The following is a 72,089-nucleotide window of genomic DNA, read 5'->3' as shown; positions in this document are numbered from 1 at the left end:
CTCAGAGGGAGGCAGAAACGATGAAATTATAATATAACTTCTTTGGTTGTTTGAATGTAATTGGTCTCGGTAAGCTCATAGGGAATGGCACTATTAGTTGTGGCTTTGTTGGGGTAGATGTGGCCTTGTTGGAGGAAGGTGTGTCGTTGTGGGGACGGGCTTTGAGGTCTCATATATGTTCAAGCCACACCCAGTGCCCCTGATCACTTCCTGTTGCCTGCTGATCTGGATGTAGGGCCCTCAGCGCCACGTCTAACTGCACACTGCTGTGTCCCCACATGATGACAACGGACTGAACCTCTGAACTGTAAGCCACTCGGCTAAATGTTTTCCTCTATAACAGTTGCGGTTATGGTGTTTCTTCACAGCAATAGGAAAACACCTAACTAAAAAACAACCTCAAAAATAATAAGTAAATAAATGAATCCCTCCCCAAATCATGAAGTTGGGCAGGTACAGAGGTGACAAGGTTTTGGGAGGAGTTGGGGCAGGTGAAGAAATTCTCTTAAATGATAAAAAAAAAGAAAGAAAATAAATAGCTATCATTTCAATATTCAAACAAACAAACAAACAAAAAAACATTCCTGTACTTACACAAACAAAACTAATAGCTAAACTACACTTTTGATGAAATTTGTTCCTGCTCGGTATGTAATGCAAATGGGTAGGCAAGGAAAGTTCTGGCATGAGAAGGGAGGTGTTCCATTTGGTATATTAATAGCCAAGAAGATTTCCTAATACTTGAAATGCCATTCGGGGGAGAGAAATAGAGAAATGGCTCCGGTTTAAGTACAGAGGCTGAGGGCAGCAAACTTCCCCCTGACAGACTCCCATTACCTCTTATCACCAGGATGAATTGCCAAAAATTACCTCTCAGCTTCATTTCTTGCCTCTCATTAGGAAAACTCATAAACTTTACATTCTACTTATGCTAATGTTTTTGAACGGCCTTACTACTTTACATGCATACCACCAAAATATTATTCGAAATCCTACATACATTTGTCTCAGTTAACTTCAAATGCAGAGAGGTACATTAGAGCCGAGGTTAGCTGATTTCCCATTACCACCACCAGCAATGCCCTCCCCCACCCCACCCCCCCAGCCTCTGCACTCTGGGGAGCCTGGGCTCCTGAGATGTTTGACATTCTCATTAATTCTCATTAACACTACCTCTTAGCTTTCTCTGTGCCAGAATGAGAGGTATTGTTCTTTTAGTTACATCAAAGACTTTTAGGTCAACTTCTTACTGACCTAAGCATTTTTTTATATGCTGGCCAGTTGATTTCTTAAGGAAACCCCCTGAAGTAAATAGTACTAGTTCAACCCATTTCACAGAGAACAAAAGGTGAGGCATGGGAAAGCACATGCCTAGTCTGAGAGCCGACAAACGTGTGGCATCTGGGAATCTGATCAAACAGTTCAGAACTTAGCCGGTGCTATCCCACCCCTCAGCAAAATGAAAGAGTCGATGACGGGGAATGAATAGACATGTGTGTGAACCAACAAATACTTTTGTCCAAAGCTCCACCAGCCCCAGTCTCTACCCGTTGATGTCTTGTTTCCTTTGTGGCTTGGGATGGAATAGCACACTTAAGTAATTCCTTCAGGTTGTGGGGGGGCAGGAATTCAGTGTTTTTTTTATTTCAGTTGTACCATCAACTCACTGGCATCTCATGAAAATTGCTGACCTATTTCCTCATCTGTAAACAAGAACATTTAACCATAATCTTCGTTAGTGCACAATGCCATGTTTCGATCTGTACCGCTGAGAACTGTCAGGTAGAGAGGAAGTCCATCTATGGATTTGATGCTATGGTCTATTGTAGCAGTAGACAGACAGACAGACATCAGTTCCCACCTTCCCCGGAAGTCACACAATGCATATGATAAATTGTTGTCAACATGGTGTGCTGTAGAAGACCAAAGTCCAACTTGATGAACCAATGAGCTAAAATGAACTAAAAGAGCGTGGGTGGGGGATAATGGTGAGTACGGACGCTCAAGGGCATCTGTTTCACCACAAAGCCACTTCAGCGTGGGAGACGCTTGAGGAACGATTTACAGGCAAAGGACTTGCAGGTAGCTCCAGCTCCTCCCCACCAGTGGCTACTTATTTTTATAACCTCGAGGAAGGGTCTTATGAATCTTTTTAAGTTTTGGAAACTTCCTGAGACTTGTGGGTTGTTTATTTCCTGAGCCTTGTAAGTTCCATTTACTTTTGGGGGTCTTAAAGACTCTTCCTCCAGAGTGAAATATTTCAATTTGGAGGCAATTGCTATGTGACACTTCATCTTTCTTCCAGTTCTTCAGCATTCCCTGTTTCATTTTCCTCCCATGACCAGTTGAGGATGAGAGAAGGAACCTTCAGTTCAGGAGATGCCTCCTTAAGATCAGGCTGTAGGCAAGCCTGCAGAGCACTTTCTTACCAAGTGAGAAATTGATGTGGTAGGGTCCGGTCCACTGTGGGTGGGACCACCCTTGGTACCATGCAGATCCTAGTGGCCTGCTCTGCTACCAACACCATGGTGACATCTGGGCTGAAGCTACAGCCGAGGGCCATGTCTGAGTCTATGGCCCTACTACAGCCAATGTTTGTGTTGATGTCCGAGGCTCCTGTTACCATAGAAGGCCATGCAGATGGTCAAGGTCTCGGCCATGTTGGTGCTCAAGGGCCAGACTGCCAGTGAGGCTCATGCCGATCTGAGTGATCATCCAGACTCAGCTGCTGCCAAGGACCATGTCTGGGTCTGTGGTACAGCTGTGGCTGGGGTCTGTGTTGATGTCTATGGCTTGTATTGCTCTAAGTGGCCGTAGGAAATCAGAAGACCATGATGAGCCAGCCCTGCCCTTTGCTGTCCCAGGGAAGGCTAGCCTTGCTTCTCACTGGACACTGTGACGAGAGACCTGGCCCAGACCTTCACAGGAAAGCTGGGCCCTGCACTTGGGAGAGAGGGCCCTCATTATAGGCCCTGACCCTGAGGGCATGGGTATAGGGGAGCTGACCTCATTCCCCTCTCCTGATGCAGATGGCTGCAGTGGCCTCGACTGACAAGCCCAGCTATCACTGAGGCCCACAACCTGGCTTTGGGTTGGCCCACCCTAACATCTACCCCCTCTAGGACCTACCTGCTGGAGCTCGTGAAGGGACTAGTCCTGTGGAACCATCTGTGCAGGATCTCAAGGACTCAGGGTGGCTACAGGACATCCGAGGGCATGACAGGAGTTCTAGTGACGATCCAGTGATGATGGCGTGCCGGAAACCAGAGGCCTTGAACCAGACCAGTGACGCATTGCAGTGAATACTTGCTAGTATAGCTGATTGGATAGAGTGGAATACTATGTATGCACACCCAGCCTGCCGATGCCACCACGTGTTGGAGAGGCAGGAAAGGAGAAGCGGAGAGGTTTTTGTTGTTTGTTTGCTTACTTAGCTTGGCTTTAGTTTGATTTGTTTTTTAATTTTTAATATTTTCTTTGGTTGGGGGACACACAGCTGGGAGAAGGGGAGAACGTGGATGGACTGGGAGGTGGGCAGAATTGGGGTGCATGGTGTGAAATTCCCAAAGAATCGATAAAGAAGTTTTAGAAAGATAGAAAGGAAGGAAGGAAGAAACAAAGAAAGGAAGGAAGGAAGAGAGAAAGAAAAAAGCAGTCTGAGAAACCCATAGGAATAAGCCAGTAAGCAGGATTTCTCCATGGCCTCTGCATCAGCTCCTGCCTCCAGGTTCCTGCCCTGTTTGAGTTCCTGCTCTGACCTCCCTCAGCAATGGAGTGTGAGCTGAGAGCTGGAAGCTGAAATAAACCCTTCCTTAAATGATGAACAGTGTGATATCCAAGTGTAAGCCAAATAAATCCTCCACCCCCCACTCCCCGAGTTGTTTATGGTCATGGTGTTTCATCCCAGCGATAGAGATCAGGTGGTCCCCTGTGTTTGGCAGGCTGCAGGCTGGATGTGCTCTCCCTTAGCCACACTAGGCTGCTGTGATAACCTGGTAAGTGAGAGACCTTCACTTTAACAAAACAACAACCAAAACAAAACGAAAAAACAGGAGACATGTGCACAGCTTGCTCCGAGGGGGAAATTGCCTACCCCTGAGACAAGCTTAATCTTTTTTTATTGGTGGTGTTTTTGTAATTTATACCGTCTATAAACTATTCTTACGGCGTTGAAACCTTCCAGAGCCCATTAGCACAACATTTGTCTTTCTGTCACTCCTCACACCCACCCCCCGAAACTCTGACCCATTACAAATCTTGACACATTTGCCCCGATTGACCCTGAGAGACCCCTGTGTCTCTACCCTTGCCCCATCTTCTCTAGATTGCTTTAACACTTTGCTGACATGATTTATATTCTGGGACTGATTTTTATGTTGATTAGTCTGAGTTATTCAGATACCCCAAAAGCCTCTCCTACCTTGTGAAAATCTACACCCCCCCTTTCCCGGGCTGAGCAAAGCTGTTAAAGCCTCCCTCCCCCCCACTGGTCCTGAAGTCCCTGCTAAGGTTGCTCCTTTCTTAGCCATCCTGTGAACACAGCAGTGAAGGTTGGTTTTAAATTTCGACATGCTACAATTTAGCATGTCCCGAGCAGCCTCCGTTGAGGAACCTGTCTTGATTTCCTTCGCTGATGTGGGAAGAGCCATCCAAATGTGGGTGGCCCCTTCAGTTAGCACACCCAGGAGAAGAAAGGCCATGGCAGAAGGAGGCATCGTTCAGCTTCTGCACGCTTGATCTCCCTATTGCTGCTGAGTTAATTTAGCCTGTTGCTGCTGCTGATTTCTTCATGTATGTTAGAACCAGCGTCCCAGGCTCCCAACATGGACTGAGGGCCAAGGGTGTACCAGGAACCCTCAAGGTCTTTGAAGTCGGATTGGGAATGCCGAGGCAGCCGGCTCAAGGACTGTGCAACTAACCAGATCTTGTGAGGCAGTAATACTTTGATCAGTTGCATAAGCTGATCTGGTACACTCGCTATACATTTATTTTATTGGTTCTGTCTCTCTAGAGATTCCCAACCAATACACTAGTCCTCCTGGGCTCGTTGAACTGGACATCAAACTTGGACATTTCTTATACCTACTTCTCTCAGTAATGCCCATCCTCCCCTTTATTGTTGTCCAGTCCCTGACATTCTGGAGGATCTCAGCCTGTGATAACCAAGTGTCTCAAATGAGGGATGGATTTCCTTCACATCTTCACATTTGCCTCGGATGGTGGCATCTTTCTCTCAGTGAACTGACATACCTCAGTCTCTCTACTTCTCAGTACTCGGGCTGACCCCATCTCTCTCTGTGTCCCAGAGCCTCACAAACTGGGTTAGGAGATGCTCTTTGATTGCTTGCTTAAAAGTTTGTTTTTTACATGCACACACACGCGCGCGCACACACACACACACACACACACGCGCGCGCGCGCACACACACACACACACACACACACACACACACACACACGCACACACACGAGCTCCTTCCCAGACTCCAGAACAGGGTGAGGAACACACTGAAGAGGCAAGAGCAGGCGCACCCATGTGAGTGTCTGCCTGCAGGAGGACGCTTTGGAAAAGGCCTTCGGGTGCTGAGCCTCCCGCAGAGAAGCTACCCAAGTAAGAGCTGAAAATGCAAATCCCTTTTGGAAAGGCACTTGGCGTAAAGTTGCAGCTGTTGCTCACAAAATGTCAGTGTTTGGACTTGACCCGTGAACTTCAAGAACAACAAAAAGCCCCCAAAGGTTTCCCATCATTTGATGGCCACCAAGTACACTCCCCGTTTTTTTGTGGTCCTCATCACGTTCCTGTCTCATGAGCCAGGACACAAAGCCCCAGAAAAGCCTAGTTTTGCTATGGGAACTGTCCAATGTACTAGGATCTACAGATGGTACCTAAGTCAACCAAGCAAGAATGGGCGTGGTTGTTTTTCCTCGTTTACACATAAAAGGCCAATCTGGGTGACCCCCCACGCTGCCCTCCCAGATTACACTCAAATGGGGGTGTGTGGGATGTGCGCAGAGAAACGAGTAGAAAGCAGGGAGAGGGGTTGCAGGGAGGGGGTGGGTGCGTGGGAGGGAGTTGGGTTGGTATAAGCAGCCAGTAATAGGAGCTTGATTGGCAACTTTATCTGGCAGCCAGTTTCTCCCTTTGGCCCTTGGCATACCCTTTCATTTTGTAAGGAAGGCTGCCATCCCCATGGCTTGCATATTTTTTATTTTTTTCCTTCTTTTTAAATAAAGCTCCCACTTCTCTTGGAGTCTGTCCTGGTGAATCTTGTTGACATGCCCTAAGGGTAAGTGGCAAATGCATCCATATGAATATGCTTGTGGCTCATTATTTACAGTATTATTTTTAAGAAGCGCATGTGGCTAATGGTACGGAAACTAGTTAAGTAAATTATGGAACATATGCTCGATGGGTAGAATATTATGAGGTCATTAAAATTATAATTATGAAGCTCATAGCGCCACAGAAAGACGGTTGATGACTATAAATGGAAGATGGGTTTTTAAATTGTGTGTGTTCCTAATGGCGACTATGAGAACACCTTTCCATTCCAGCGTGATACAGGAGAAGTCCTAGTAATTGCCAGCTGTTGGCTGGGAAGGATGCTAAGATCACTGGCAAGTTTTGTTTTCTCTCTCTCTCCCTCTCTCCCCCAAATTTAGTGATCTTGCTTTGAATCCCAATGCTACAGTTCTAGACCACCAAGAGCTGCCTGGGTCTGCTATCGAGGATTAGCCTATGACGTCACTGAATTTCCCCCTCTCTGCTTTGACAGTACAAAGTAAGTTTTCTACAGTGGAGTGATTCCAGTGGAATCTGCTTACACACTCAGATGTGTGTGTTGCCAGGAACGGGCGTCTTCAGTAGGGGCTGGATCCTTCTGAGAGAAGCAATTCTGCCTAAACCAGCGATTCTCAGCCTTCCTGACGTTGTGGCCCTTTAATACAGTCCCTCATGTTTCGGTGGCCCCCAACCATAAAATTATTTCCTTTGCTACTTTGTAACTGCAATTTTTCTGCTGTTATGAATCGCAATGTAAATATCTGACATGCAGGGTATCTGATATAGAACCTCTGTTAAAAGGTTGTTGGGGGTGGGGGCCCAGGTTGGCCTTGAACTCAGAGAGATCTATCTGCCTGTCCCCTGAGTCCTGAGATTAAAGGTGTTTGCCACCACTGCCTGACTCTATGGCTTGTGGCTAGCTTTTCTTTCTGAGCCTTCAGGCAAGCTTTAATAAATCATAAATAAATACTATATCACCACCGTTAGGGTAAGCGAAAGTGAGCCAGCATCAGAGGGACCCGTTGTGTGGTTGGCCAGGGGGCACTAAGTTAGTTAGATAGGCTTAACCTGGGGGTTGCCTTCCTGCAGAGCGATGACCACAGTGTTGGATATCCCAAAATAGCTTGGGGCGGTTTTGAATGTTCTCACAACAATAAGTTAGAGGCCAGGACTTGTTAGGACAGTGTAGAAGCAAAATAGAAATGACTCCGTTGAGTCATGAAAGGGTAAGAGAGAGAGAGAAAAGAGGGGAAGAAGGAAAGAAAAGGCATATTGGCAGGCCAGGCGCCACGCTGGGTTGAGTAGTGGGTTCGGAGCTGGGCAGAAGAGGCTGCTCCTGTTGCCCTGAGCTCTGCGTTGAGACACGGAGGTCCTCGCCGCCCTCTGGGCCTTGTAGGGTGGTGCCCACATCCGTCTCACTCATCATCTCATGAACGGGGAGTCTGGGGGGGGGCACACTCAGCATTTGCCTTCACCCAATTTGAATCAGATGCCTTCTGTGCCCCCCCCACCATTTTTGGGTACATTAGCATTTAGACGGTTTATAAACAACTCAAATCACTGACCAAACACAGTTTTGAAACGGCAACTGATGTCCAGCTGTCGTCGATCGGTTCTGGGGACCCCACAGCTTGAGATGAAAGCAGTGAGTGCCACACTTGCCTGCCAGTGCTCTCCAGGAGGGGCGGGGCGGCCACTAAGACTCAGAAGTTTGGGCTTCCAGCCTTTTCTAACCATTTACCTCTTTCACTGAAAGGGCTTGCTTTAATGGTGAGATAATTATAGGTTCCAATGCAAGCATAAAGGAATAAGAGAGGATTTAGAAATGTGAGTGCAGTGGGTAGAGTTAGAAAGATAATCCACATACCTGGATCCCCCAGAAAGCAGAAAGTGTGCAGGAATCACGAAGGGAGGGTAAGTCCTGGAGGAGGAGGAGGCTAGAAGCCCATCCTCGAGTCTATGCGGCCAGTTGCTTATTCTGCTGTACACTACTCCATCTTGTGGTTAAACACAGGTACTAACCGGGATGCTACTAATTCACAGAAAACCAGTGCCTAGTAGCTAACTGTTCGCCACATCTACCGAGATCCATTTTAAGGTCCCAGTGGTTACTTGAACATGGATAGTACCAAACCATATATCCATTTTTCCTAAAAAAAAATTAATAATATGTAGAACAATTACAGTTCTCTAAAGACTCATGAATGTGCCTCTGCCTCTCTCTCTCCCTCTCTCTGTTTCTGTCTGTCTCTCTCCAACTTCATGTGTGTTACATATCTGAATATCTAGCATCTCGACTTTTGCGCTTTGGACCACTGTTAAATAAGATAAAGGTTAGTTGGAAACTAGCCCCGTGACCTCAGTATAGTTAGCCTGGTAATCAACATGGCTGCTAAGAAGCTGGCAGGCAGGTATCGCACATATCATGGGTATGCTGGACATAGCGAAGGTTCATTCCAAGCAGAGATATCACCAGGCTACTCAGGAAGGAATGATCTTTAAAACGTGTGAATTGTTTTATTTCTGGGATTTCCCAGTTTCGCTCAGATAATCGACACAGCGGGAAACAGAATCTCAGATGTGGGGGAACTACCATATTCTATGTGCTTAAAAGTTATGAGTGACTTTTTAAAGAATTCAAACCAAGGCCTCAGAATATATCTATCTCAGTTGGTACAGTGCTTGCCTGGCATTCACAGGGCCCGAAAACCAGCAATGGCAGAAAACAGAGAGGAGGCCGGAGAATCAGATATTCAAGGCCATCTTTGGCTACACGGTGAATCTAAGGCCAGCCTGGGATTTATGAGACCCTGCCACAAAGATACACCCCATCAATCAAACTATACAAAAATCCTGAACAAGGTTTATAAACTTCTAAACATATATAAGAGGGATAGGAGGCTTTTTAATAGCTCACAATCCCCTTAGTCTAGAGATACATGCACAGATATATCTTAGAAGTCAAATACAGCTACGCGCATACTTTTATTAAATAAGAATTTGTGTGAGATAGGAATAGCAATTGGCTCCTTTTTAAAGATTTATTTTTAAGTGTATGTTTGCTTGCATGCATGTCTGGGCACCATGTGTGTGCGTTGCCCAAGGCCAGAAGAGGGCATCAGATCCCCCTGCAACTGGGGTTGGATAGTAATTAGCCTCTATGTGGGTGTTTGGGATAGAACCCAGGTCTTCTGGAAGACCACCCAGTACTCTTAACTCCTGAGACACCCAACCCCCCCATCTTTTTTTTTTTTTTTTTTTTTTTTTTTTTTTTTGGCTTCTAACGAATCACTATCTCAACTCAGTTCCAGGAGGAGATCTGGTCAGTAGAATGTGCTAACGATTATCTTCACGGTGACTAGGCTACATAGGCACTGGTTGGACAGGAACCTCTTGACCTGTTAAAGGGAGTGTGGGGATTGTACTAATGGGATGCCGGCTCCAAATCCGACATTTTCATAATGACTTAGTCGCCCTGTGCCGACGCCATTTGCCTTTCATCTGGTCTTGCGCTGCTCCGCATGTGTTTATTACGTTGTTTGCCTGGGAATGGATTTGGCTGGCAAGCACTGGATCAAATGAGGCTTTGATCCCCTCCCTCAGCCTGAGACATTTAACCATGCGGTTCCTATCCTGAGGACTGTCTTTGTTTGTTCAAGACAAGGTCGCTATGGTGCCTGGTTTGTCCTTGAATCCTCCAGCTGCTCCTCCTGCCTCCTGCGTGCTGCAGCAATGCTCACCACCCCTGCCTCCCTCCCACCCCCCGCCCCCAGAACACTGACTACAGGAGGGCGGTGGTCCTCGGCAACTCGGCGAGGAAGGACCACAGCTCGCCTTGGGAAAGCCACCAGGTAATACTGGTGGGAGTTAGAGTTAACTGGCATTAACTCCGAGGTTCATCGATGGAGAGCATCAATTAAAAACCCCTACTCTTTCTTATTGGCCTGCCATTCTGCATTGTTATGAGTCCTCCTGGTTTTCCCTCTGCTCAGGGGTTAGGCTACAATCCCGCAATGCTCACAATATGAATTGTGTAACTTACGGTGTTGGCAGCCTCCATCAATTTACAGGGTACGGCGATAACCTTTAGGCAAATCACTTCCAATTGATTTCGGAATTGGCTTTCGAATCAATCTGATGTGTTCTGATCAAGCAATTAAACCAATCTGTCCCTTCTCTGCCTCCGCGGTTAGTACTCTGGTCCGCTACAATGGTTTCCTGTGTGAGCCCCCACGACCCATTAACCCTCCTACTCCCTAAGACAATCGAGGGGAGGCAAACCAATACCACCCCCCCCCCCCCGTCACCATGAAAACTCAGAGCCTTAAGCGACTTCCGTAACTGAGATGGCTGATGGAGGAAGTACCCTTGTACTCTCTCACTGCAAGCTTGGTCTTCCTAGATTAACTCAGGGTGGGGCGGCTGGAGACCAGACTACTAGTGGGGACAGAGGACAGTCATTTGATTGACTGATCAAATCAGGCTGGGGGTGGGAAATCAGGTCATGCAGGACCCTCCAGAAAGCCCCAGCATCAGCATGGTTTCCAAACAAAAGCAAGGTCAGCACGGAGTAGGGTCCATAATGAAACAGTGTTAGTGTGGGCTTCCTCAGAGAGGCCCAGGTAGAGCCGAGGAGGGACTGTTGAGTGGCCGACTGACTAAATACTACCAGGGAGGTGACACCCACTTTCTCCCTCGGACCTTCCGGCAGTTTCGAGTATTTTGGTCAGTGCCGGTAACTGTTTACAAGATTTGCTCCCAGTCTCGTGTGACAGGTCATGTCCCTTACCACCTACCACACGGGTGACCAACCATTCCCATGCCCACATACAGCCAACACCTCAAAGCCAGGACTTAATTGCCTTCTAATTGTTTTCTTTGTACTTGTGTCTCTCTAATTAGCCTATAAACTGGGAGGACAGACGCTACACTTGACTATTTTGTAACCATCTCGCTACTCAACCAAAGGTTGGTCAGGAGATGCTTATCAACCCAGAGACCGCCGTCAAGTCAGCCATTTGAAGATATTTGTTTGCATATCGGCCACGTGGCCCTTTCACTGGCAAGCAGACACTTCTCTGCTTTCTCTCTACAGGTTCTGGTTCAGAACCCAGGAGTGTGGAGCTCTACCTGGCAGCTTTGCTGAGCCTCTGGATGAACCCATGGCTTCCACCTCATGTAAGCTTCGGCATGCAGAGTTAGGCCATGGGTGCTGAGCAGGGGCAGAGGGCGCAGGGCCAGTGAATAAGAAAGGGCATGTTTGGGCTCAGCCCCTCGGAGGACTGTTGGAAGGGCAACGGTAGAGAGGGGTCAGCAAGTCTGGGACAGCAGGCAAAACAGTGTAAGTTGGTCAGGAACATTCAGTAGCGATGGCTGCCAGAGGATCCGGATCGAATTCTACAGGCCTGCAATGTCGACTTCTGTATGGGATACCCCGGGGTACATGCCCAGGGCAGCAGAGTTCCTTTGCCTGTGCAACCTGCCACCTTCACTGAAGGGCTGTACCCTGGGAATTGTACCTGCTGCTCCAGCAGGAACTTAGGCAGGATGGTTATTGCTCTAATGTGAGCTGAAAGCCAGCCAGCCAGCCTCTTAGGGGTGGTGAGCAATCGATTCCCAGCATCCTTTAGAACTCTAGCGGTCCAGGATGGACATGGGGAAAGCTGGTTGAGGGAGCCAGGGCAGCATTTCTTTGGGGGAGGGGTGGAGGAGGAGGAGCCGGGCATTCTGAGAATACTTTACTGCCCTTCTAGTAGGATCCTTTCCCAATAAATGCCCCTTCAGGCAATTCAAACTGAGCTTTTTTTTTTTTTTTTTTTTTTTTTTTTTTTTTACACAAACAGAAAAACCTATACCAGAGTCCCGAGCTTCTCTAGTGGAGCCACAGACTGCAACGCAGAACTCAGACTCCTGGACTTCATCTACCAAACACCACCGTGCTGACCAACTGCTGAGTGACACTGTGACACGCGCCCCAGGCTTGTTCCCAGCTTCCTGGTTTCTTTCTGCCCTGCTCCCCCAAGCCATGCCCTTCCCACCTCCGAGTCAAGGCCAGCATCCATGAGCAATGGTCTCTCTCTGGTAGGCTGCTTCACCCTTCAAACAGAATCCCATCTGCACAATGGGGTGACTAACTTTCAAGTCCAATATGTCAAGATTTTGTAAATTAAACACCCGTATTTCGAAAATGTTAAAAAAATAAAGATGAAACCAATATTATTTTCTTACTATTTTTAATGGCAATCACAATAAAGTAGCACTTAAAAACAAGGCATTTCGTTAACTCACAGTCAAAACAAGGTCTAAATGTGCTGCCTGCCCTTGGTCAGTGCACGTGAAGGCGCTCTCCCACGAGCCAGGCTCACAGGTGCTCCCTGCTCTCCCGTGAAAGCGTACTCAGCGCTTCTTCCAGGTGAACTTTCTCCGGGCACCCTCCTGGCCTGGCTTCTTCCGTTCCCTGATCCGTGGATCAGGAGTAAGTAGTCCAGCTGCAGTATAAGCAGAAGCCTTAGTGAGGGTGGGAAAGGCAGGCTGCCTAGCAGATAAGGGAGTGAACTGCATGACATTCACAGCTACTGCTATTAGAAAAACCTGGAGGCACACACCAAACCAACAATTCCCATCTAGACGGCAGGCTGCTCTCACTCTTTCGGGATACTTTGCAATTTGAGACACAAACACCAGCAATGTTTTCTGAGTCTTTTTTCTGCATCCTAGAATTCAACAATACTGTTCAACTTAGGCTGAAACTGCTCTTCCGAGGCCAGCACCATTTACTGCGCTGGAATGAAGGTATTCTTCAGATCTCTAAGAATGACCCTGAACCTGTGATTCTCACAGCTGTCTCCCAGGTGCTGGGACTATGGGTGCATGGCAACCTCACCTGGGAATAAGGCCTGAGGAAGCTCAGACACCTGTAAACAGCACAGGCAAAGGCTCACATAGAAACAAACAGCTGAGCATATTGGAACAAAGAAGTATCTTGCTAGAATTTCTGTGAAAATGGTACTCTTGGTGTTTTAGCTGAGAAGTTGAATAAACTCAGTGTTATTCTTTGGGTATAAGCTGTTTGTTCTAGAAGAACAGTCACTTTTGGATGGAAGCTGCTGCTTGTCTAGTCAAGCTTGGAGGTAACTCCTCAGCATCTGGTCCACAGGGAACGTTAGTCACGATCGCAGACCCCAGGAGTGCACAAGCGCTTACAGAAATGCGAACCCCGACCACTGTTTCCATGCATACCCTTGTTGTTGAGACAGGGCCTCACTAGCAGCCCTGGCTGACCTGGAAGGCGCTCTGCAGACGAGGGATTAATGGCGTGCTCCCCTAAACCTGCTCCTGTTCATTTTTCTAACACTAGCAGTCTTCACATTGGTACAGGGCTTGTGGTGCTGCTTAGTAGGGATTCATGGAATAAAATAATAGTTTTGAGTGGGGTACAGGTATGTCCTACATTAAATTCAAAGGTCATAAGCACACAGCTCCAAGGAGCACACTGGTTAAGCCAAATCTATGCAAACAAACAAACAAACAAACAAACAAACAACAAACCTCCTTCACTATGTACCTACTTTCACAAGCATCATTGCAATAGAAAATCAAGTAGCCGAAGTCTCAAGCAGTACTTCTGTCGTGTCCCAGTGGCTGGGACCGTAGGTGGGGTACGGAGGCCCCAGAAGGGTGAAGTTAAAAGCACTGAGTGGCTCCTGGGGGGCTGCGGCATCTGCTGCACTACAGCACTTTCTTCCCGTAGATGGTGCAAAGACCACCTGGAGCTTGAATGGCTCCTACATGTTTAAGCAACATCCTAGGGCAAAACTGAAGTCCAATCTTTACCCTACTGTGAGGAGATTCCTCCATTCATGCACAGGTAACAGGGTCACAAAGTGGAAAGATAAAGAAAATGAAATCAAATTGTAATATCACAACAGGAAAAAAAAAAAAAAAGGAAAACCCCCTAATAACGTTGGAAAATTGACCTGTTATTAAATTATTACAGATTCTTATGATAAAGTAAGTAAACAACCAATCCATTTCAAATAAAAACGGAGCTATATGCTGCTTCAGCTACACAAAAGAGCTCGCCTTAAGACGAGAGTCATTCCTGCTGGCCTCGGGACTGCAGGTCTTAGCAGGGACAATGCTGGGAGAGAGGACCGTTTCTTGTCCTGACCTTGGCTCACTTTGTAGAAATCCAGCCTGAAAACGACAGTTCTGGGGAACGGAAGCAGCTAGCAGCATGTGCGATCCGATCCCAGGAAGACGTTTTCTTACACTCGCATTAGTGACATCGACGAGGGCAGTGGCTGCACCTCTGCATGTCCCAAGCATACCGCACAACACGCAGGCACGCATGTACGCAGGCACTCACCCAAGCAAGCACGCACCTACCTTGTCTCATCCACTCGACCTCGTCCTCGGTGATGAAGCTGCACAAAGCTCTGGCCACTGCTAAGCGTATGGCTCCTGCCTGCGCTGATCTCCCTCCTCCAGAGACTGTGCAGGTTACATCGTGTTTCTCCAGCCGGTCCAGGAAGTGGAAAGGGAACATCAGCTGTTCTCTAAGGCACATCACAGATACGTGGGTTACCCTCCTATGAGGACCTGGTTTCATGAACCACTAACCCTGGGAACAAATGCTGCTTGCCAGTTATACTATTCACACTTCTCCATCAACCCGACACCAAGACATAGAAACAGGTCCTCCTGGGGGTTAGAATGCTTGGCATCCACCCACCCATCCATCCACCCACCCAGCCATCGGTATGGACAGAGTACAACAGTTCATTGGCCTTACTGCTTACTGAATGTATCATGAGAACCTTGTAAGCTGTGAAAATCACCTTGTAAGGAAGTCTTAGAGCTGAGGAACTCTATTAACTCCCCGACTCCAGGCTTTGGATTCAGTGATCAGGTATAAATTAATAGGCCTCCTTAAGCAATGTTCAAATGCCATTTGGCTTTCCTACATGAGGTAATACTCTAATGTTTCTGTATGATATAAGATGCTCATCTCCATAATGCTGTTTTAAAGTTACCAAAACCACAGCGAACATGCCTCCTTCATCCAGAAATCACACGTTCCTGCTGGCGTCCCTAAGATGCACACACAGGCAGTCCTGCCCCCTCAGGACAGGACCAGGGAGCAAACCAAACGAAGGTACCAGTGAGTAGACCACACACAGCGTGGCCATGTGCCTCCTCCCATCTGGGGAACAAGCACCTGCTGAATACTATGATGTCAGGGTGATGCTCACTGTCTGGATTTTGTTATCTTGTCTTTACCTCTGCTGAGATTTTTATTTTAATTTATTTACCCAAGGCCTTGAGTGCACCAGGCAAGCACTCTGTCCCTGTTATGTATTCTCCTGAACTCTTCCTTACAACAATCCATCTATATTGCATCTGCTTGCTTTGCCTGCCAACTACAGCTTCTAGACCTCCAAATGAAGCTGATTTTTACAGCCAGCTGAGAGCTGAGTACAGCTGGAGATTCCAGTGCATCTTATTACTATGTAAGAAAAGTAACCTCTGTAAGTGGACTCACACAGGCACTCCAAGGCCATGGCAAACTATGTTAGCAGACACAAACCTATCCTGCCTTTTTGAAGAATACTTAAGGCAACCAAACAAAACTAGCCATATTTTAAGATTAATAATACTACTACAAGCAGTAGTAAGTAATGTTATAGAAACTAAGAAAACCAGAGACCGATAACCAAATCCTGCCGCTGTGGGGCAAGTGGGATTGCCCCGTGGATGCTCCGAGAAAGTCCCTGCTCCACCTGACAGGACAGGACGTGAGTTTGTGATGGACGAGAAGCTACAAAAGAGGCTTCTGGACAACCGTTTGTTTGGGGCCACCGATGTTTATCTGTCTCCGTTCTCAAGGGTTTAAGATTCCCTCCCAAACACATGCTTATACAGTCACCAGGCCAAAATTCAGAGGAGAAGTGCATACCAAAATTTCTGGAGCTACGTTAGAGTAACGGAGGCAGAACGGATGGTCCCACGGCTATTGACTGAACTCCACTGGCCGGTGAACCAGCACATGCTACCAGGTCCACATGGGGAAAACACTCCACAACACAGCACCTCTTCCCTCGGGAGTGGCCTATGAAATTCTGCCTTACAAGAACCACACGTACTTCGTTCTGGCTGTACGAATTGGCACAGCTAAAAGATACTTAAAGAAACGATGTCCTCATTCACATGTTCTCTGAATGCTACTCCTCTGGTACCAGTGATTTTCCTGTAGCTGCTTTAAGCACAAGCATGTTCCTTCTACTACATGGTTAGCATGTGTTAGTATCAGGGAGTACTGCTTTCCAAAAAGGTTAACAACGTTACTTGTATCCCAAGGTACCAGGCATGTAGCAATCCACGTGTATCGTAAATTAAAAAAATAAAAATAAAATCTGACAACCCTGGGAAGGCAGCATTGTGGCACCCTTATGACCAGCTTTCTGTTTGTGTACAAACTGCAGACCTTACAGAAAAGACCTGAAGGATGGATAGGCTCAGTGACGGTAAGACAAGCAGTAGCTCTGGGGGCACCACGCTCAGCTCCCTCTCTCCAGTTACACAGCTAACACCCAGGTCCCTGATCCTTTCTTCTACCATCTCCCATGGGTCAGCGGTCTCTTCACGACTCCTCTAGACGGGAAGGCTAGCTCACGGACAGCAGGGCAGCCCTTAGTTCACAGCTATTTTAAGTCAATGAGAGGGTTGATATGGGCACTAGGCTTCCCAGCCAGACGTTCTCTGACAGCAGGAATCATCTTAGACGGCACTGATATCTTTCTCATGCCAAGGACAAGACGGGCCACAGAGGCTGCTGCTGATTGGGTTCGAACTACACATTGAAGCTTCCAGGAGAAGTGCACACCTTTAATTAGAGCACCTGAGAGGCAGAGGCAGGTGGATCTCGGTCAGATAGAGACTTGTCTGGGTCTCTTAGAATGTTCCAAGCCAGCCAGAGCTGTGCACCCAGGCCCTGTCTCAGAAGGGGGCAGCTGGTTAAGATTTAAGGTGTGTGTAACTGAAAGCCAGCTCAAGATATGGTTGAGACTGGCTGTTAGTTACATCATCAGGAATTATGTCTGAACGAACACCAAGTGACAGAGGAGCCACCCATCAAAGGCTACTCCTTTCTTTCTCTAGTGAGTCACTGTCCTGTGGTGTGGCCTCTCCAGCTTTTCCTGAGTTTCCTCCATCGATTCCAGTACGGACGATGACAGGACGAGTGATTTCTCCTCCCTGACACAGGAACACAGTGCGCATTTCATAGGCAGCTACTCTGTCATTTCAGAAGGGCCCCTACTCCCCAAACACGTGCGAGAGGAGCTACAGTCCCTTTGCCCTTAAGGCAAAACGCCAGCACGTATTCAGGAAACACAGGGAGAAGAGCCTAGGAAATAATCACGCAGCTCCTGCTATGCATGGACCCAACAGCAACTACTGGGTCAGTAAGCACCGTCAAGAAGAGCTCTACATGGCGGTCCATTCGAGAGCTCCAAGGGGAGGAGACACCTAATGCCTGTTTATGACGAATGCCTGCCTCTCTGTGGATAACGTGCATAGCGCCGGGAATGGAGCAAAACTTCCTCTATATATGTACCATTAACTTCCCCAAGCAGGAGAAAGTCGGAAGAGACAAGGAAGACCTTTTCTAATGCTCACAATTAGGAGAAGCGAGCCTAAGCCACGGAGATCTGCTCAGACTTTCCTTGCTTCTCGGCCTCATCAATTAAGAAGGCAGGGTTGGCTTCTGGGGTTGCTGCTTTCTGTGAATGCCTGTCTTCCCGTCAGAAGGTGATATGTGCTTTCCTTACGTTTTGGCATACTCTGCACTTCAGAATGTGAGATATGCCTCACAATATTCAAATTCCAGTAGGATCTGACAAAAACGAGTCAATTAGTGGGGGCTTCCAGGAACGTTTTTCTAAAAACCCAAGAAACTACCTAGAGAAACAGCAGTAGTTTCCGCTTAGCTAGCTTGTCGGTGGTGAAGAGAAACAATCCTACAGATAAACAAAACCATCAGAAAACTGCGGCCTTCTTAATTATGATGATGAGTTATAAAGCACGCTTTCCTTAAAAGCAGGAATCGTACCACACCTGTCCTGTGTGACGGGAAAGTAAAGCAGATAATCAAGTCCGTTAACGCGGATCTTCCCACTTCCGTGCTCGTAGACAACTGCCTGAGCTGTGGCGCTCTTCCTCCTGCCTGCAGGGCGGAAAAGCGGCAAGTGAGTTCGAGACCACTGCTCCCTACTGCGTAAGCCAGCAGAGAGGAAAGTTCTAGAACCACAAAAGCAGTCAGAAGGAAAAGGGAGACAGCGGAGGTAACAAAGCCGACTGGGAGGTAAGTAAACGATTTCAAGTCCATCCCTTTCAAGGACCGGACCAAGATATCCGCATTCATCTGTCTTGCTACCAGCAGCAAACAACTCACACTGTGTCTTATAACTCATAAAAGTGAATCAGCACAAGCTTTTAAAACTATGTGGACACTAGAATGAAAGACGACGGAAGAGGAATGAAAGGAATCCGGAAGGAAGGTCGCACTGCAAAGGTGGCCTGACAAGGGACTCAGGTTTAATTTTGAGAACTGGCAATGTACTTAACAGGTCAATTTTTGAAAGAGGGATTGTGTCCAACGTTCTCACTCATAATCCAGGGAAATTCAAGTTGGGGGCTCAGGTTTTCATGGCACGTGTTTACATCTGAAATGCAGATTCACCGAGCATTTGCGGCTTCTGAGAACCCTTATCACACACACTCTGTAATTCTACCAGCAGAAAACACGAGTGGGCTAATGACTGCGGCTGTAGATCCACACTCTCTCTCGCAACAGTCTAGGCTCACGGTTTTTTTTGTGTTTGTTAAAACCCAACAACAAACACATAAACAAAACCAGAAGAATCATAAAATTAGGAAAGCCGAAGTAACAGTAGCAAACCCAACAAAACAAGCAGGCACTGGGGAACACCAGCATGGGAGCAATGGGTTCCTAGCGTTCTCTGGACTCAAGTCTCTCTGCCCGCAGTGTTGTTATTACCTTCACTGGTGCTGAACGCCAGGCCTTGCTCGTCGTACTGCACGGGCTCAATCACCTGCTTTTTGGATTGAATAGTTACGCTTTTGCGGAACCTCTTCACAAATTCTTCTTCAGCAGGGCCATACGGCAGCGTCAATAACTTTTCCAGCAGTCGAATGAACTGCGCATACTGGAGACAATAGGTTTCATTAGAAGAGGCAAGTGTAATTGCATTTGCTGAAGTTTTGCTATTTTTGTATACTTGGTCTCTCCAATGTTGCTTCCCTGATGAATTCTGACAGGATGACACTTCTGCATCTTCACGCTGCTCTGAAACAGCAGATGCATCACTTTCTCTGTGGGTCTTCAGGGCTTAAGCTTTCCTCTCAAAAAACAAAGGGATTTATCACTCAAAGCTATCAATTTTTCTGCATTATTGTTATGAAATTGGTATTTAAATTCTGTTTTCAGAAATATTTAGATGATCTTTAAAAGTATAGCTTCTATCCTGTCTCTAGAACTGCATCAAAAGGAACATTAGAAATAATTTCCAGCTAGTTATAAATAGCAAAAGAGTCTGATTTTGAGAAAATGTTCCCCTTAAGTTATATTTCATAATACATTTGGCAAATATATTTTTGGCTGTTCAAGCTGTGTTACTTTAATGTTTATGATTTCCTTTAAAACCGAACAATCAAGCTATTTAAAAATTCAAGAGATACTTGACTTAAAGGGCAACCTCTTGAAATAAATTATCCTTGCTACTCTGTGCATTTTTTTTAATAGTTCTTGAACATGTGATTAGAAAGTAAACAACTTGGTATTAACCCCTTAAAATTAGAAGCCAGAATAATCACTCTAGAGTGTCTGTGGAGAAGGAAACAACTATACTTAAGAGCCTTAGTTAATATGGATCATGGAGCCCAGTTTTTGATGACTTATTTGTTCCTTGCCAACCCTAAAAGTCATACCCAACTTTGCCACACTTGCCTTTCCAGTGCATATCCTTCAATGGTAATATGAAATATTTAAGAATGTCACCAGTCTGATTAGTATTAAAGCAACTGTTCAAATACAGCTTCCAGGGAGACCAGGAGAAAAGGAAGGCATGCATGTTCTAAGTCAGGGTGGAGAACTTACACACCCCTGGTTCATGCTGCTAGCTAGGCCTTTCCTCTTGCCCCCGTCACAGCGCTGTGTCCCTGGACTCAGCTCGCCTCACAATTCCTTCACTGCACGTGCACAGCTTGGTTTGTGGGTCAGGCTATGCCAGGAAGCCACTCTCCACTCCACTGCCTTCAGCTTTATCACCACAGACACGGCTTCCGGGACCCTGATTGTCACCTACACTGTTTTGTTTTTATAGCTATATGGCGGCTGGAAAGCAGGAAGAAAAGGAAGTGATGGATTCACCGAAGGGACAGAGATCTCTCCAGGTCAATTCACACACAGCAGGACTCTGCAGGTAAGATCTTAGCATCACCTCCCGGTCTGCCACCAACCAAACTCCAGACACATTGTCTAAGGAAACTGCAACTTTCTGAAGCCACTACCTTCTCCAGCACTAAATCGGAACAAGCAAGGGGCACAACTTAAAATCTGTGGTGGCAAGGCACCAGCACTACTTGCCACTGCCACAGCAGGATCTGTGAGTATAAATTTTCTCTATTTTACATCCAACTTCCCTGATCATGCTGGGCTCTATTAGGCCACTCAACACAATAAATACAATTAAGACTTAAAATGGGGTCATGAACTTTACAAGGCATAGATTCACAGAGGGGGTTTGTTTACCTTGGATTGCAGAGCCAGCATTCTAAGTGGCCGTGACACAGCTGATATATATACAGCTCCCAAGATAAAAACCACTGCCCTCATACACCTGGCGCAGGGATACGGTAAGGCAGCAAGTTCCACACTGCACGGAGGTGACCGTGTGCCGTGTCCATTTCTACTGGATGGCTCCCTACACTCATCATTAGCTTACAACAGTAACTACAGGCCTTGCTGAAGAGGACAAAACCGACATCTGCTGTCCCCCCTAAAACGGCAGAAGACATGAGGGCACTCATGGGAGGAGGAGGAGGATCTGGAGACTAGATGTGTCGCTCTCCCGGCAGCAGAAATCAGCAAGGGCTGCATGAGAACAAGGGTGAGTAAGAGTCTGGGAACACCTGGTCCTGAGGAGCTGTGTCAGGATCTTAATACAGCAATTGTCTGCACCCTCATGACACAGGTCCCCTTAAATTAAAAAGATTAATTACTCACATCTTGATCTGACAGTTTTTCCACTAACATTTCTTCTAGTTCCTCCTTAATCAGCCATCTGCTGCCAATCAGGTCTCTGTTAAAATATCACATATATTTTTAATTAAGCATGCAATTAGAGTTACATCACAAAAGATCCTACATACAGTAGCAATTCACGATGTGGAGACAAATTTTCATGTTATTCAGCAGTACTCCTAAATACACCATTTTGGTGAAACACTCCCTCCCCTCAGTCCACGTTAGAAATACACTGTGGGCAAGCGTGTTTTTTTGTCTGAAGAGTAAAATGTGTTACTCTGAAACTCATTTAAAAGCTAGCAGATTCCTGAAAGCTTATGGTTGTGCCTGTGTAAGTTACTAAGAAGACACAAAGGGTACAGTGTTTCCCTATCAACCAACTGAAGTAGTAACAAAGTCCCAAAAGAAGACCAAAACCACAGCCACAAGCTGAACAAGTTGAATAAGATGTCTCCTACAAGAACAAATGAATGAGTAGGTCTGTGGAAAGCTGATGCCCAAGTTGATGGATCTTATCAATCGACCAAACAGGAATAGAAACCACTAGCATACGCAAATGCCGAAGAGATGTGCAGCTATACACAAAACACTGAGAACATCGCAATCCAAATCAGTGATTCATGAGTTTGGAATGAGGTGATGTAAAAATAAGCTCAGTATGTTTCCTCTTAAATAAAAACCACCTATTTAGAAACTTAACCTTAGTGACTAATGCTGAAATACCGTCCAAATCTGAGGTGTCATGCTAACAATGAAAGACAAGAACTCACCTGTACTCAGTTTTTTCTGAAACTGGACCTTTGTGTGTTTCCAGCTGGTGAACCTTTCCATACACTTCCTAAAGCAAACAAAATGCACAGCTAAAATGAGAGACGGTACAGTATTCCTGATGACATATTTTATATTTTTCCTGAGCACCACTTATTCTAAGTGCTCCCTCCTCAATCTAGCTTCAGGGTAAGAAAATGTGTTTTAGTAAAATGTTATCATCTGAACCAGGGGCCAGTGATTTCAATGAGAATTTATAACACTTTAAAAATGCCTGTAACAACTTGTAAATTTAACAACAAAACTCCTGTAAACTGTGTCTTTTCCTTGCAGTTTCATCTTCAGCTTGGTAACCACGTACTTAACATTTAACCTTACAATCGGGTTTTAAAAGCCTGGTTGACGGTGGTTAGGGTACTTTTTAGCTGGTGTGTGTGTGTGTAGTGTTAGGGACTAAACTCTGATTTTCCCTTTTGCTAAGCAAATGCTCTGCCACTGGGCTTCTCGGCAGCTAACACACATCAGGGGAAAACTCCACATGGGTAGCAGATCACGTTTTCAGCACACTTCATTGCTAAAAAGGTCTCGACCTTCTTCACAGGCCAAACCTTCCAGGAAAGGAACCTGCCTCCCATGTGGTGAGTGGTCAGTGTGCAGGAGGCACTGCCCGAGCTGGTGCTCCAGGATAAGGAGGAGTCAAGCCCTTGGACTTGAGACTGCAGTGGCCAGAGACATGGCTTTCAAAAAGACAGGGGTATGCAACCTATGGGAACCAATAGGTCAGAACACACCTTCCTCTCTTTGAAAGGGCTTCTTTAATTTTCTACAGTATCCGAGGCAACTATTGTAACACTAGCTGACCTTCCTCTTAGATGAATTTCAAGTCAAGGTGAATATGGTAAATTAACCATTCCCAATGGCTGTCCAGCAGTTTTCAGTTTTTCCCTAAATTCTATTTATTACTGCGTATACGTGCTCACCGTCTGTATATGGGTGCATGTGCGGAGGCCAGGGGATGCCTCTGTTGAGCCTGCCCTCCTCTTCATTTCCGCATGGGTTCTAGGGATTGAACTCAGCAAGTGCCTTCACCTAACTTTCACCTTAAGTCTGTATTTTTCTATGAAAATTCTCTCACTACGTCATTTCCTCCCGGTTTTGTTTATACCCATAACTGCACTTGATTCAAGTAAAGAGATGTGAAAGGAAGCATGGCGAGTGTGCAACAAAGGCCCCGTGAGTTCCACTCACTGATAGCAAATGCCTGGACTGGGAGAAACCCACTCACTGATGGCAAATGCCTGGACTCCGAGAAACCCACTCACTGATGGCAAATGCCTGGACTGGGAGAAACCCACTCACTGATGGCAAATGCCTGGACTGGGAGAAACCAGCAACGTGTTGTTCCCTGGACTTTTTGAGCAGAAGGTTTTAGGCCACGAATGCAGAGCCAAGCATACAAGGCGCCTTGATGCTGACCTATATATTCCTAGCTGCATCCACCACTGCCAGTAAGAAAATGTGTGCAAAGAGCTTAACACAGTGCTTGGCCTATAGCAGTGGCCAAAACACGCTTTCACGAGTCAGCTAAGTGGAACCACTGTGCTGGTGTCCGCCTGCATGCATTGTCTCTGTTAGTGTAAGAAAAGGTTCTTCTGAGTCTGCCTGTGGTTAGCTGAAAACAGCAGTTCTCTGGGAAGTAAATTCTATAGCTTTAATTCCCCGAAGAGATGTGGTTCCATTTGCATAGGAAAATCCTTGAGGGCACAAAATATGCCAGGAACTGTCAACATCACAGATTATCACTGGTAGCTTCTGGTATATTGTTACATTTCCACTTAATTTTTAAGGGACACTAGAGAATTAGAATGACCCCACCTACACTGGGCTTATATACTGTACTTAACAGTGTAATTTCAAATATGACAGGAATAACCCACATGTGAAATGCTGAATCATTAATCACAGCTATGATTAATATTTCATAAAATCAAAGCAAGCCTATCCACCCCTTGTGCCATCAGATTTCCATAATGTATGAGTCAAATTTAGAAGGTGCCTTAATTTGAAAATACCAGATGCTCAGGTTGAGGAAAGAAATTCTTAAACTAAAAATGCTTCTTGGAGCCTGAGCAGTATGAATCTCAGTGCCCTTCCAAAATTTGTTTGGGTTATACTAATCATGTGGAAATTCCAATTTCAGGAAGGATAAACAAATAATAGTTCATTGGAGGGGCAGCACAGAAAAAGTCAATTGCATTTGGTATACATAATAGTAATTGCTATTTGAGATAGTTCAGGAGCTGACAGTTCACAATTTGTTACAGAATCACAGAGAAATAAACCTCTTAAGTAATAACCACCTCAAGTGTTTTGGCCACTGGTGTAAATAAAATCACATGAATTAAGCACCAATGTATTTCAGAGAGGTTTCGATATATCTCAAGTTGCAAGTGGCATGGTTTTTTTTTTTTTTTTTTTTTTTTTTTTTTTTTTTTTGCAGACCCTGCCACCCCTCTTTGAATGATCTGGCTACCAAGCGGGCCATTCGGCATAAAATGGCAAGAGTTTTCACCGGGAAGCTCACTGCCAGCAGCAAGGACACCCGAGTGCTTAGGACTGACATCCCACAGATTTTTACTTCTCCAATTAAAGCCATGCATTGTACTATTTGTACCACTATAGAAGAATTAATCCCATCAAATTAACAAAGGGAGCAATGTGAACCCTACTGTTAAAATATTCTTTTCCTAACTGTGCATTTTGAGTATATAAGGTATATATCTAGTAATTATTTATATATGAAGGAAATGAACACTCTAGACTGCTGAATTAACTCCTGTTGCCGAGAAGTCTTAAACCGACATGTATAAAAATATACCCCACTGAACGGTACAGGGCTTTTTAAAAACAATCACTCCAGAGTCTTTAAACAGTTACTCCGTGGGTTATTTTAATTTCAGTTTTAAAGGCAACGCCATTATATCCAAGAGCTTTAAAATTTACCACAAGGTCACAAGGTACATCTAGAAACACATAAGCCAAGCACAAATGCCATGCATGATACTTTGTCCCAGACCCTGGCTTGCAGTCCACAGTGGCATCATCAGGTGGCCCACTCCTGACGGGCTGCTGTCTGTGGGCGGTAGAACTGGGGTTACTTAAGGAGTCCAAGAAAGCCTGCAGAACCTCTGCAGCACCAGTGACTTCCTTTACAAGGCAAGTATATAATGGGCTACTCAGTCCTCCTCACGTTTTTAGTATATATAAATATGCATGCATATATTTATATATTTATGTATATACATATGTAAACATATATATGTATATTTGTCAGTGACCATGTAGTTCCTTCAATTTAAAGAAGCATTTTGAAAATATTCCATTATTTACTGTAAAAATTAATCGCAAAATGTAAGTGAACTTTCTACACGGTATTAAATTTCCACTCTTGATTTCAGAGTTGTGTGTCTGGCCTCCCCTAAAAGTCTGGGATAGGGCTATGTAAAATTTCTTCAGTTCTGACTATATGAGTTATAGCAGGCCTAAAATTGAGGGTTTATCACCTTGCTCTGGAGAAAGTGTGTCTGAAAATATAGAATTCACTATTCTGCATGGCCTGTCCCAGCATGGGTTTCATAGGACATCAAAAGTGTTCTGCATACAAAGGACTGCAGGCCAACAATGAGCAACAATGTATAAGGGCACAGATTCATTACTCACACTCTTCCCTGAAGTGACACTCTACTTACTAAGTAACCCCTTAGTAGAGGTCACCAATACACAACATGAAAATAATTCCACACTCCAACCACTAAGTCTGAATGTCCTCTTTCTTGAAGAACATTTCAGCACTCCAGCATGGCTGTAGCAATTAAATCTGACAAGAGTCCCGTGGTTGTGTGAAAAGGTATGCCCCCATTGACTCTCGTGTTTGCATACTTAGCCTGCAGGAGGAGGGGCACTATTAGGAGGTGTGTGGAGTAAGCGTGGCTTTTGGTGGAAGTGTGTCACTGTGGAGGGGCGGGCTTTGAGGTGTCTTATGCTCAAGCTATGTCCAGGTGGCGGACAGTTCACTTCCTGTTGCTTGTAGGTCTTTCTCCAGCACCACATCTGTCTGCCCACTGCCATGCTTCTCATTGTCCATGAGGACAATGGACTAAACCTCTGAAACTGTGAGCCAGCAACAGAAACCCTAACTGAGACAGATGTCCCCGTAGGAGTCACCCACAGTGAGCGGGAAATGACTTTTGCTCCAGTCTGGAGAACATTGCCCCCTACAACGCAGGGCCCATGTATGAAGGAAGGCTGTGTGTCCGGGGTGATGCTGCTGCGAGGAGGCACCCGGAGGAATCGGGGGTCCATAGAGCGCCCTCTGGGCATGGGAAGCATGGCTCTGAAAGGACTGTGGCCCCTGGTCCCCTTTCTTTGTTCTTCCCCTCTCTACCGCAAGGCAAACAGCCCGTTTGCACATGGCTAAAGGAATGGGGGCCAATTTACCACTAAAACAGCCTCTTTAAGTTATCACAGGTAATTTTTTAAATAGTACTGGTGAAAGGAAACTAATGATTTTCAACTAACATCTACTCAGAGAATTCCATGAACACAATCCACTATTGCATCTGCCAAGACAGCCATCTGGTGTAGGCTCACACTGCTCTGGGGAAGCAGGGCTAAGGTCACCGGCCACAGCAGCCTACACTCCTAGCCCATCCCTCTGGCCATCCATCTCACTGGAACCTATACACAGGGTCTCACTAGGCCAGCAGACATACAGCTTGCATATCTGCACTACTGCAATTTTGATTTCACAGTGATGGGGACAGAGTCCAGAGCCTCACACTTACTAGGAAAGTGGTGTGCCACAGAGCCACACCCCTACTGTCCTTTTCAAACAGACACATACAACATCCTTAAGCTTCTTCTCTGTTCTATACCCCTGCTTAGTGTTCTCAGGCAGTTTATTCTCTCTTTTTCCTTTCTTCTTTTATTAAAACCCAGCCTTCAGTGTCTCATGTTGGAGAAGTGTGTAAGTCCTGCTGTTTAAACGCTGCTGAGGGGAGGGAAACCGTAAATCCAGAGAGCAGGTCCAGCCAATGTGCCAAGCACCTGGCTAGTCAATCCCAGCTATTCAATGCCACTCTGCAAGGCCCAACAAGACTCTTCTCGAAACACTGTTCATTGTTTAAGCTGTGATGTCAGGATGGCTGTACATCTTCATCCTGTATGTACATCTTGCTAACTGGGTTTTTACGGGCCCCAGGATCCTGAAGATCTATGAAGTTGCTGTGTCCACAGTAAAATTGTAGGCTCAGCTGACTTACAAATGAACCTATCAAGTGTGGCACAAAATGCGAGCACACCACAGACCACAAAGATCTCCTCCATTTACACATCCCCATCACGTTCCCTTTCCTGATGGTCGCTGTCCCCCAAGGACAGGTTCTTGCTAGATTTCTCTGCTGGCCTAGGATTCGTTGTGCGGACCAGGCTGGTCTTGAACTTGCAGCAATCCTCTTGTCCATGCCCTGCGAGTACTGAGGTTACATGTTTGTGTCATGCCTAGCTATATACTCCCTTTCCTTTAAAGGCAGTATCTTTCTATGTAGCCCTGGCTGGCCTAGAACTCACTATGTAGACTGGCTTCAAATTCAGAGGTCCACCTGCCTCTGCCTTCTGAGTGCTGAGATTAAAAAAAGGTGTGTATCACCATGCCTAGCTTTTTATTATATGCCGTTCTTAACTGTAGTGTGTGTCGGGCTATCTTTGACCAGTTATAAAGTGGTATGTATACTTACTATGCAAACACCCACACATACTAAAAAGACTGGGCACGATTACAGACAACAAAAAGGCTAACAGGGCTTAGAAAGGTCTCCTCACACAGCTGCACACAGGCACTAAGATCTGTTTCCTTGTCAAAAAGCCTGACCATGGACTGCCCTACCTCACACAATTATGGTCACAGACGTGGGAAAAGCAGTTTGGTTGAGTGTCTTTTCCCTGTCATCCTGAGAGAAAATTGTATGGACAAAAGCAAATAGTAGCAGCAACAAAGCTTACTCTTAAGGCTTCGCAGTCTGCCTGTCTACAGGGGCTGCTTCCCGCGCCGCCCGGGGACAGAGGGGAGGCGCCCCTATTGCAGATGATAGGATAGAACAAAGCCAGGCAAGCCTGTGGACAGGTCTGTCTCGTGGCTGGACCTGACGTGCAGTGCTCACTTCAGCATGAAAGTGCTGCTGATGGCTGAGCAGGGAACCCGCCGAGCTTTCAAAGTCCCAGCACTGCAGAAGCCAGTGGTTTGTGTGCTTTAAGAGATGGCACGGGTTTGACTGCAGCTGTAAGTAATGGCATTTGCCAAAAGTGATGCTGATGTGACTGGCAAGCATTTAGGATTTCCTGAGTTAACCGAAATGCAAAAGCCCAAAGAACTCTTCCATGTGCAACAAAGCCCAGTCCAATCCAGGGGAAGAGCATTTATTAGTCAAATATAATTTGACGTTTCAGCCAGAGTATGGTAAAATTCTAACACATCAGTTTCTGGAGCAATACCTTTTAAGGCACACAAGCTAACTAAAAGCAAAGCCAGGCCTCTTACACAATGTGTAATTTCTTCATTATGATGGAATGCAACAAAATATCTTGCCCTTGGGTTGCTCCATTTCAGCCAAAACAAATGCAAATGGCTTGTCAGATGACAGCTGCTTGATAAGGCTCCTCTCTTAGACCTGCGCGCTTTACTTTTCTCCGTGAAACTTGGGATGAAGGCAGAAGGCAGGAAGAGAATTAATGTAGCATACAGTCTAAAGGCAATGCTACAACCGTGATTAAGTAGAAAAGTTAAAAGGCACAGATTTTCCGCAGCTTCGCTGCGTGCAACCCATCCGTGTAACAAGTTGACAGGCCTAGCGCGTCAGCTCCATCATCCCCTCCGACAGCTAAAACGCAGCACTGCACCCCTTTTCAGGGGAAATTTGCGTCTGCACCATGAAGCGTTGTACATTATTTCTTAGCACTGCAGGGGGCTCAAGTCCATATGGAACCTTCACAAATATTACCACAGATCAAACCAGCGGCGTTTGGAGGCAGATTTGACATACCTATTTAAATGAACAGCAGGGGTCCTCGGGCAGCCGCAGGCAGGCTGTGCTCAGGAGCCTCCATGGAAGCCAGAGCACAGCCCCATTACTCAGCAAAGACACACTCTCCATTTGTCATTCATTTCATTTCTGCCAGGGCAAGAAGCTCATTTGCCCAAGGTCAACAAAAAGCGGAGGAAAAAAAAGATTTTCCTTTTTTTTCCTTAAGAAATAAATGTAGCTGACAAGTGGGGATTTTGTCCTTTGGGTCTGAGAAGCACAAACAAACAGCAGGTATGTCTAAAGGCAGAGAGAGGACTGTGTGGGGACTCCAGACTCTTGACTGTGCATGGGGAAGCCCCATAAATACTTCTATACCTTTGAAAATCACATGTGGACAGCACAAGACTTGACACCACGTTGTTCTGCAAATAAAATGGGTCCTGTCCTTTAAGTGGACACTGGCGTCCAACCTCTTCTTCTCACAGCAGTTTTGAGGACCACCCTCAGATTCACACACTATGTCTGCAGGTGGACAGAAGGCCTCCCAATCCCACAACACCCGGTACCTGGCCCCCTGCTAGGTTCAAATGCACACACATGTGAGGATTATTAAGAGGGCCTGGGCTTGTGAGCAACAGCAGACACCACAGCAGGCCTTCGACTGGCAGCCCCGCCTCAACAGCCCGCCTCTGTCCACTGTGAGATCTGACGCTAAGAGAAGTCTCTAGTATAGTTTTAGAGCTTATAAACGAATATACTTACGTGCATTAATGAATAGTATGACTGCTTGCCAGTATAGAAGAGAAAATGAAATGGACGGCCATCTTCTCCCCACTGGGTTGCTAATAAAAACAAAAACATTCACACAGATAAACCGAACTGTGAGTCTATAGTATGGGACACTTCTGTGATTCAGATTAGCATATCAAAAGTATCTAAAATATCAAAAGTATTCACATCTAAAATTCATGTATTTAACATGTTTAATATGTAAGTGCTTAGGATATTTACTGTTTCATATCAATTAGCATAAAACAATGTCTGTATTTAATATAATATTCCGCTGTGAAGATCTCCTTCATTTGTTTTACATAATATCTCCTGAGATAATCCAAATCACTTTGGTAGAACAAAAATATTCAGGTTCCACATTTTTCAAGTGAAAAGTACCAGTCAGTAAGTCGGTGTGTGCATTTGGAGATCCGAAGCAGCCCACACAAACACATCAGCCCCGGGGAGCCTGCTTACCACTTGCCATTCATTGCACCCCATTTCGATCTACCTCGGATGGAGACTTTAAAGCAGCCACAAACACAAGGGGCCTCAGGAAGGAGCTGTAGCTGATTCCTTTTGAAATACACAGAGACACAAACGCCACCTCTCTTGCCCACCCTTTGCTGTAGGTCTGAACTGTTTCAGTTAAGGCCTCTGTGCTTAGGTGGGTGTGGTGGTGCACCTGTGTAATCCCCACACCTGCAGCACGGAGAGGGGGGTCAGGAGTTTTGAGGCTAGCCTAGGTTGTATAGGGAAACTTTGTCTCAAGAGAAAACAAGGAAAAGTGGCATTCCTAATTTTACAACATAGCCTGAACTGTGTTTTCCTGTCTGCTATTTCCCATTACTTTAATTTACAGTGTCCTTTACAACCAACGTTTACACTGTATCACACTGTGGATCTGCTACTTCTTGGCATTATTTGCAGCCCTGCTTTCACTACTAAGCCCACAAGAAACTTCTTCAGATATTCCTAGTCTGTTTGTCTGCCTCCTCAAGACATGTTCTTACTTCAGATACTGTACAACTGCTCTGTTGTGAGTCTTTGGAGGGTCACAAGGCACTGTAAAAACAGGCTTCCCTCACCTTTCTGAAACAGCCTCCATCTCTACAAGAAAACACGCTTTAAAGGCTTTGGCCTAAACTTATTTTCTCTGGAATTTTAATCACTTTCATATTCGGGTATCCGATGTATCTAGAATTTGTGCTAGTGAATCAAGAAAGCCTTTATTTATTCATTTGTCTATTTTTATATTGTAAACATTTTCCTGTTGAAACACCTATAAATACAGGATATTTTTCTTTTCTAAGGATAACTAGTATCAGACTATGAATATACTTAAAATGGAGAAACAGTATTGAATGAGTGTTGAAAAGTTCTTAGCTGAATTTAGACTGAAAGGAAAAAGACATGCATGTTCTTTTGTTGTTGTTGTTTTGTTTTGAGACAGGATTTCTCTGTGTAGTCCCAGCTGTCCTGGAACTCACTCTGTAAACCAGGCTGGCCTGGAACGCACAGAGATCAGCCTGACTCTGCTTGGTGAGTACTGGGATGAAAGGTGTGTGCTACCACTGCAGGACTAGCCAATGGGTTACAGATGATTTAATACTTTCCAATGCCATTTCCAGAAGCCCATTGCTGCCACATTACATAGTCCTTGAACCTGCACCACGCAATGGATTCAGTCAGAAAGTAACCGAAAACAAAATCAGACAAGCATTCTGGTTATGCTAAGACCACGGTTAAGTTTGGGTAGGACCGTGAGTCACAGCTCTGTGTGAACTTGTGCCTGCAAATCTAGACTTCGTAGCGTGTTGTGTACACACGCATATATTCCTGCACAGATTTTAAGATGAACCATTGTGTACTCTGATAGACTGCAAAGCTTACCACACCTTAGCTTTCATCAGAACCTAATAGTCAACTTCAAAGTGTAGTCTCTTCTCAAAGGCACAGATTCACAAACTCTGACGTTTGCTGTTCTCTGTTCCCTTGTCTTTCTGTTCTGCACTGCCATCACCGGTTCACTCAACAGAGGCCTCTGTTCCAATAATCAGAGCAGCCATCCTCGTTACTCCTTATAAACCTCTCACTACTCTCCCCAGACACCTAAGTGTGGTCATTTAGACATTTTGAGGACAGATCTGGGTCCGATGCGATGGACCCGCAATTCAAAAACCAGTCCAGGCAACCAGCAAGCAGACAGCTGGCATACAGAGACACCACACTTTTCTAAACTCAGGGAGGGCCTGGCTCACTCTCCAGTATGGGGAGGGAAAAGGTAAGGAGAAACTTGGGGCTATTACCTGTCTTTCCCTCTTTTTTTCTAGGCAGGTTTTCACTTAAGGTCTTTAGCTTAATTTTCTATGAAAATCTTGTCCATGTTCATAATTCCAAGGAGAGCTTGATGCTGTTAGTACTAGGCCCTTCCCATTTAGTTCCTTGTCATAGATAGCAATCAATACAGGTAGGCTAAATTATACAAGTAACATACTTCTCTCCTAAAGATTAAAAGTAGGGGCCAGGTGGTGGTGGTGGTGCACGCCTTTAGTCCCAGCACTTGGGAGGCAGAAGCAGGTAAGCCCTCTGCGAGTTCAAGACTAGCCTGGTCTGCAAAGCTACACAGAGAAACAGAGAAACCCTGTCTCGAAAACCAACCCCCCAAAAAAAGAAAGATTAAAAATAAGGATCCCTTGTCCCTTGGCAAGAGGCAAAGTGAGAGTTAACAGTTCTAGACTCTTCTGTGCACTCTCGTATGTACACTTGCAGGAAAGAACATTTGCCTAGTTATTTGCCACTGTAGCTCGTATGTGCTTTTACAAAAGTTACATGAAATTGCTTATTTTGGGGAGAACCACGATGCAGCATGGAGGTGTCAGAGAACGCATGCTCACCCCATGTCTTTCCAAGCTGGGCCGTCTTGCTGCCTCCACTTGCTTTGGCACTGAGCAGGGCCTTGGCTGCAGTGAGGACCACACAATGCAGGGCGGCCGGCCCTGGTCTCTTTACCCTCCTGCATGCACTGTCATACAATCTCGATGCTTTTTTATAAACGCACATAGCATTCTACACATTCTAGAGTTTTCAGTCGTTTTCCCAGCTCAGCTTCACGAGCCAACACAGTACTTTTATCACCTGTATGATGATGTGAGAGCTGCATGATATTCTTTGCTTATTTTTCCACCAAGCCTGTTTTGTTTTTTGGTTAATTTGTAAGAGTAACTTATTTTAGGAACCAAGCTCTTATACTTCAGATTTTCTGTCAAGAAAATGTTTTTATTTTGAAAAGCATTTATTACTTTTGTCTTTTCTGGCTTTGATTGTCATTTTGATAGCTGGGGCTAGAGATGACTCAGTGGTTAAAGACATTTGTTCTCTTGTATAAGACCAAGGTTTGAGTCACAGCACCAACATGACAGCTATTAACTGTCAGTAACTCTACTTCCAGGGGATTTGATGCCCTATTCTGGCCTCCATGGGTACTGCATGAATGTGGTACACATAAATACACACAAGCACACTCACTCATAAAATAGTGCTAGCTGTATTATCTGTCTACTGTTTTACAATGAATTGTCTTTCGTTATTTTTTTTTTTTTTTTCTTAAGGGGCAGAGGGTCAAAGCTGATATAGTGCCTCTCTTTTTGTAGCCTAGGATGACCTCAAACCCCCCAATATTCTCTTGCCTCAACCCTCTGAGTTCTGGGATTATAGAGGCAAGCCACCAGCTTTAAATCAGGAATTTGACATATAATGTTGCTAGTATATCAACCCAAATTTCACTATCTGGATACATCTGTTTTGTCAACATTCTTTAAAATGCATTAAAAAAAAAAACGACACAAATTTAACCATGTCTACATACATATGTAAACACATATTAATATGGATGGACTCGGTAATTTTAAGATGGTTTGTGTCTCCCCAAAGAGAAAGGTGACAATTCACGGGCTATCAGTAAGACTAGTACCACATCCAATCATAGTGATTTTCTTCCTTGTGTGGTTTTGGCTACTGGGATATCACTGGGTGGCAAGATCCTCCAATGTTCCCACATGATCTCACATCTCACCCTTCAAGGCTTGTGTGTGGGGCATAAGCACTTTTACAAAAGACATGATTTAAAAATTTCAGAATTCAATCTTAATATTGTGAATTCAGATACCCAAATAATAAATTTCCAGTAATGTTCTGATTTAGTTTTTCATTTACATTTTATCAGTTTCTCAACCATAACCTAAGAATAGTAATTTCCTGGTATCCTTATTGCTTTTTCTGCAGTGCTAAGAGGATTGGGCCCAGGGCTTGCACATGCTGGAAATGCTCCATCACTGACTGACATTCAGCCACGAGGCCCTATGTGCCATTAATTCCCCTAATTATTTGGTTTGGACCTATACTCTTTATATGGTGTATGTGTATTTGGTGCTAGGGATGGAATCTCACACTTTACAACTGAGTAGCATAAGCACCCAGTCCTACGTGTTTCTTTTAAAATTATAATGGTTAAAGGCTTCCAAATAACTGCTGATAATTGATGTATGCTATTTCTGAATGCAATGGGATTTAATGACACATTTAAAGATTTGATGTTTGTTTTCTCATGAAAAGTCCTACTCAAACAAGAAAGCTTCTTTACATTTCTAGCTGAAACCTTTTTACCAAGAATAAAAGGCTCCATTTTGTTAATTGTTTTCTCTATGTAAATGTTTTCTTCTTGAATCAAAAAAAAAAAAAAAATTACATTAATCCACTGATTAATGTTAAGCCATACTTAAAATTCTGAGAAAAATGCTCTCTGGTAGTCTCTTAAAATGCTGTACTTCTTCTGTACTCAGGAGGCAGAGGCAAGTACATCTCTCAGAGGCTAGCCTGGTCTACAAGTTCCAGGTTAGCCAGGGCTATACAGTGAGACACTGTTCTCCTGGGGGTAGGGATGAGGGGTGGGGAGTTTTACCTACTTGTTATGTAATTCATGTCCAAATTTAATAATTATGTCAGTTTGCAAGTGAATCTAGAAGCCTTGTTCTTTTTTGATCTACAACTACACACATACAAAACAATAACAACAACAAAACCAACCAACCAACCAACCAAACAAACAAACAAAAAAAAAAACCAAGCTGTTACTTCAAGGCATAACAGACTGGCCCACTGCTGGCCTAGTACTTTTTCAGGAAACCTGCCTGGCTTTTAGTCTACCCAGAATTTTCCTGACTGAGGTAACTGTGGCAATTAAATTACTCTTTAAGCCATGTGTCTGAGAGTGTATGGTCACACGTTTCTACCACGAGTCATCACTACCTGGACTGAACTGCATGTCCAGCCACTTCCTGTCTGGGTACCCTTGGAAATTAAAAGTGGGGAAAATTATAGTTTGTGCTTAAAAATGCTGTTGAGAAAGTTTGAAGATAAAACACAAAGCACTTAGTACCATGCCTGCCTACTCTGAAGTTCAATAAATGCTACTGCTATTACTTAGAAGTTTTCAGATTGGCACGAAGTTCCTGTCTTCATAGTCAGACCATAACAGCATAGCTATCTATGTCCCCCCAGCAGCCTCTGGTTGCCTCTGAACGCCTCCGTTTGAAAGTGTTAATACTGGGCAGCAAGGACAGCTTTGTGGTAAAGCATTTGTCTGCCTGGCATACAGGAGGAAAACCCAAGGGTCAATTCATCCAAAATAGTAGTAGTAGTAGTAATAATAATAATATTGATGATGATGATGATCATGATGATGATAAAGCCTTCTTAAAGGTTACAGCTGCTCTCCAATTTGCCACTAAACTCATCAATGTAATTTTTCTTGTACTTTGTTTTTCTCAGTTACTGATGACATGTGTTTGTGTCAGCGTGATACAATGATTATATTTCAGAGGACTTGATGGGAACTGTCAAATACTTCCAAATAGTGTGTAATTTCAAATTTGCTTCTTTAACTCAACAGTGATACAGTGCTATTGATTTTAAGTCAGAAAATTTAACTGACATTAACTTCTACTCTTGGAACTTTACTTTTTTTTCTTGGTGTTGCACTTCACCATGCATAATTAATTCTATTACTCTTCCGTAGTCATCAGCATAGAAAATATATTCTTTGGGTTTATGTCTACAACTACAAAACCACCATTTGAATTCTTTAGCCTTAGTTAATGGTCCCCCTCTCTAACCTGCCAGTGCTAAGTGTTTGCTACAGAAAGGCTCAAGGTCATTAAACCCACTTACTGGACAGCAGCTGTTATCAATACAAATTAGCTTTCTTGTCTCACTGAACCATTACCCAGCTTCCTCCAATTCCAGGCTCGATCTCAGAGCTCTTCTTCGTTCTGCCATCAACTTGGTATGTATCTTCATTTCCCCCAGCATTTTTACCACTTTACAGGACAGGTATTTTATAATAACTCAACCGAGAAGCTTTCAATAAACCAGGTGGTAGTATAGTACAGCGCCATAATCTCTCCAAATCCAAAGTTCACTGACTTTTCTCAATACTACAAACTAGTTTATCCTATCTAAACTACAATAAAACTGAGCAGAACAAAGAACCTCTGCTATTCATAAAGGAGCTGTTAAATACACTAAGCTGCAAGGTCAGATGATTCTGGAAATACTGGCTGTACTTTCAAAATCATACATGCACACTTTGTAGAGCTAGCCTGAAGCTTTGGGTTCATATTCCAGCTGCTAATAATAATGAACACATAATACTGAGAGAGTGGTAGGATTTGAAGGAACCAAGAAGCCTCAGAAGGCAGAAGAGACATAACTTGTAGAGATGTACTAGGAGAACTAAGAGATATAGAGGAATTGGTGGGAAGCCTTAGGAGGCAGAGCAAAGAGAAGTCAGTGAAAACGGGAATAAACTGCTGCTATTCCAAACATTTATCAGGAAAATCAACCAGGTAGGCACACGTTACTCTGCCCGTACAGATGACTGGATTATATAAATGACGCTGTGTCTTCAAACTAGGCATACACTTGTATGTAACATTCATTCTTTTTTTTTCCTCCAAAACCTATTTTGAAATGAATGTTTTGTATGTTATAACCAATCATATCAAAGAATTCAGAATAGGAAACATGGGACACGTTTAGAAAGAGATTTAAAAATACTTGTAAAAATCTAAAGTAAAAGTTATTTCAAAGAGTGAAGGGAGGGTCTGAGAGATGGCTCACTGAGTAAAGCACTCGCTACAAGTCTGATGACCTGAGTTTGAGCCCTGGGCCCTGGGCCCCTCATGGTACAAGCATAGAACCAATTACCCCAAGTTGTCTCCTGACTTCCATGTCTGCTTTCTTTCCTACTAGTACACACACACACACACACACACACGCACGCAAGAAAGGAATGAGTCACCCACAGACTCTTCCTGTTAGATAGAAGCCAGTGAAATGCAGAGCGCAAGTGGTTAGTGTGATAATAACAGACACAAGCCTTAACTTTCATATCTTACCAAAATCTGCCAACTCCAGCCACTCATTATAACAGAGTTCTTCTGACCTACTTCATTCACACCCACTGAGACAGAACTCCTGATGTGTAACCCAAAACTGGAGTAAAGAAAAAAACACAAAGAGCTGACTCGGTCTTGAGCAACCTTACCTCTTTGTTTTGGAAAAATTTGCTCAGGATGCTGTAAAATAAATGCAAAGTGTTACTAGGTAACCTCTATAATGCATAAAAGACATTCTTTAACAAGTAATTAGGATTACCTTCATTATTGGCCTGGCTTGCTTCTCAAACAAACCACTTGGGAAAAGGTAAGCAACAGCTCTCTGAAAATACATACAAAGGTTAATTAATGACTATTATAAAAATACGTTCAATTTATAACCAAGATACTCACTGTATAGCAGACACTGAACTAGAGTTTTGTATGCACTGTCAGTTCAAACAACAAAGCACACTTACTAAGCATATATCCCCCAAACAAAAAGAAAACCTGGCTATGGAAAACTTTCAAGTGTCAGCATCAAACTAGAGGTGGCCCTTCACAAACCCTATGCCACTGTGCTCAGGTAATCATTCAACCCCAGGCCAGGGCTGAACCCTGCAACAAGCAGGCTTGTGTTTCATTCGCTGCGACATACTGGAGAGAATCTGTTTACAGGACAGACTTATCTTGGTTTATCGTTTCAGTCAGCTGTGCCAGATCCACTGCTTTGGTTTTGACCCAACAAAGACTATCTGTTGGGAAAGTGTGGCAAGACTTCTACTTCACGGGGCCAGGAGGAAGAGAACACCGAATAAAGGGCTGGAGATAAGGCCTGCACTTCTCTGGCATGCCCCATAGGATCCACCTCTCCTAGCAGGCCCAGCCTCCAAGAGTCCCGTCATCTCCTTAGACAACAACACTCAGATGGGACGGAGCTCCCAACACATGGTTCTGGGGGGGGGGGGTAGCTCTCACTCACACCAGAGCACCCACCACAGATCCCTTGGTAATTTTAGGTGATCTCTTCACTTACCCTACAGTCCTGAGGGCTGAACATGGGCCCTCACTCACAATGAACACACTCTACACTGATCTACCCTGGTCCTGCTGAGTTTTAAGAGAGTCCTTCTGTGCGTTTCTCACAAGGACTGAGGCTGACACTACTTGGCCAAGGGCCGCTGCAGTGAGCTGCCCTGGCTCACTCCCATTCACACCAGTGCTTGGACAATTTGAACATCAAAAAGAATGTGACAATACCCTACCTACGGCACACTTGAGTGGCTGCACATGTATGCAAGTCTAGCAGGCAAGGAGGACACATACACACTGGAGTGAGGGGCAGGGGAAAAGGAAACCGGCTTAACAGATCAGTGCCGTGTATCAAAGTAGAAGGCAGGAAGCCCATCACTTTACAATTTCCAAGTCAGTCTTAATTCAGGCAAAGATCACAAAGGCCCTGGCTGGCATGCCATCAAGGACCAGAAAACTCACTCACAGAATATGTTAGTTACTTCTCCATTGCAGTGACAAACGCCTCGACAAGGGCAACTTATTTTGGCTTACAGTTCCTGAGGAGTAAGAGTGCACCGCCATCCTGGGTTGGGAGCATGATGGCAGTCAGGCATAGCAACTGGGGTAGCAGTTCAGAGTTCCTACCTTAAAGCACAGGCAGGAAGCGGAGACCACACTAGCAATGGCATAGGTGTTTTAACGCCTGGAGCCCACCTCCAAAATGACATACTCCGCCAACAAGACTGGACCTAGGCCTCTCAGACAGTGCCACCAAGTAATCAAGTGCGGAGACCGTGAGGAGCATCTCATTTCAAACCTCCAGCCTCCAGACTGCTTGCCAGGGACGAAGGGAAGGGGTACTTGCACAAGAGTTCCAGCGGGACTACTAGGAGCAAAGGACAGTAACTATGTCCCCCCAGGTGACGCTGTAAGGGTGTCTGTCAGCTGAGGACTGTCTTCATTGTCTCTAAATCTGATCACGAGGAGGTGAGCACAACTTCAGAGAGAGCAACAACTGAGCAGGTGGTCTAGAATCTGAAATACTAAACAACCTGGGGAGATCTGGAAAATTTAAATATAGATCACTTATATAAATGACATAGAATTCCGCTATTAGAAGTGACAATTGTATCGTGGGAGATAACCACATGGAGGGTATATATTTAGGTGTTTTACTGATATGTTTAGGAGTTTAGCTTGTGAAACCTGATTTTTGATGGACCAGTCAAAAATTATTCTACACAGAGGAAAAGGAAATGTGGAAAATATTGTCAGATTTATCTATGTGAAGAGCATGTATTCAATAAGCATTCAAATTTCATGGAAATTTGAAACATTTCAAAGTTAAAAGGTAGAAAAAAAAAGTCAGAAACTTTTAAATAATAGACTTTCCCACATCCAACCTGTCTGAAGAAGGCCATCTCTAGCCTATAGCATCTGCGAGGCCTTGTCCACAGAGCAACTCCAAGGCTGTCAGCATCGCGGCAAGGTCTAGGTTAGAAGAGCACGCACAGGCACAGAAGACTGTGAACGCCTGTCAGCTGCCAGGCCGGTCATCCTCCAATGAGCATCATTTGGAAGAATGAAACTGACTAACCCCTGTGACCATTGAATAACCCAAAAGGGAAATGCAAACATAAGAATCCACTCTTTTATATTTCACAATCATGATGTTAAGCTTTGGGAAAATCATGAGAAAGTTAACTGGGAGAAGGTGGTTAGAAATGAAAGGGAAAATCACTTGCAACGATGGCTAGGATGCAGAAACGACCTCTTCAAATACAAAAACAAGTGAACAAAGACCCTGCTGGAAATATTATGAAATTCAATCAAAAGGTAGATCTAACTTAAAAAGAGAAACCCAATGTTATAATCTCGTTAAAAAATAAAACAGGAAGGGAATGGATAGAAATAGAATAAGAACAGTAAATAAAATAAGCCAGTTGTTTGTAAATCAAGTGAGAATATATCCCAAACAGAAAAGACAGGTTCTCAGCATGCTGCCTACGACTGTTTAGTATGCATGGGATAGTACTGACATGACCTAACCTATTACTTCCATTCATCTCCTGTGGGCATTCCATGCAGATTTTTTTTTCTTTTCCATAAATTCTGAAGCAAACAAAGGACTCACTGGCTTCACTGAAAAAATAATTTTGTTGCTTTCTGGGTTCACTTAATTTCCAGTTAGCACAGAGTTGTTAAAATGTAAGTGAATAAATAAGAACAAGATTTTTTCATTAGTGTTGTGCTGAACAGTCTGCTGTATGTTTTGGGCAGAACCTTAGGTGCTATAAACAGGAAAACCTTGACTACACTGCCTGCCGGGAAGGGGAGCGGTGAGCGAGAACAGGGTGGAGAGGGGCACGGAGGCCATGTGCTTCACCATCACTCCAGGGATCTGACTGCTGGCTGTGGGATTACACAAAATACCGCCAAGTGGGCACTCAATAAATGCTATATAAACACAAATTTTCAGTTTACAGAAACCATATTATTCCTCATATTATTTTAAAAATAAGTCACGTATTTATTAACTCTATTTTACAGATGAATCCTCAGTTAACTAACAATACACAGTCCAAAAGCACCTTGACTCAGAACTGAAACCTGAGATTGAATTCTGCTTTACAGTTCTCTCAGACTGCAAAGACTTACCTCTTTGCTGGTTTAAAAGGCACACGACTATATAGCAGTAAAATTAACATGAAAATTCCCAAAGATATAAAGTTTTATTTAACTATTTACCTCAAACTGATTCTAGGCACTTGACAATTTAGAAAGAGGAATAAGATATATAGCATCCAACTTCATTCTGACAGGAGACAAAATATCTATAGTGTCAGATACAGAAGCTGATACATTAAAACAGACTGCAACCAGGCAGTGGTGGCATACTCCTTTAATCCTAGCACTTGGGAGGCAGAGGCAGGCAGATCTGAGTTGGAGGCCAGCCTGGTCTACAGAGTGAAATTCAGGACAGCCAGCGTGGTAACACAGAGAAACCTTGTCTCAAAAACAAAAAACAAAAAAACCCAACCAAACAAACAAAACCCAAATTAAAATAGAGCGGTCAGTTCAGTAAGCCATTACAGTAGCATTTCCTTCTTACCAGTCAGCTTCTCCTCTATAACAAGGACCTGTGCTTATTGTCTGCCACACTACAACCCCTACGCCTTTATACATCCAGGACGTTCTCCAGAAATGGACCAAGCAACGTCCCTGTGCACCCTGGCTCCCCGTTACTTTTCCGTTTGATGGAGTGTAAGGCTCTGCCGCTCTGTCCGAGAAATACTGTCTTCCCAGCCTACCACTGTCACCAGCTTCTCCATGACTTATGCCTATCACAAAGGGTTCCTTAATGCAAACTGTTGTCACATTTGTGAGCAAAGCAATATGAACGGGCAACTAACTTAGACTGTACAAGTTATGGTGGCATCTAGGCCAATACAGAATTCTCAATTCCGAACCCCAACCCTGTCCTTAGATGCATCCATGCATTTCCTGTAATGCCCCCCCTTTCCAGAGATTTCTGTCCAGCCTCACTATTGTTTCAATCCTCCAGCCGCTTCAACACTAAGAACAAGACAACTTACAGAAGGGGCTTATTATCTGTCATGGCGGGAAAATGTGGCAGCGAGTGGTGAGCACAGTGCCAGGAGCAGGCAGGTGGGCAGAGGTCTAGAGCAGGCAGGTGGGCACAGGTCTAGAGCAGGCAGGTGGGCAGAGGTCTAGAGCAGGCAGGTGGGCACAGGTCTAGAGCAGGCAGGTGGGCACAGGTCTAGAGCAGGCAGGTGGGCACAGGTCTAGAGAAGGCAGGTGGGCACAGGTCTTGGATTGCAAACACAAAGCACCAGTGACTGGAAACAGTGAGTTTCTAAACTCCCAAAGGCCGTCTCCAGTGACACACTTCTCCCTGCAGAACACATCTCATGGAACTCCCAAAATTTCATAACTCTCTGTCTCTTTATTTATTTTCTGGGTTTTCAAGACAAGAGTTTCTCTTTGTAGCTATCCTGGAGCTCACTCTGTAGACCATGCTGACCTCGAACTCACAAGAGATCCTCCTGCCTGCTGGTGTTAAAAGTGCACGCCACCATCACCCGGCCATAACTATCTTTCTAAGCAACCTACACTGATGATAATTACTTAAACTTAGAAACACCTAACCTTCCAGATGGTACCACTTGTATCAACCACCACACCCACCCACACAGTTATTTCAAATAAAGTAATTATTACACAGACTAAATAACAAAACTGGTTGAGGACAGAAAGCTGTGCCAAGTAAAATTCTTAATTTGGATAAATATGTTCTCCCGAAACATCTATATTGGCATAACAGGTAATGTAAAATGTCAGATTTATGACAGGTGAAGTCTGGCCAGCCAGAAGCCCACAGGAAGAACACGATGAGGGAACTGTGCTACTGACCCCAGTCTGTCTGTCCACTACCACTGCCCTTAGATTCCCCAGTGCTTGTGGGAGTTAGCAGCCATGACAGAGCCAGCTGTCCACTCCCTTAAGTACCTTTCAAATGGATGTTTCATTTCCAAATTTTGATCTGGGTCTACTTGAACCAAGTTCACCAACTATAACGGAATTAACCAAAATTTCATAATTCTCTTCCTAAGCAATCTACACCAAAGATAATTAAACTAGGAAGTAACAAACTTTCCACAGAAAGAAAACCGGGTGGCAGCTGGAACTCTGCAAGAAGCTTCACATGACAGTGTTAGCTGCACTCCTGGTTCTGACCTAGCAAGTGTGATTTAGCAGATTGTTTCTCATGAAAGAGCCAGACCCTGGGCACGGTCTGTATTAAACACACTGTATTCAACCAACTCCAGCACACATATACCTGAACCAGTACAAAACTTCCCTTCTAGCCCATGAGTATGGCTGCCAGTTTTAAATACACCCAAAGAAAATGTTAACATGGGGAACAGAAAAAAAAAAAGAGGGAGGGGTTTCTTGTGGGTCCTAGTTTAATAGTTCTTACACGAAGTCCCAAAATTCACATGGATTTAACCTGGCAAAGTTCTTAGATGTTTTAAATTAATGTTAAGAAACTGTTACACATAAAGTTGATGTTCAATAACAGCTGCCCTGCTTCCCAACACACAAACACCAAACACACACACACACACACACACACACACACACACACACACACACACACACATCCAGCTGCAGTATACCCTTTAAATACTTGGCACACACACTAAAGTATGACATGGATGTCTAATAATCTGACTCCCACAGGAAAAGGCTGACAAAAGAGACAAAAATGTAAACTGTAGAATTTTAAGTCTCGTGACAGAGGCGACATCACTGGTAAGTTTCCTAAAGTGAAGGCGCTGTGTCTGACTGACTACATTCTCGGGCTTCAGTCTAAAGCATAAATGGTCTGCAGGCTCAGCCCAGGAGGAGCACCAGGTCAGCAATGCAATCTCTATTAATTAGGTGTCCCAGCTGGGCAGGGGGCTTGCAGCTGTTAAGTTGATCAATGACTTACCTAAATGTCATCTCTACTGATTCGCTTATAAATTACCAGCAAGTGTGACTAATGTACAGGTGCTAATTTATTTAAACTGTTCTCCACAGTTCTACATAGCTTTACAAACTGCATCTGGCACCTAATGTTAGCTGTCAGTTGTACTTAGACATGCCTGTCCTAACGACTCTGTTCATTAGAACTGAGCACAAATTATGAAATATTGTGAAAAATGATACATCAAATGGAATGGGCACAGCAAATCAATTAGAGAAACTTCATACAGCACATTCACACTGAGGAGAATAAAACACTCTGGTTTTAGAATGAGGTCTATAATACCAATTAAAAAGTAATTGGTAGATTTCAGCAGCGTTATACATCAGTTTGCTGGCTTTCTTCCTGAAATCCTATAGTAATGTAGAACTTAACTTTTAATTCCCAAATAAAGGCATTAGTAAATATGAGCACACGTCTGTGTTCACCGTAGTTAATATTGTCATTGAATGTCTCTAACCTAAGATTTATCACTGCTATGTGTTTAGACAGAGGTGAACGATTAAGAGACTCACTGAGACCCTGCAGCCTGGCAGTCAGTATTACTCACGGCTGCTCTGTGTCCTGCCCCCCCCCCACTCACCTGGCCATCCTTTGCCCTGGGCTCAGGAAGGAGAGGGAACCTGCACTTGTGTCTTGTGTCACCCCACACTCATGTGTTGTTAGCTCCTTACAGCTTTCACAGCCCACAGAGATACCTTTTCCTTTTCTCTACCTAACTCCTTCCCACTATACAACCTACTCAGCTCCCTGTTCCACCCAACAGATTCCTGCTAACAGTCATGAACTGCCATAGACAGAAATAATTTAACACACCCATCAATACAGGACAGTAGTGTGTGCTCTACCTAGTGAGTTCTAGGTCAGCCAGGGCAATACCACACACACACACACACACACACACACACACACACACACACACACACGCACGCACGCACGCGCACACGCGCACACACACACGCACACACGCACGCGCACACGCGCGCGCACACACACACACACACACACACACACACACACACACACACCCCACACACACACACACCCCCACTGTCTGCCAGAATCTGGCCTTCTCCTGCTCCAGCTTCTTAGCAGGAGCTCCTAATCTCTTTGATTCCCTCTCCCAAATACTGGGGCTACAGTATTTGGCTACAGGCTTGGACCAGCATACTCAGAAATAGCAAGTGATTACTAGGAAATACCAGACATATATTACAGTAGCCTTAAAAACAGCACATCTTCCAAGTATTGAATTCTAAAGCTAATACCAATAGTGTCAACAACTACTTGTATTTCAACAAACTCATCCATCAAATCTGTTTGTGTTTTTTGCTGACATATTTAGTACCCTCAAATATGTCTTATAAGAAACACTAGTAATATTAGCTGAAAATAATTTTCACACATAAATTTTATGTGACATTCAGTGAAGCCAGATTTCTATTCCAAATCAATTCTCTAAGGTAACTTTGTAAACTAAAAATCAATTGCTCTCTATTGTAATTCACATTCCTGACAAATGCAGTTATGCCAAAAGCTCAGCTAGCAGGGAGCAGCTAGAGGTGGATTCACAGACAAGACACTCTTTGATGGGAAAGGGGACAGCAAGAATCCGCACCAGAGAGCAAAGCCTGGCTGCACACAACAGGGGCAAACACACCGCCTGCCCAGCCCGCCCGCCCAGCCAGGGGTCAGCAGGTAGGACAGAAAGAGGAGCCCTGAGGTCCACCTGGATAACACTAAACTCTGCGCTCCACAAAAGGAGCCCGCAACTGACTTCAGAAACTGTCAACCCCAGACACTCATCTGTTTGTGAAGGTTAAATGTGGCAGTGACCAGGCCCCCTGGCAGCCTGACCCCACACAGGTTTTCAGTGTGTGTACTCCCTTTCCCTCTAACTGGAAAAACCTGCGTTTGTGAGATATTAAACGCCTGATCACAGTGAAGAGGGGGAAATTTACAGCATCACTTTTAATTAATATATTACAAATAAAACACTTTAGAGAAGAAGATTATATTGTGTAAATACGTAACAGCAAACGCAATGGCTGCTTAAAATAATTTTTTTTTAAGTTTGGATAAATTGTTTTTGCCTTTACAAATACCTAAGCAGTTGAATTCGTCAAATACAGCTCATCATTTATACTGTCTCCCTTTCAGTTTATATATATAAAATCATATATATAACCAAGCCTCTTAAACAATAATAGGAAAACAGAAACCATACCGAGTAGATAACAGTGATGCTTTTATGAGAGTTGGCTGTCACTGCTGTCTGCTTTTGCCCTTGCATCTCCTTCTAACATGCCAAAGGGAATGCACTAAGATTAATAAAAGGCCAAGGGTTAATTGTAATAAAATGTGAGGCTCAGTGAAGCTTATCAGTCACACACAGCACAGCCTAGCACAGCAGAATGATGTCACTGCATCAAGGAAAGAACACACACTCACTTCCGTGTGCGCTTTCGGGTACGGGCCCAGGTAAGCCACATCATCCTACTGGGAACCAGACATCTCCCCTGTACATCACTGTACTCAGCAGCATCTCAGGCGACTCTGCCAAGGGCGCCTGGGGCAGGCAGTGTGACAAAGGCATCTGGGGTGTCACGAGATGGTTCCAGCTGCAGTGTGCACTGTTCCTCAGTACTGATGGTGCTGAGAACAGTAACACTGTCTTATGCACATGCTCCTTACCCCCACGAGTCTGCAACAAGGGCGAAACCAGTACAATAGGAAGAGTCTACATGCTGTGTGTGTTTAGATTCCTCCCAGAAATCCAGCTCCATTTTAAACGAGTATATCAAAAGAGAGGATGTTTTTCATAGTAATTCGTGATTTCATTACTTCATTGACTAAAACTAAATGTTACTAAAACAACACACTAAATGGTCTTCAAATGTGTATCTGTCACTGACACCTCAACAAAAACATTTTATGATACTTTATTCCATAAAAGATTATTTTAAGTATTAAATATATTTGCCTAAATATATACCACCATGTTTGGTGTCCTTGCTATTTTAGCACTGGAAAAGTAATATAGAAAATCAATTTCTAAGAAAACATATAAAACGACTAATTGTCTCAGTGGCACTTAATTTACCTATGTGAAAATTAGAGTGAGCCTGAACTTTTAACTAGGTAACTAAATGAAATTATAGGCCATGTCTACGGTATATAAATTTAACACACACAAAAAAATAGTTATTTAAGCAATGAATGAGCAACTCCAAAAAAGGTAATTCATTTTTAATATACTGTGAAAACACTAACCCCCCAACCCATAAATAAACTCTCTGTTTATTTGATTAAATAAAAATAAAACAAGCTGAACAGAAACAATTTTAAAGTTCAAAGAGGCACTGGCCTTAAGTCCACAAGAGCTGGCACAGCATCTTCATGCTATTTCTCCAGCCCTCTCTGCAGACCAGTGATACAGTCAGATGCGTGCCTGTTAACTCCCACAGCAGATCTGGAGTGGTTCTCTCCTGGTTCCTCACCGCCATGCTTTTAGAAAACGTTTATTCTTTCCATAGAACAATGCAACTGCTGAGTGATTTTCTTCCTTTCAAAATGCTACTATGTTTCATGAACATCAAAGGGTAATTAACATGGACATGCTGGCACCCACCTACAATCTACCACTGCTTTGGAGGCTGCATACATTAGAAGTTCAAAGCCCCCTTGAGCTATACCTTGTCTTGAGAAAACAGACCCTAAACCCAAGAGCTATGAACTGTTATCAGACTCGAAAATCCTCAGCAAAATGCTCAAGATACAAATCCATAAATAAATAAAATTACACAAACTGATGGAGTGGAATTATCTCATGAACACAGAGGTTATTTTAATATCTGAATATTAATTAGCATGATAGTTGGGTAAATGGAATAAAAGATAACATATGGTCACAGAAAAAGTGTTAAGCAATATTCATCATGTTAACAACAAAAAGACTCAACAACTAGGTATGAGAAAAAACATGCCAAATGTGATGAGTACCTATAAAACACTTATGGCTATAACTGTAAAGCAATGAACTTTCTCCTAAGTTCTGGCACAAGTTGGGAGTGTATGAACTCATATCCTAAGTTCAACTAGGAAAGTGTGGATTAGAAAGAAAGAAAGAAATCATAAGGTATTCAGACAGATAATAAATGAAGATATGTATTTCCTGAAGATGGTACAATGAAAATGCTAAGAAATCAACCTGAAGACTTCAGTAAATCATCTCAGTAAAAAGAAAAGGAAACAAAACAAAACAAAAAGATCAACTTACATACTTGAAGAATACAGAAAGAAAAGAATTCTAGTTATGGGATTTTTATTAAAAAAAAAAAAAGGCAAAGAAATAAGCTTACCAAGCACCAAGCAACTGTGGAAACTACAAAAACACTACTAAGAGATATTAAAAATGTAAGCAAGACAGACATGTTGCTCTCATAGACAGAATTTAACATTCAGGTAGCAACAGCAATATATATATATGATATATATCATATATATATATATATATTCAAATATATATGATTTGGGGTAAAATGACAAAAGAACTCAATAGGTGAAACAATTACTCACAACAGATGATGCTGGATTAACTAAATATCCACATGTAAAAGAACAAGCTGGGTACCTTGTTCAACAATTGAAATGTAAGAGGTAAAAATCATAAAACCCCTAAATAAAAACAGGAGTGCAATCTTCATGACTCTGGCATATTAACGATATAAGTAAATATTAAAAGAAATAAAATGAATGTTGACACAAAAATGTGTACTGGCAGCACACATGCTCACAGCAGCTGTATTCACAGCAGAGAAGATGTCAGCTGATGAGTAAGTAAAGAGGAATGCACATACTGTTACAAACTGAGCAAATCTTGAAACCATTTTGCTAAATGAAAGAAGCCAGTGACAAAAGAATGGATGCTGCAATACTCTGCTTATATAACATGTCCCAACCAAGCAAATGATGGAAAGGGGAGGGATGGCTCAGTGGTTTGCAGAGGACCTGGGTTCAGTTCCCAGCATCCACTTGGTTACTTAGAACCATCTTTAACTTCAGTTCTAATGCCCTCTCCTGCCCGCTGCAGACATCAGGAATGTACCTGGTTACACATATTTATGCAGGCATGCAGGCAAAACAGTCACACATAAAAAAATAAACAAAATTATTTTTTAAATACATATACTTAAGAAAAAGAAAGAAGATGTCTAAAATTGGGGGTATGGAAAAAGAATCTATGGCTGTGAGATGAAGCCTAAACAAGGAAAGACTACTAGTCTAAAGTTCAAGTGGGAACATCTCCCATTTTGGGTGTGTGCATGATGTTTAGTCTTCAGGAAAATGAAGAAATGCCCTCATTATCTGAGAGAAGTGCCACCAGTTCATTTCTCAGATGCTTTGTAGGCTATCATAAGATACAATGACAGAACAGCAGTTATAAGGTCCCTGTACTGAATCACCTTTCCTACAAAGGCAATGACAAATACTTCTGGGCTGGGAGGTAGCTCTCTTGGTTAGAATGCTTGCCTAACACATGGTGCATGCTTGCCATCCAAGACTCAAAGGGAGAGGCAAGAGGATTAGAGGTTTAATGTCATCCTTGGTGACAGGGTGAGTCTGAGGCCAGCCTGAAATGAATGAGATCCTACCTCAAGCAAAAACAAAAGAAGACATTCTCTTAACTAAATCAAAAATGCAGATCTGGGGCTGTATGAGGAACTTCTGTACCATTAAAAATAATAAACATTTTAAAAAAGGGAATTAAACTAACATGCAAAAAAATAAGGATTAAAAATAGCAATCCAGCCAATCTTCTGTACTTTAGGGATTCAACTACCATTTTAAACAAGCTGCATTTAAGTTGCATACTCTTTCCCCCTTCATTATTCTCTAAATGCATCATGGTAAATCTATAAGTGACTTTTATGTTATAATAGGTTGATAACTGATTTAAGGATTGATTTAAAGCATTTGGGAAGATATGCAGGCTACATATAAACTACATAGCCATTTTCTATGAGAGCTTGGTACTGTGGGGACTTAGAACCAACCCCCATGGCAACTGCTACTCAGTCACATGCTGAATAATGTTTCGGTCAAGCACAAAAGCCATATATGATGGTGGTCCAACAAATTACAATGGCTAGTATCATAACCTTCTTAGTTTGTGTACGAGTACTCTGCAACATGACAAAATTACCTAACGACAAGTAAATTTCTCAGACTACATTCACATCACTCAGAAAATTAAATGACAAAGAATAAAAATAATAAGTAGGTAAAAATGTTATTCTTCACTTAAAATATAGATGTTGCTTTAAAAAAAAATCAGATGCAGCTTTAGAGTTGTTGAATTCCCCTGCTACCCTCTTTGGGGTATCTAGCAAAACTAAAAGTATTCCCTGCCCAGCAGTCCCCACGCTCCATGGGTGGCTGCTATCTCCCAGCCCTGTTTGATGAGTGTGGCTGTCACCCCCAGCAAAGGGAGGACCATTATAGAAATCCACAACTGGTTAAAGTGTAGAAAAGGGTAAACAAGCCCAACTGATAAGTTATAATACAATCCCTACACTTACCCTCGGAGAGGAGTGAGAGAGTGGAAAGTCTGTGAGAGCCAGAGGACCTACCCTGTAGACAGGACAAGGACACTGCACCCGTGAAATCTCAACAGTGTTATTGCTAAGCAAGACTGGCTAACGGTACTACCAGTCAATACGCCAATGTGGATGGGGCAAGGCTCCATTCCTATGAGCAATCAGTGGCTGCTGGGGATGGGGGTGGGGTGGGAGCAGAGCAGCGGGGGAGATGGACAGACAGACAAGTTGTTTTTTTTTTTTTTTCTTCAGAGAAAAGACCCTGATAGGTTATTCAATCCCAAACGGTCAGTCCTAAACACAAGCACACCAGAGCATCACTAAATGGACTCAACAGGGTGTGTGTGTGTGTCACATATATGTGTGTACCTCTGTGAGTGTGTAAAACAATACAGAAGTAATGAATTTGAAAGGGAGTGGGGGATATCCAAGGACTTGGAGGGGAAGAGGGAAAGGTAGAAATTATGTTATGAAAGAAATTCTCAAAAAAAAAAAAAAAAAAGAATCAGAGCCGCCTCTAGCCTAAGAGTACCTATTACTCTTGCAGAGACTCCAAGTTCAGTTCCTAGCACCCACACAGTGGATCACAACCACCTGTAACTCCAGTTCTAGGGGATCTGATGCCCTTTTCTAACATCTGTAGGCACCAACTGTGTGCACATGGTCAACATATACACATGCAGGCAAAACACTATACATGGGAACACATCCTGACTTTGAAAATCAAAAAACCATATCGAGCAACGCTTACTTAATGGGATTTTTTCAACTCCACATCTATTATCACATGTGTAATCATCTAAAGTACACAACAAAGCAACATTCCCAAACTCACAGGAGCTCCTACGACTCTGATTCTAAATCAAAAAAAAAAAAAAAAAAAAAAAAAATTCATTTCTGGATAAGATCCAAAAGTTACCATACTTTGTGAGGTTTCAAATAGAGTGGCATGTCTCTTTGAAATCATGGTTCCAAGTAGTAAAAACAGACAGACAGACAAAACTCTAGCCAAGGAGAAGGGCACAGGTAAGAGAGATAATGGAAACAAATAGGAAATAAGTGAAAGTAAACTGATCAAAGCCCTAGCCATTTTAAAAATTACTCAAAGTGAAGTCTCGGAAAAGAAGAATTTGCTACACCAAAGGCGCCTCCCCTTTTCTGATAACCTGGTGTACTTTACAGAGCCCAAGGGTTTATGCCAAGAAAAGTGCCATCTGCAGAGTCACCTTCCCATCGGATTTCACTGTACTCACGTCAACATCCTCTTCCGTGAAAGTTTCCGGGTCCTCTCCCATCATGTTGGCTAAGTGCCTCTTGCCTATGTTGAAGTCTTCAATCTGCTTTTTAATAAAATCTTCTGTATAGGACTCCTGTCTTGAGGCCTGGACATTTTTCTTTGTTGTTACAACTGTGGTATGTATTAGCTTTAATAGCTAAGGGACATAAATGGAAAGAAAAGAAAGTTTTTGAAATTAAACAGCAATTTAAGAGGGCACTGTCTCTAAATAAAACATCCTCAGTTAACAGACATTCAGAAACAAAGAAACGTCTTCCAACCAAGGTGCTAGAACTAATAATCTCTGCCCCAAAACTTACATGTACATTAATCCAGGAGCATTTTGTATCTCACATTAAAAATCTCCTTCACACACAGAAGCCATCCTATATTTTCACCCTTCCCTTCAGAGAATCTTAAATTCAGAACATTCCACAGTAATTTGCCACTAAAGTTGCAAAAAAAAAAAAAAAAAAAAAAAAAAAGAAAGAAAAGGAAAGGAAAAAAACCAAAACAAAATAAAAGGAAACATTACAATACCCAATTAACAGTAAAACTTACATTCTGAACTGCCTCTGAATCATTTGGGTGAAAACTATTTTAACCCACTCTTTAATGGGTAGGAAACAGCAATTTAAAGTTCCATAAACCTTAGTTTAATTTTTGCTAGGAGAGCAGAGCTTCACCTTTGAAAAAATATAATCACTCAACAATTACACTCTCATAATGTATTGCTTTACAACAGCGGCTTAGGTTCGCAGAAGCTCCTCTTGTCTCGTTCTGCTTTTCCTGGTTTCAGTTACTTGAGAATAAAGGATGAATGTGATAGTAATTTTGACACAGGAGATATACCCACCTAACTTACATACTGCTGTGACTGCTGTATTTTTATTATTAGTTACAGCTGTTTAAGCTCTCATTGTGCCTAATCCATAGGATAAAATAAACCTTATTGTAGCTATGTAATGGGAAGAGAGAGAGGGGAGGTGAGAGAGAGAGAAAGAGAGAGAGAGTTAGTTGGGAACTGGTTGTAGTTTTCAGAATTCAGTGAATTCAAAAAGCATCCACTGTGGGAAGTGAGGCCTACAAGAGTCAGCCTGTTTTAGAGACAGCCCATTTTAATACCCTTGCTCACAGTCTAGGGCAGCCATTTCCCCAGTGTAGGACTTTTATCACCTAATGTGTTTAATAGTTTACATATTCTTTTAGCTGGTTGTTTTTATGATGCCAGGTCTAATTTCAGCAATGGAGAATCTTGCTTCCCATGTAGGCAATAAAAAAAAAAAAAAAAAAAAAAAAAGAAAGAAAGAAAGAAAAGAAAATGCTTTAAAAACCCAGGCAAATGCATGAATTTGGGGCCCAAAGTACAGCACTACAATAGATTATTATTTCAATGGTCTCGATGCCAACAGGATCCACACACAAAGCCAGCAGATGTTCTGACCATGGGGAGGACAGCGCACTCAAATGCAGTGGAACCTGTGATTCAAACCAACCCAGAAGACAGTCTTTCAGGGTATCCCCACTACATGTCCCAGCAGCCAGCATCACAGGAATCAGATCTGATCCTCAGGTAAATAGGAGTCCAGGCCCTGCAGGAAAGGATTCTGGAGGAGGAGAAGTCAGTCCAACTGCAGAAAAGCTAGGGTGAGATGTCTGATGAGCATTCCAGGAAGCAGATGGCTCTGTGGATATACACAGTAGAGATCTGAGATAGAGGTATGTTGTCAATTAAAATCTACCTAAGTTGGGCATGACAACACACACCTTTAATTCCTATTTGCAGGAGGATGTCAAGTCTGAGGTTGGCCTGGGTTATACAGTTAGAACCTGTCTCAAAACAAACAAACCAACCAACCAAAACTTGGGTTGGAGAGATGGTTCAGTAGTTAAGAGCACTTCCAGAGTGTTGAGGGCTAAGGTGATCTCAGGCTTTCCCTGAAACCCTATTGTATGGAGAAGTAACATAGCTCCAGGAACATACTTGGCAGAGTCAGTAATAGCCTGGGACCAGGGCTTGGGGAGCTTACCACCCCCTCCCCCCCCCAGGCTCTGATGTATGGAGGGAGCATAGTTCCTTCTATAAAACCAGGAATATACTTGGCTGAGCCAGTAATGGCCTGGGGCCATTAGGGGAGCTGTGGCTTCAGATCCTGAGTACTCAACTCCTCCTACCCTAAGGGGCAATTGGTTATCAATCCCAAGGCCCAAGGGCTCCTTTCTGAAGTCCTTGAGATGTCCCATGTTCCCCTTGTGCAACATGGTTCATTTAGCTTCTGTCCCATAATAGTATGTTGGGTGGGTTTTTGCTGCCTCTGTCCCATTTTCCCCTACAAAATAGTGCATAAGAAGCTGTTCTTAATACGCTTGCTCGGCATAAGATGTGAGAACTCCTGATCCCAGGCTTTTCTATCCCATCATCTTTGATCTCCTGTTCCTCTCTCAGGGCCCCGTAACTGTAGAAAGACCCACTGGTCCAGTTCACAGAAGATCAGAGCTCCAGAGCTTAGTTCCTAACACCCATACCAAGCGGCTCATTAGCCCCTATAACTCTGGCTCCATCGGACCTGGCACCCACTCTGGCCACCTCAGGCATCCACATACATGGTATATACTCACACGGGTACATAAATAAAAATAACGGCGCCTGACTAACGATGCTCATACACCTTGAAGTACGGGAAATGGCAGGCATTAAGTAACATTACAGGAATATAACTCTTCCATTTGAAGTTACAGCTCATAGCCAAGGGATCGTAGGCAGAGAGGTAAAATCATGCCTTATGACTTTTCCTTGTGAAGTAGAAGAGGTGGTCTGTGATGAATACGAGGGGAGGTATGATGAACCAAATACTTCCCTTTCAGAAGGCAATGACACAGAGAAAAGACAGGCAAGTGTTCACAGACTTCCCTCCATGTGTTTCTGTAATCATTTCCTTGTCACTCATCTTTTCCCATCCACTTGTGTGCGGACTAGTTGGAGAGAGCTGCCTGCTAGGGCACATGGCACCCTTCCGTACTAAAACGTTTCCCAATCTTCTGAAGCACTTGACCTTGCATTTAATTGGGTTGGATCATAATGCAACCTGGTCAACCTACTTACACTGCCATCAATACATGTGTGTGTACATGTGTGTAATCTGAGTTCTCAGTAAATGAAAATATCTTTTGTACACTGGTTTTAAAGTTGCTGTCTCATCATTCATCTTTAAATCTTTTTTTAATGTTTTCTATCTATTTAGGAAATTAGATAATACCCACTCAGTTTTCCCCAAATATTCTGCATGTCAGTCACGGCAATGGCCTTTTCTCCATAAATAAATTCTCCTGGTCTGTTCTGGCCCATTGATTGCTTCTGCCCTCTGTGCAGGGTTTAAACCTTCCTTTCAGAGCCCCCCCCCACACTTCCTGAAGCACCAGTGACACTCTACATGCCTCTGTCCTCACACTCTGCCTCCACCTTCACACTCCATGCTGTCTTCACACTCCACGGCTCCATCTTCACACTCCAGCTCTCCATCTTCACACTCCACGGCTCCATCTTCACACTCCAACTCTCCATCGTCATACTCCAGCTCTCCATCTTCACACTCCATGCTGTCTTCACACTCCAGCTCTCCATCTTCACACTCCAGCTCTCCATCTTCACACTTCACTGCTCTGTCTTCACACTCCGCGCCTCCATCTTCACACTCCATGCTCCATCTTCACACTCCATGCCTCCATCTTCACACTCCATGACTCCATCTTCATACTCCAACTCTCCATCTTCACACTCCATGCTCTGTCTTCACACTCCGGGCCTCCATCTTCACACTCCATGCCTCCATCTTCACACTTTCCACCTCCATCGCTTCTCTTAAGCATAGCCTGTCATGCCCCAACTCACAGAGCTCTCCCGTACCCAGGCTTTCTAAGAATGTCCCTGATAATGTGAGTGGTTGTGGTGATAATAAGATCTTTTTTTTTGGGGGGGAAGGTCACTTCTTACCTAGAGAGGGACATTCCAAGGTCCCAGAGGGTAACTGAAACAACAGATTAACTTAAAATCCCATCTACTATTTCCATGCTTAACTTCTACATAGAAGCAAGGTAGATTAGCAACAGTAACTCATAATAATATAAACAAGTCTGACTGTGCTGTGGCGGCAAAAGTTCAATGAATGAGGTCTCGCTGTTGAGACTGAAGCTGACCACAAAGAGCTGAGACCACAAGAGGGAAGGACCGCGGCTGTGCGTTCACTCTTAAATGAACATCCATTTGTAGGCTCTTCAGCTATATGGGCCTCATCCCTTCACTTCTGTAGTTCCTACATTTCAGCATCTTCTCAAGTGAAAGAGTTGATTATTGACTTGAAGGTTTGTTTCTGCATTTGATTTGTTTCTTCACTTGTCAATCGTAATCTCTGGAGCTTATGACATGAGATGACAGTTTTCCTAATTTTAACATGAGGCCTAAATATATTTACAAAAGTTTTTGCCGTTCATTTAAAAAAGAACATTTGGAACACTTTTTCCCCAAAGACATAAAAAAATATGACATCCTGAAATTCATAATGCTGGTTATAACACAAGACATAGCCCAATAAATACATTTCTTCTTAAAGGTTCTGAATTATTCCAGCAATGAGTTTACTTAAAAACATGTATGCTGAATGGAGTCCACTACTCATTGGTACAGTCCATGATGGGGAGGCTGAATGAAAACCAAACAAACAATTCTTTAGCCAAACACAACTCTAGGAGAGAACTTCTTTGTACCATAAAACAATCCTGACAGAACAGTCTACAGGTTCCATCCCCAACTGCAGAGCCATGATGCCAGAACTTTCATAGACTTTTGTTCAAGAAAAAGCATAGACACAACATGACAAATTTGTTTCTTTTTAAAGATAATCGGTGGGTCAGACAACTATAATTTCAATCAAGCTGGCTGCCAAAGAGGCAGACACATTCTGACAGCTATGATGTCCCAAATTTGGCCAAATGCCAGTTAATGGTATTGTAGCAGTATTAGGTGGTTTCCTTTTAGTTTAATTGGATAAAAAGAAGACTGTTACTATCAACAGGAAAGGCAGAAAAATACCTTGAGGAATTTTTAAAGAGGTAAAGACTGAATTCATATTAGAAAGAAATGTGAATGGAAAGGAACTATACAAGGACTCCAACAAAGGAATTGCAGGGACCTCTTTGAATAGATGTATAGTTAGTTGTATCAACTGGAAGCTTCTGGATATAAGTGCAGCTGGAAGCTTTTATGTGCCCCACCCAGTCTGGAGAAAGCTCCCTGACTTAACTAAGTAAATAGGGGCCGGTGCTCCTGTAAACAACCCTAACGAAACTCCCTGGGCCACAAAACCAAAATGAACCAAAAGACATCAGTGAGAAAGTACTGACAGTGGAGAAGAGGAAGGGATGACAGGGAGGAGTAAAGATGGTCAGTGCTCACTAGTTACGTGTACGAAAATGTAATAATGAAACCTATCGTGCATGGCTAATATACACTAATGAGCATTTTATTTCCATGCATTTTTCTGTAACTCTTTCTAGGATCGTCCTTTAAAAATGTGTATGTGTATGTGCGTGGCTGTCTGTATGTAGAGCACATGTACACAGGTGCTCACAGCCAGAAGAGGGCACTGGGTCTCCTGGAAATGGAGTTACAGGCAGTTGTGCACACTCCAATGTGGATGCTGAGAACTGAGCCCAAGTCCTCTGCAAAAGCAGCAAGTGTTCTTAACCCCTGAGCCATCTCTCCAGCCCCACTTAAAAAGTTAATTTAAATGGCCACATGATTATATGTAAGGTCTGAGGAAGTCTCTGACAAAGAAAACCACAAATCTCAATGATCCACAACAGGTTCAATATAGTCAGAACGTGGCCACTAAGATTAAAGGAGACACCAACTATCTTGTCTCTTACGTTCAAGATCTCAAGAGAGTAATTACCAAGGAGGGCTTAGCTGTGCCAGGTGTCCCGGGTCACAGTTCTTCTGGAACATATTCAGAAACAAACAAAGAATCCAAACAGCAGCTTCCTACTGAGGTGTTACTATAAAGGAGAAATGGCTACTGCTTGCATTTAGCAGGACATTTGCTAGCCTGACAACAAAAAATTAGCCAGTCATACTCATTCCACAATTATGTATATTAAGACACTCAGTATACTTACTAATCAAATAAAACATACAGACCATGTCTGAATAATGATTAAAACAACCCAATAACTATAAAAAGTTATGGGTGTAACCATCAGGGAAATAGGACTATGGCGAGCATAAGTAATGCTATCACAAAAGTATTGCTACAGCTACAGTGGTGGTATGGACGATATGTATGCTTAAGGCAGAGAAACACCTGATTCTGTTAGAGATGTACTTACTATTCAAGTACAAGTCACACAACAGAATGTCTGGATTTACACTAGCCACCCCCGGGGCATAGAATGGGTGGAAAGGAGGAAGGAAAGGAGGGAGGGAACAAGATGGGGAGGTATGGAGCTATTATCAAGCTTTCTTAAAATAAATTTATAAATTACCACATAAGGAAAACACCAGTTTTAATGTAGAGGTGCTTTAATAATTAGGGCAATCAGTGAATGCACTAAGTCTATCCAGGACAGGATGGTATCTTAAGGGGAACAAGCGCCTCACTAAAGAGGCTGCCTTTCCTACTACAACAGAGTACAGTTAAAAGTACACACTCAAGGACTGGGTGGAGTATCTGACTAGCATGCATACTACCCAGGGTTTGACCTTTTGCATACATACCACAACACAGACATACAACATGTATGTATGTATGTGCTTCTGATGTATATGTACTTGTGTGTGAATAATACTAATATTCAAAAGTTATCTAAGGAAGATAAAAATTTACAAAACTGAATACAACTATCTGATAAAATACAAGTCAATTTTAAAATGCATCTTTAAAGTACCTTTGGCCATTGATTAAAAGGTTATTTTTTTTTTCTTCTTTTATGAAGCCCTTACTGTACACCAACACAGTAACTTGCTAAATATAGGATGTTACAGTCCTTGGGAGCTCATGGGAAATAAAATGAAAAAATACCTTACATAGAGACGAATGAATTTACTATGAAACCCTAACAAATAAGGATTGTGTCATCAAATGTCAGTGATCATTCTTTTCTGGCAGATCACCCAAATCAGCAAGGGCATCATGTTGGGTTTGGGGGAAAAAAAAAAAAAATTAAAGATTTAGGTGCTAATAACATGCTTAGCAGAAAACAAAAATTAAAAAGGTATCTCACCAAAATTTTGCAGCAATGTTTTTCAAGATAGCAATGACTCTACCACTTTTTTATTTTAAAAGCTATAGATATATAAAAGCTAAAACAGCATGCCCGGTCTGTTCTATTAAACTATAATCATAATTCGTGAGGTAATTTTTCCAGCACACAATGAAAGGAACTTACCAACTGTTCACAATAATACCAACACTATTTTACTCACTGTGACAAGTTTAAAAAGCAAAAACCTTCACTGCCTAAAAGAGCACAACATACACTGACACCTAACAAAATTTCCAATCCTTCTGACATCACTGAGACCAAGGGAAAATTAACCATAATTAACTCCATCTGCTTTTGGTTACTTGCTCTTACCACTAATTCGAGAGACTACTGGGTAAGCAGGGTGCTTTTTCTAGCTTATACATCACAACACTAACTACAGGTTACAAGATTAATGCTGCTGTTCAACAACTGGGAAAAACCTGTAAGCAGCAACTCTGTCCGATAACAAGTGGCCTTCTGACTTCATGCTAACATGGCCAGTACGCTGGCTAGTTTTTGTCAACTTGTCACAAACTATAGTCACCTGGAAAAAAAAGGGACCCTCAAACGCCTTCACCAGAATTGGTCTGCTGGGCACTTTCTCACTTAATGATTGATGTGGTAAGGCACAGTTATGGGTGGTGCTACCCGCCTCCCCCAGGGGTGGGTGGGTGTGTGTGTGTGTGTGTGTGTGTGTGTGTGTGTGTCCGGTGGTCTGGGCTGTGTAAGAAAAGCTGAGCAAGCCATAAACAGTGAGGCAGTGAGCAGTTTTCCTCTGCAGTCTTCAGTTCCTGCAGGGAGCCCCTGACCCAACCCCCCTTGATGACAGACTGGAACCCTTCCCTGCTCAAACAACAAACAACCCAACTTGCTTTACAGCTACTTTCTGTGAAGAGCCAGGAAGGCGATTAGATATGAGGCACTGCTCATCACAGAGGTACTGCCTCCACCTCCTATCACCTTTCCATGTTCTTTATCTCATAAATACTACAAACTCCAACCTGGGGGAGGCAGAGTTAAAACAGATCTTTCTCTCTAAACCCACTGTTTCAGCGATCGGCATACTGAGTGTGGCCATAATGTGTCTGGTTTGATAGCTCCAATCTCTGCCTCGGTCCCTAAGCACTAACTGATTATTTGTTGTTGCCAGAATCCACGGATTATTCTGTACCTTCGGGCAATTATATCTTTCTAGAGCATAGTAACCACATAATATTCATAGATAACATGTAAGTAGCTCATACAAGCACATTCATGTATATGAAATCCCTCTTCTACCACCTCCTCTGGGGAGCTGCCCGTTAGCACCTCCATCACCCTCCAGACTGTGGGTAACTACATACATCTCTGTGACTCTTCTGTATTTCTTTCTGGAAACCTCTCACAGCACATTACAGATTCCAAGTCTGTGAGGGGGTGCCTCATGAAAAGTTTGATTGCTCACATACACGGCTGCTGTCCTTAACCAAACTTGGAAAGCTCAGAGATTTGTGATTGTGCTGGGGTGTGTACTATAAAATGGGCAGAGGAGGAGGTCAGCTAGCAAGGCTCCCAACTGAGAACCAGGGGGTCACACCTAAGTAAAGCTTGCTTCCTTTTCTTCATCGCATCAGTGTTTCTCATTTACTGACATTTACTGACACCCATAATTTCTGTTTATATCGCTACCCAGCACAAACCAGTGTAAACAAAATGCAAAAACACTCTCTATGAAGTGAGTTTTATTATTCTATTATTACCTCTACTCCTTTCAGGCTGTTTACAACCTCTGAAGAGATTCCATAATTAATGGAACATGACCCAAATATAAAATGAGGGGAGTTAGTTGGATAGTGCTTTATTTGCTCATGAAGTCATTAATTTTTTTTTTGTTTTGTTTTTTAGAAAACATGGGCCCCATGAGAAATACAGCTATTAATGCTGGATGCAGAAGTAGATAAGTGATTTTTAATATGAACATTAAGAAACATTAATATCTCAGACAGGCACTGTACAAGAAAAGGCTTCCAAATGTCTTTGTGTACACACACACACACACACACACACACACACACACACACACACACGTACGTACATGTGTGGTGGTTTCTTGTGTCTGTGTGTGTGGAGGCAGGGAGGGAGAGGTGGTTTGAAAGGGGATGGCCCAAATCGGCTAATATATTTCAGGCTTGGTCCCTAGTTGGTAGACCTCTTTTGGGAAAGATTAGAAGGTGTGGGCTTTTAGGTTTCAAAAGCCCACGCCAAACCCAGTCTCTCCCTCCCACTCTTGCCTCCCCCCCCTCTCCCCTCTCCTTCTCTCTGCTGCTAATGCTGCTTGTGGACTGGGGTATAAGCTCTTAGCTACTACCCCACTACCACACCTGCCTGTCTCCACACTCCCCACCGTGATGATCATGACTGCAAGCAAGCCCTAATTATATGTTTTCCTTTATAAGTTGCCTTGGTCACGTGTCTTTTCACAGCAAACAGAAAAGTAACTAAGTGTGTACGTGTGGCATGATTAAGGCTCTAAAGTATTTAAGTTTTTCAGTTATTATTTAAGATGTGTATTATGTAGCAAGAAATATGTTGTGGCGGTATTCAGTGATGTGGAGGATCCGCCCCAAGATAACCATTCCTTGAGAGTGCAAAGGATCAATTCTCATTGGCAGCTGTTTACATTCGAGTATCTGGCTCCCAAGAGATGTCTCAGTAAACACAGCACCCTACAACATTAACAAGCAAATCCTGATGGAGCTGGAAAAAGGGAGAACTGTACACAGCCTTTGGGAACAGTGATGTGTAGTAGCGGGCTGGAGGTGTACACATCATTCGCAGCAATAACCTCGCAAGTGACAATCTCCCCGCACAAACGAAAGCGCAGAACCAGAGCAAGATGTTTGCACTGGCAGGCATTAGTAAAGAAGGCAGTAAGCAATTACAACTGGCTTTGGACGGAATGGAAGACTTATGCACATTTCCCCTACTAGTTAAAAAAGTAAAGGGGATGTGACCCAACAAGGTCTATTTTTTTTTAAATGTGCTTGCGTGTTTACACATAATTATAGGAATATGGAGAAAGACAGAAGGGTGAGCACTAGGTTTAGAACGTGGGAGAGGGAGAGAACACCACCTGTCCCATATGCACGTTATCACAATAAAAACATTCTGTATACTACAGTTCCTCTCACGTGCAATTATGTGTATAAAGAAATATTCAACAGCTGGCCGTGGTGGGGCACACCTTTCATCCCAGCATTCAGGGAGGCAGGGGCAGGTTCTGAGTTCAAGGACAGCCTGGTCCACAAATCAGGTTCCAGGACAGCCAGAGGTACACAGAGAAACCTTGTGTCAAACCTCCCTTCCTCTCCCCCCACCCCCAAAAAAGAGAAAAAATATATACAAAGGTGTGTATAGAAGAAATAAAATAGTACAGCACGTTTTTCAATTTACAGAAAAAACAACAACAAAAAAATGAGATGTTTGATAGGTCACTGGGCACGCTAGTTGCTCTATGTGAAAACATCAAACAACACGGAAAAAGATGACTAGTCATCCTGCAAAGCAGCATCTGATGCTAACATTTCTTCAGCAACATTTTGGTGCCTTTTCTACTAGAACGATTCTGTTTTCCGACCACCCCCACCCCCCACACACACCCTTGGCAGCACACCCTCAATCCCTGGATTTCTATTTCGTCTGCACTAGCGAGGGTCTGTCTACACCCTGCCCGTGCGTGCGCTATTCCCTGGACTTCAGGTAGCACCTGCTAGGAAACAGGGCTTCCGGGTTAGGTCTCGTCTCCCCGTGTGTCACCAGCACTAGACCGGGAACGTCGGGTGGAACGCGGCACATGCCTGCAATCACAGCCAACACTGAACTCAAGTCGCCTTCCCTGTCCCTGCACGCACCCGCACGGGGACGCAGGCTGGGAGTCACAGCTTCACCCCGCCACCCCCAGGATCGAGCCCAGGGGACGGAACCCTGCACCCCTGCCCCCTCCGCACCGCAGAAGACAGGAGCTCCGGGGAAGCGAACCACGGAACCCGAAACCCCACGATGCAAGCAAGGCACTCGCGAAATTAAATGAATGAATGAGTAAATTAATTAATTGATAAGAAGTCTCTGCCGATTCCCCACCCCCGCGCGCCCTGCCTCTCCCCTCCACGTCTTCCGGGTCGCAGCAGGCCCCGCTCCCGTCCTCCTCCTCCTCCTCCCCGGGAGACACGACCTCACGAACCGCCCTCTCCAGCGCCCCAGCGGGCCTTACCTGCGGCCTGGGACCCGCCAGCCGCTCCACCGCCGAGGGCGTCCAGGACCCGGGCCTCCGGCACAGGCTAATCCCAGCGGCGAGAGACCGCCAACGCGGAAGCGCCCGGCCGCAGGACACGCAGGGGGCCGCCATGCTGGCTCTGAGGGAGCGGGAGGGGCCGAGGGGCGGGGCGGCCCTGGGGGCGTGGCCCGGGCACTGCGCAGGCGCGGGCCGCCCAGGCGGAAGCGCGTCCCTAGCAATGGGAGCTAGGGGGCGGGGCCCGCGGCCGCTGATTGGGCGCTCGTGCGGCGTCGGCTGCAGGGTTGGCTTGCGCGCGGTTTCCCAGCCGGACGCTGATTGTAGCTGGAGGAAGCGTTGCGCCCCGGCCCGTCCTTCCAGTTCCTGGCTGAGGCGCCCGTATCCACACTCACACAATCGTCTAGCAGCCCTGGCTCCCACTGCGTGAATTTCAAGCTTGCTTCCTCGTCCGCCTGCCTTCCCAGAGCGGCCTTTCCCGCCTGTCGAACTTGCCAGGGTTCAGTGTGCAGGTCAAGACCTTGCTCCAGATGCTAGCTCACTCACTCTTGTGTTGATTGTTAGCTGTGTGACCCACAAGACTGACAACAAGCGTTGCTCTGCTTAGCTTCAGGGCGCTCTACGGCATTGCCTCTGAGCTTTGAAACCAGTAAAGAAGAGAGTGGCTGCGTGGGCAAGAATTGGCCTTGCCTTCTGAAACTTGCAGCTCCTCACGGTAACTCCCGGGGTGATTTCTGACCGGTACTAGTTAAATGGTGGAGTAAACCCCTCTAAAAGGTTTCCCAAACATGTTGAGAGGATCGGTAGAAATTTAAAACAGAAGAATGAAATCAAAGCGACAACGTTAGAGGCTGGAAGATAGATCAGCAGTTAAGAGCGCGCTCGATGCTCTTGCAGAAGACCTGGGTTTGGTCCCTAGCACTCATGTGGCAGGTAAATCCAGCTCTGGGCCACCTGACACCATCTCTGCATTTCAAGGGCATCATGGTTGTGAGCAGAGACATGCATGCAAGGAACGCACTTATAAAGTAGAAATCCTTCTTTAAAGTGATAGTAAGTACAAGCACTATACTTCATCACCTCACAAAACAGACCTCTAGGGAAGTAGAAATAGCATAATTTCAGAAAACAAGAGAAAAACTTTAAATGGGATGTTTGTTGTTGAGGGGGGAACTCATCAAGTCACCTTCCCCCCCTTTGTTTGTTACTACCTTTTGCATTAGTGAAACTCTCCTTAGTCTGTGGCAGAGGTGTTTGAAGAGAGAACAAGACTTTAGAGCTTAGTAAAATGGAGGTGTTGTGATGCTGGCCAGGGAGTCTAACTGCAGATCTGTATCTCTCCCTCCTTTCCCCCAAATCCAGTCCTGTAGTCTCATCTCCAGCTTTTTAGCAGACCTCCTGTGCCCGCTCCTCACTCTCTTACCCCATTCCCTGAGTACTAAACAGATCCCGGTGGAACACCCTGCTTTCCTCCTCTCTGGACATCCCTGCCACCACCCTCCCAGCCCGTCCTACATCAGTTGTCTCCATTGCTCAATAAGAAGAGTGGAACTGAAAACAGGATCCACCCTTCTGCAGCACCTAAGAGACACACCTTAACATCAAGGATAGACATCACCTCGGGGTAAAAGGATAGAAAAAGGAACTCCAACAGATGGGCATAGGAAGCAAACAGATGTAGCCATTTTAATATCTGACAAAATAGATTTCAAACTAAAACTAATTAGAAGAGATAGGGAAGGGCATTGCATACTCATCAATGGAAAAATCCATCAGGACGTTGGTATTCTTTTGGTTCGTTTGTTTGTGTTTGTTTTGTTTTTCAAGACAGGGTTTCTCTGTGTAACAGCCCTGGCTGTCCTGGAATTCCCTCTGTAGATCAGGCTGGCCTTGAACTCACAGAGATCGACCTGTCTCCAAAGTACTGGAACCAAAGGTGTGCCCTACCACTGCCTAGTGACATTGCTATTCTTAACTCAAACTCAAGGGGACCCAAGTTTGTAAAAGAAACACTACTAGTGATTCAGCAAATATTGACCCTCACACACTGATAGTGGGAGAATAGAGGTCATCCAGATAAAAGCTAAACAGAAATTCTGGAGCTAACTGATGTCATAAACCAAATGGATGGGCCTCACAAATATTTACAGAATATCCAAACACAGAAGAATATACTTTCTTCTGAGCACCTCATGGAACTTTCTCCAAAACTGATGACATATTAGTATAAAACGTCTCAACGGATAGAAGAAAATTGAAATAACACCCTATCCTTTCTGACCACCATAGATTAAAGTTGGATACCATCAACAACAAAAGTAACAAAAAGCTTACAAACTCATCAAAACCAAACAGCTCATCACTGAGTGAAAAATAGGTCAGGATAGAAAGTAAAGACTTTCTAGAATAGAATGAAAGTGAACACAGACATACCCAAATTTATGGGATACAACAAAGGGGGTTCATAGCATCAAGTGCCTACACAGAAAAATTGGAGAGATCTCACTCTAGTAATTTAACAGAACACCTGAAAGCTCTAGAAAAAAAGAAAGAAGGAAGGAGTAAATTACATCCAAAAGGAGTAGATGGCAAGAAATAATCAAACTGAGGGCCGAAATCAATAAAATAAAAACAAATAAACAAAAGAAATACAAAGTATCAATGGAACAAAGAGTTGTTTGAGAAAAATCAGTAAGAGTGACAAATCCTTATCCAAACTAATTAATAGGTGAGAGAATATTCAAATTAACAAAATCAGAGATGAAAAAAATGCAGACATAACAGAAACTGAGGAGATTCAGAGAATTATAAGGACAAGTTTCAAAAAACACTTGTGCTTTATCAAATTGGAAAATATAAAAGAAATGGATAATTTTCTTGAGACATATCACTTACCAAAGTTAAATCAAGATCAAATAAGCAATTTAAAAAAGACCTATAAACCCTAGTGAAATAGAAGCAGTCATTAAAGTCTCCCAACCAAAAAAAAAAAAAAAAAAAAAAAAAAAAACAGGACCAGATGGTTTTTAGCTCAGAATTCTACCAGACTTTCAAAGAAGAGTTGATGCCAATTCTCCTCAAATTATCCCACAAAATAGAAACAGAAGGAACATTGCCCAATTCATTTTATGAGGCCACAGTTATTCTGATACCCACACTACATAAAGACTCAACAAAAAAGATAATTACAGGCCAATTTCCCTTAAGAACATAGATGCAAAAATACTTGCAAACCAAATCCAAGAACACATCAAAAAGAGCATTCATCATGATCAAGTAGGCTTGATCCCAGAGACGACGGCAGGATTCAATGTACATAAATCAATAAATGCAACCCACCATATAAACAAACTGAAAGCCCAAAACCACAGGATCATTTCATTAGATGCAGAAAAGGCCTTGGTCACAATTCAACACCCTTTCGTGATAAAAAGTTATGGAGCAATTAGGAATACAAGGGACATGCCTTAACATAATAAAAGCAATTTAGAACAGCCAATAGCCATCATCAACTTATATGGAGAGAAACTCAAAGCAATTCCAGGAAAATAAGAAACAAGACATCATTGGTAGCAAACTCTCTCCACATCTATTTCATACAGAACTTGAAGACTTAGCTAGGGAAATAAAACAACAGAAGAAGATCAGAAGGACACAAACTAAAAAGGGAGAAGTCAAAGTATCTTTACTTGTAGATGGTATGGTAGTATAAATGAGTGATCTAAAATATTTTCCACCAGAAAACTCATACACCTGATAAACAATTTTAGCATGCAAAATTAACACACAAAATCAGTAGCCTTCCTATATGCAAAATACAAAAAAAAAAAATAAAAAAATAAAAAGGAAAGTAGGACACAGAGATAGAACAAAGAAGAAAACTACTACATGAAGACACAAGAGATCATCTCAATATAAGCACACACACACTACCAGGAACTAGGAAATTGGCGTAGGGTGGGTTTTACACTTTCTTTTCTTTCCTCTCTCTCTCTCTCTCTCTTTCTCCCTCCCCCCCCTCTCTCTTTTCTTTTCTTTCTTTTTTTTTTTTTTTTGAGACAGGGTTTCTCTGTAGCTTTGGAGCCTGTCCTGGACTCGATCTGTAGATCAGGCTGGCCTTAGAACTCACAGAGATGCCCCTGCTTCTGCCTCCCTGGTGCTGGGATTAAAGGTGTGTGTCATCAATGCCTGGCTATCCTCACAATTTCTAAGGAAGTCATTTTTACTGGCACATTGAACTTGGATATCCAGCATTAGGGAATGAAAAGGGACACACTTGTGTTGTTTAAACCACTCCGTTTATGGTACTTTGTTACAGAAGTCACAGCACAGGGGCTAGTGTGTGTTGCTAGTATTAGTACAAAAGCAGCTGTTACTTAACTGTCCCCCAACTTTTGATATTCCTTTCATCAAAAGGTAGGACCCTCCCCTCTAAAGACCAGCTCATCAAAACATCTGCCTCTTAGAAACAGCATGACCTGGAAGTCATTCTCCCAGGGTACTTTGGCTTTCCATCTCCTCCTTTTCTCCTCAGAGATCTTCTGGGGGAGAACCTGGATGTCATATCCTGAGATAACTTCCTGCTGTCAGAGATGACAACAACAAGCAAGAGACTGGAGATTTCCACTAATATCCTTCCCAGAAGTGACCCCTCCCACCAAGGCTTACTACGGCTACAGCCTCTAGCCATACCTAGACTGTCATTTCCAGGGCCATCCTAAACCAGAACTTAGACTGTAAGCACTTGGATGACATCACTGAGAGATAATTTTAAACAGTGAAAATAGTACATAATTTGCTATGCAGGAAATAGATAACACATCAACCTGGGAATTGGTTTGAAATGCAAGTTCTTCAGTCTTCCACCACAAAACTCTGGACCGATTTTATGCATTTACAGTGTATTGTCGGACTCCATTACATCTCGTCTTACTAATTATTATGATAAAACATAACACAAATGTTACCATTTTAGTCATTCTGGGTGCACGGTTCAGTGGTATTTAGTCTCCTACCTGTGTAAGCATCACCACCATCACAATTACAAGTTTTTTCACCTTCTCAAATTAAAACTCAGTCCTCACCAAGTGCTGTCTGCTCGTTCATTAAATCCCCAGGTCCCTTAAAAACATCATTCTTTGAATCTGGCAATTCTAGGGACCTTACATAAATGGAAACATGCAGCGTTTGTCCTTTTATGATAATTTTACTTCATCCACAGTATATAGCATATGCCCAAATATCCCTGTTTTTAAGGCTGAGTAGAGTTTCCTTGTGTAGATGTAGTATGTTTTGTTCTGCTGATAGACATTGTGATTCTTGTCAGCTTTTAGATATTGTGACTAATTCTACTGTGTATGTGGGTTGTATATTAACAAATATCTGTGTCAACTCTGGGCTTTAATTATTTTGGATAGGTACCTAGTAATACAATTGGAGAATTTTTGTTTTTAATGTGAACAGATTTAAACAAAAAAAACCTGTTATCACAGGAAATGCCTACAAAAGAGACTTTGCATTCATTCTATCTAAATCTAAAACTTGAAAAGTCTCTCATTATCTACATCCCTCCCAGCTACATAAACAGTGTGTGTAGGACAAGAAAATATGCAATGTAAATTTCCCTGAAATGGTAAAATATTTAGGAAGCAATTTCAGTATAGAAAGGCTGTATGTCAAGTTTCTATAATAGTTTAAAAATGAAATCTTGTCTCAGCCTACGAATCTATTCTCACGAGATGCATGCATGTTGCCATATTAATTGAATTTTGATACATTGAAAATAGAACAAGTATCTTCTTTGGTTTTATTTACAGTGTGGCCCAAACCCATCCACTTGTGCTATTTACCTATGAGCTGTCAATTCTACTTGCTATGAAAGACACAACACGCACAGGGAGCTGTCAGTCAACCCTGTTGTGATGCTTCCAGCATCATTTCCCCAGACGTGGTTATCAAAAATAAAACAAATCACGTGCAACAAAAGGGGGAAATCAATCATGCCACTTTGATGTGTGATGAAAATACCTTCAGTATGTACAAGTTCAAAGTCAATGTGCACAGGCCCAACAATTCCTTAACTAAATTTAGTCCAGGTATCCTTTGCACAGGTTTTGTCATTTTGAAAGATGCATTTGGGTGTTTGCCTACATGTGCAAGGAAAAGAGTTTCAGTCCTACTACTATATCTCCTTGCCGCCACCCCCCCCAAAAAAAAGAATACTATCATTGAAAGAAGTTATAACAATCAGGGGGTAAATTTTAAAGCAGTTCCAGAGCTGAGGGGACAGATCCTCAAGTGAAGGGCTGGCTCGACATGCAAACATGAGGACCTGAATTTGATCCCCACAGCCAGGCATAGTGGCAATCACTTGAAATCCTAGCACTGGGGAGATGAAGACAGACAGAACACTGGGCCTCACTGGCCGGACAGCTTAGCTGAATCAACGAGTCCCAAGTCCTACTAAGAGATCCTGTAGTGAAAAACAAGGTAGATGGCTTCAGAGGTGTGATAACCAAGACATCCCCCAGGCTCCTACACACGTGCATGAGTAATTCTCTACTTAAAATCATAGTGTGTTGAAAATACATGGTTTCATGGCTTGTTCTCTCTCTAACACACACACATATCACACACACACATACACACAAACACACACACACACTGGGAACTCAGAACCTTGTTTGCGCTAGACAAGTGCTCCTATCACTGAACTACACCGCAGTATTTATTTCCTTATTGGCTCCATGAGCGTGGGTTTAGACTGGATACCAGATTCCACTGTGACCATGACTGATGCTGAGTGGACTCAGTAAAAGAGAGTTAATGGTCCTAGGTTGGACAAGAAGTACTTAGGATGCTGGACTTTTACAAATCAAAATAGAAACGAGTATTCACTGAAACCAGTAAAATCACAAAGGATTTGGCGAATAGACTTAATAATGAAATTCCAGAAAACTAGAACCTAAATTGAAACCCCTTAAGGCATAAAAGAGACTATTTTAGGACAAATGGAGGAGGTACCACTTTACACAGCAGGGAAGGTGCCTTACAAAGTGCACTGCTCATAAGACACGGTGGCACCTGGAAGTGTAACTAAGTAGAAGGAGGCAGCAACCCAGGCCTGCACAGTGAGAAACATTCTCAAGTGTAGCTTTTGTCTCAGGCTTTAAAGGAAGCACAGTTGAGAGCAAGAGGGATCTTGTGTCTCCTTCAGAAACAGGATAGAAATTTAGATAGGCTGCAGGGGCAGTTCTGAGAAATGTAAAAAAGAAATACATAAATTGTGGGTACTCATGCACATCACCGCACACAAGACAGGTGTATCTAAATACATCCGTCTGTCTATCCATCCATCCATCCATCCATACATACATCCATACATCTATCATCCATGTCTATCATCTCTCTGTCTATATCCGATATATATGTATATCAATACAAACATAAAGAACATTAGACAGGGGATGGAAGATGCCTCAGTGGTTAAAAAGCCCTTCTGTTTCAGTATTTATTCTTATTCTCCTGTGTCAGCTTCTGTCCAAGGACATCATATTCATGTGGCTTGCTTTGCAGTGGCCAAAAACTGACATCCTATTTTGGATGTGTGTGTGTGTGTGTGTGTGTGTGTGTGTGTGTGTGTGTGTGTGTGTGTAATTCAAACATGAGTGCCTGCAGTTGGTCACATATCACTTCCACAGTGCCCTCCCCATCGTCTTCCTTGGTGTCCTGCATCAGGCTGTTTTATAGTTCAGGTTACACCCATGTTTTATGCGTGTCCTACCCTGCATGGCACATGCACTCATTTCACGAATACTCCCTGGTACAGACGTGAGCCTCAGAGCTGCTCAGGTTTTGCTTATTCAGAAAGAATTAGAATTCTAAATCCCAAAGGATTCTTCTAGAAAGGCCCTCCAAGAAACTGATTACATCAGGATTTAGAGACATGGAATATCCTGTCCAACATTCCTGATGACATGACTACCCAGCTGGCAAGTGGAAGGTGGATGTTTCAGAAATTGAGGTAAGAGGTTAATCTACACAAGGTCTACTTAATCTTTATCAATATGTATTGAAGCATATTTTTGCAAGGCTCCGGTGACAGGAACCATCTGGGTGAGATGAAACCTGCCTTTCAGAGGCTTATAACCTTATATGGGACGGGGAGATATTCACATAAATAGAATTCTGGAGAAACCGTGATAGAATCACGAAAGAATTGCAAAGTAATTTAAGAAAGCAAGAAGGAAAACATTGCTTCCTGCCAAATGGATCAAGATGGCTTTGTTTCCTAAACGTTTTACAGAGCTGCAAATCAAAATAAGGAAACCGTCTAACGCGTTTCTCTACTTCGGTGCGGAACTACTTCTAAACTTTCTGAGAACGATTCAGCTATCCCATTTTTATAGCTACAAG

General features: G+C 43.5%; 1 protein-coding gene across 1 annotated transcript; it reads right to left on the bottom strand.

Annotated features, from left to right (window-relative positions):
- Positions 1-12,528: 12,528 nt before the first annotated feature.
- On the bottom strand, positions 12,529-63,791 carry Mrps9 (mitochondrial ribosomal protein S9). Its single transcript, XM_051204246.1, has 11 exons — positions 63,657-63,791; positions 52,086-52,265; positions 37,946-38,008; positions 37,836-37,866; positions 30,221-30,300; positions 22,382-22,449; positions 21,591-21,666; positions 19,344-19,512; positions 18,401-18,509; positions 14,672-14,841; positions 12,529-12,771 (listed from the first exon to the last, which is right to left on the bottom strand). Exons 1-11 carry the CDS (start codon positions 63,789-63,791, stop codon positions 12,680-12,682), a joined length of 1,173 nt encoding a protein of 390 aa, XP_051060203.1. The 3' UTR covers positions 12,529-12,679.
- Positions 63,792-72,089: the final 8,298 nt, after the last annotated feature.

Source organism: Phodopus roborovskii, unplaced genomic scaffold (genome assembly GCF_943737965.1).
Source record: "Phodopus roborovskii unplaced genomic scaffold, PHOROB, whole genome shotgun sequence".
Lineage (NCBI taxonomy): Eukaryota > Metazoa > Chordata > Mammalia > Rodentia > Cricetidae > Phodopus > Phodopus roborovskii.
This window is presented reverse-complemented; position numbering and strand designations above follow the sequence as displayed.

Bases quoted from the DNA above. Each gene is read 5' to 3' on its own strand.
- Mrps9 (XM_051204246.1), bottom strand. From the start codon at position 63,791: ATGGCGGCCCCCTGCGTGTCCTGCGGCCGGGCGCTTCCGCGTTGGCGG. The intron at 21,667-22,381 runs GTGAGTTCTTGT...ATATTTTAACAG, and splicing joins TCAGAAAAAACTGAGTACAG to AGACCTGATTGGCAGCAGAT. The intron at 12,772-14,671 runs GTAGGTGCGTGC...CTTATACTGCAG, and splicing joins GGTCGAGTGGATGAGACAAG to CTGGACTACTTACTCCTGAT.